This window comes from Phyllobates terribilis, unplaced genomic scaffold (assembly GCF_046119375.1).
Source record: "Phyllobates terribilis strain yellow unplaced genomic scaffold, ASM4611937v1 Scaffold_349__1_contigs__length_1988846, whole genome shotgun sequence".
Lineage (NCBI taxonomy): Eukaryota > Metazoa > Chordata > Amphibia > Anura > Dendrobatidae > Phyllobates > Phyllobates terribilis.
In genome coordinates, this window is record NW_027363109.1 from 821,735 (window position 1) to 893,823 (window position 72,089).

The window sequence follows — 72,089 nt, forward strand, 5'->3', positions numbered from 1 at the left end:
AAGAAATTTTAAAAGTTGACAATCAGGCGTCCATCATCCATATTTCCACATATTCAGTAATAGCTGATGGTCGGTCTGACACATGTGCAGCCCAGAGTCACCACCTCGCCCTCCAGTCTGTAGGAGAAGCTGCAGCCTTTCTGCTCCCGTCGTAGGACCATCACCTCCTGCTGGATGGGGAAGGAGATCAGGTCTGGACTTTCATGGAGATCAGTGTCTACACAAGCAAAAGTCAGACAATCGGCCTCGGCAATGACGACAGGGAACCTGTTGGTATCTGTGCTGAGACTGGGAATAAAAATACACAGTGAGAGAAGCTGTGTAACACCTGGTCCATGTCCGCGCTCCTTGTTCTTATCCTGCAGATTCTCGAGGCTTTTTCTTCAGTCTTCTGCTCTATAAATCTCCAGTTTCTCCCTCCATACAAGGTTATTCTGGGTGATGTCAGAGCCGCGCCGTGCGCTCTCAGCTTCTCTCCTTCATGTTTTATTTCTAATAACTGCAGCTGCATCTCCCTCCTCCCCTGAAGTCTATTTGGGGACAGGGGAGATTTCTGAACAGTTACTGGGAGCTTGTAGGCAGGAAAAGAAGAACGAGAGGCGGCTAGAAGATGGGAAGACGTTATTCTCCACTAAAGGGGTTATAAAAACATCCCGACAAGCTATTCCCTGCTATTGTAACTCTACTGAAAAGATTATTTTCTTTCTATACTTTACTAGACGTCCTTCTACAGGAGACTCCGGGAATCTCCACCGGACTGTATCACTATTCAGCGCTGCTTGTAATGTGACAGGTTGTGATATTACCTGTATTCCCAGGGGGACAGAGAGCGGGTGTGACCGTCCTCCATCTGCTCCAAGCCGTCCATAGAGCTGCTGTCAATCAGACTGCTGTCCACTGTCATACTGGTCGGCAGGTGCCGGTTCCTTCTTCCAGGACATTTCTGTCTGCCCTCTAGAGTGAGCTCTTCACCCCTAGATCCTTCCTGATTATGGGGCAAATCCTCCTCTGGTAGAAAGGCCGACGAGCTGAAGGAGACCAGGACGGCCACCTGAGAGATAGGGAAAGATGGGGAGAACATGGAGAATAATTCACATCATTCCAAAAATAGGGGAAACTTGTCTTGTGCAGATGACGTTTGCCTTGAAGGGGTTGTCCCCTTTCAGAATAGTGACTATCATGGGCTACAGTGGCTGTAACAAAACAAACTGAGTATTACTCCCCCTCCCTGGGTCTAACTCCAGCTCTCCGCTGCTGCCGGATCTCTGCTGATTGTCTGCAGCACTGACATCACATCAACAACTCTACAGCCAATCATGACTGTGTTCAGCTCATTGATTGGTTGCAATGCTGTCAACTTGATGTCAGCACTGCAGACAATCAGCACAGACCAGGCAGTGTCGGAAAGCTGGAGTTAGACCCGGGGAGGGTGAGCAATACTTGGTTTGTTTTCTTATTATATATATAAAACCCTTTCTTATAACCCCTTTAACAAGGCTGAGTCTATTATCTTCCTTTAGAGGGGGAATTACAAATATTATGTGTCCTGTCCTGAAATGTAACGTCACCACTAGTGATGGGAGCAGCGGTAAATCAGTGAATAAATGAAATCTTCTACATCTTTGTGTTATTACACTTTGTGTTTCATCTCTCACCATCTTCAGGATCTGTTTGATGTCAGTGAATGAGGACGGTTCTGTTTCCATTCGGAGGCCGTAATCCTGCACATTGCTGCTCCTGCTCTCAGCGGATACATTGTATCCAGTCTAGAAAATGCTCCTGAGCAAAATATATATCAGCCACAATCTAATAGCTTGTTACAATGTATCAGTCTGGAGTTTTGCTTACAGAGCATTGTCTGCACTGGATACAATTGTATCCGCTTCTCGACTAGATACAGACAGGTTTACTGAATGGAAACAGCAGTGTTCTCATTCACTGACAGCAAACTAATATCTTTAAAATTGGGAGCAATTGAAACATAAAGGGTCCAGTTTATCATTTGCATTTTTTTTTCTTTTTTTTGTCATTTGGTTTTCATTGCGCCAAAGTCATCAAAATGGCCCAAACGTTTCATCAACTTTGCTCAAAATCAAAAAATGCTTTTTACTTTAACCTGTCTTGCAACTTTTTAGCTTAAAAAGTTGAATGTTCTGCTAAAATGTTGCAAAATATGGGCAAGATTTTAGTGATGCATCAAATCACTCCGAGAGGTTGGAGAAAATTAGCAACAAAATGTTCGACTTTTTGAAAAGTCACAAATGATAAATCAGATGAAAACATCTGGAAACCCTAAACTCCGAAATGTAGCGAAAAAAAGAAGCGAACAAACAAAAAAAGGACGTAAACATAAAAAAGGGACTGAAACAAAAGGTGTAAATGTTAAGATGAATACGCCACAAACAAAAATAAAAGGTGCCGAACACCAAAAACTCGGCAAAAAAACAGTCAGCAAAGAATCGGCTCCAAAGTATAATAGAAAGATATAGAACTTTTCATTTATAAACTGTTTTATTAACCCCGAGCTGAAAAATCATTTTAAAATAACTATTTAGGATCAGAGTCCTGCCTTTCTCCTCTTCTGATTTCATAAAATCATTCAATATAATCTTACCTCTTCAAAGGAAAATTCCTTTAACTATTATTTTATCAAATACTTGCAAGTGCTATAAATCATGGAACTTTTTCCAGACTATTGGAATTAACATTTGAATTCTGGATATCATCTCCTTTACTGAACACAATAGCATAACATGGTCTCTATAATACTCACAAGGATGAGAGATGTCCTTGTAAGGACCATCCTGATTCTTCTGGTCGCTCTATATTCCGGTGGATCTCCAGTCTGATCCTTCCATCCCCGTCCCTCTCGCTTTTTATATCACTTTTTGCTTCAGGTGGAGTCTCCATCCCAGGAATCAGAGTTTTCCGAAAAGTTTCTGTAAGTTCCCGCAGTGTCTGTGACCGGTGAGGAATGGAGGCCGTCACTGTGGACTGTCCGACTCTGCCCTATAATGTCCGATTATAAGAAAAACCAGCATAAGATCCCAGCACTTCCCTAAATCACAGCCATCGTTTATCTGAACTCTCCGCTTATCTGGGGCCACAGAGATAATAACTCACAGCAGTGACGGACCTCGGTGTTTCCTAATATAACTATCCCCCCATCATTGCTTTGTGGTAATGTAACTATTAAAGACTAGATGGTGGCCCGATTCTAATGCATCGGGTATTCTAGAATAGGTATGCGGCCGACCGGGCGCAAGCAGCAGAGCGGTGTTTACATTTGGCGCCAAAATCGCTGATTGGTCGAGGCCGGCAACCGCGACCAATCAGCAAAGCGGTGTTAAAATATGGCGCCTATATCGCACATTGGTCACTGCCGGCGGTCGCGACTAATCAGCAGAGCAGGGTTTAAATTTGGCGCCAATAATGCTGATTGGTCGCGGCCAGCGAACGCGACCCATCAGCAGAGCGGGGTTTAAATTTGGCGGCAATAATGCTGATTATTTGCAGCCGGCGGTCGCGACCAATCAGCAGAGCGGTATTTAAATTTGGCGCCAATAATGGTGAATGGTCACGGCCGCGACCAATCAGCAGAGCGGTGTTTAAATTTGTCGCCAATAATGCTGGTTATTCGTGACCGGTAACCGCGACCAATAAGCAGAGCGGTGTTTAAATATGGCGCCAATATCGCTGATTGGTCACGGCCGGTGGTTGCGACTAATCAACAGAGCGAAGTTTAAATTTGGCGCCAATACTGCTGATTGGTCGCGGTCGGAGACCGCGACTAATCAGCAGAGCGGTGTTTAAATTTGGCGCCAATACTGCTGATTGGTCGCGGCCGGCGACCGCGACCAATCAGCAGAGCGTTGTTTAAATTTGGCACCAAAATTGCTGATTGGTCGTGGCCATCCACCGCGACCAATCAGTAGAGTGGGGTTTACATTTGACGCCAAAATGGCTGATTGGTCGCGACCGCCGGGCGTGACCAATCAGCAGAGCGGGGTTTAAATTTTGCGCCAATACTGCTGATTGTTCGTGGCCGGCGACTGCGACCAATTAGCAGAGCATTGTTTAAATGTGGCGCCAATCTCGCTGATTGGTCGCGTCTGCCGTCCGCGACCAATCAGCAGAGCGTTGTTTAAATTTTGCGCCAAAATCGCTGATTGGTCGCGGCTGGCGGTAGCGACCAATCAGCAGAGCGGTGTTTCAATTTGCCACCAAAATCGCTGATTGGTCGGGGCCGGCCACCGCGACCAATCAGCAGAGCGGGGTTTAAATTTGCCCCCCATATCGATGATTGGTCGTGGCCAGCGGCCGCAACCAATCAGCGTCGTATTAGTGAGGACCGGGGAGCGGCGCTGTCTGTGCGGGTACTTCCGCTGCGAGCAGCTGGGAGATGAGCGGCTGCTCGCAGCAGAAGCAGCCCGACCGGCGGCGCCGCTCCTCGGTCCTCCGTTCACAGTTGCCGTCGGGAGATCATAGCGCTGTTTAAATTAGGCGCCAATCTCGCTGATTGGTCGCGGTCGGCTGGCGGCCGCAACCAATCAGCAGAGCGTTGTTTAAATTTGGCGCCAATCTCGCGGATTGGTCGCGGCTGGCGGCCGCGACCAATCAATAGAGCGTTGTTTAAATTTTGCGCTAATCTTGCTGATTGGTCGCGGTCGGCTGTCATCCGCGACCAATCAGCAGAGCGTTGTTTAAATTTGGCACCAATCTCGCTTATTGGTCGCGTCTGGCGTCCGCGACCAATCAGCAGAGCGTTCTTTAAATTTGGCGCCAATCTCGCTGATTGATCGTGGCTGCCGTCCGCGACCAATCAGCAGAGCGTTGTTTAAATTTTGCGCCAATCTCGCTGATTGGTCGCGGCTGGCAACCGCGACCAATCAGCAGAGCGTTGTTTAAATTTGGCGCCAATCTCGCTGATTGGTCGCGGCTGCCATCCGCGACCAATCAGCAGAGCGTTGTTTAAATTTGGCGCCAATCTTGCTGATTGGTCGCGTCTGGCGTCCTCGACCAATCAGCACAGCAGTGTTTAAATGTGGCTGCAAGATCAGTGATTGGTCGCGGCCGCTATTTAAATGTGGCGCCCAAATCGGTGATTGGTCGCGGGCAGCGGCCGCGACCAATAAGCAGAGCGGTGTTTAACTTTAGCGCCAAGATCACTGATTGGTCGCGGGCGGAGAGCACGACCAATCAGCGAATCGTATTGGTGAGGACTGGGGAGCGGAATCGTATTGGTGAGGACCGCGGAGCGCCGCTACCTGTGCAGATAATTCCGCTGCGAGAACCCGGGATATGAGCGACTGCTCGCAGCAGAAGTATCCCGACCCGCAGCGCCGCTCCCCAGTCCTCCCTTGACACGCTAGCCGCTGATGTCCCCACAGTATCCGCATGGTGTTACAAAGGTCCGGACATTTGTGTTAAAAATCGCTGATTGGTCGCTGGCGCTGCCCGCGACCAATCACTGATTTGGGCGCCAAATTTAAATATCGGCCGCAACCAATCACCGATTTTGGCGCCACATTTAAATAGCGTACGCGACTAATCAGTACAGCAGTGTTTAAATGTGGAGCCAAGATCGGTGATTAGTCGCGGCCGATATTTAAATTTGGCGCCCAAATCGGTGATTGGTCGCGGGCAGCATCCGCGACCAATCAGCACAGTAGTGTTAAACTTTTGCGGCAAGATCAGTGATTGGTCGCGGGCCAAGACCGCGACCAATCACCGATTTGGGCGCAACATTTAAATAGCGTCCGCGACCAATCAGCACAGCGGTGTTTAAATGTGGCGCCAAGATCGGTGATTGGTCGCGGCCGATATTTAAATGTGGCGCCAAGATCGGTGATTGGTCGCGGGCAGCGCCTGCGACCAATCAGCGATTTTTAACACAAATGTCCGGACCTTTGTAACACCATGCGGATACAGTGGGGACATCAGCGGCTAGCGTGTCAAGGGAGGACCGGGGAGCGGCGCTGCGGGTCGAGATACTTCTGCTGCGCCCGCTCATGTCCCGGGTTCTCGCAGCGGAAGTATCCGCACAGGCAGCGCCACTGACATCCATGCACCTAGGGTGTGAAGGGAGGACCGGGGAGCGGCGCTGACATCCAATTGGTCGCGGCCGCTATTTAAATGTGCCGCACAAATCGGTGATTGGTCGCGGTCTTGGCCCGCGACCAATCACTGATCTTGCCGCAAAAGTTAAACACTACTGTGCTGATTGGTCGCGGACGCTGTCCGCGACCAATCACCGATTTGGGCGCCAAATTTAAATATCGGCCGCGACCAATCACCGATCTTGACTCCACATTTAAACACCGCTGTGCTGATTGGTTGTGGACGCTATTTAAATGTGGCGCCAAAATCGGTGATTGGTCGCGCCCGGCGTCGGAAACCAATCAGCACAGCGGTGTTTAAATGTGAAGCCAAGATCGGTGATTGGTCGCGGCCGATATTTAAATGTGGCGCCCAAATCGGTGATTGGTGCGGGCAGCGTCCGCGACCAATCAGCACAGCGGTGTTTAACTTTTGCAGTAAGATCAGTGATTGGTCGGGTCCGAAGACCGCGACCAATCATCGAATCGTCTTGGTGAGGACCGGGGAGCGGCGCTGCCTGTGCGGGTACTTCCGCTGCGAGAACCCGTGACATGAGCGGGCGCTCGCAGCAGAAGTATCCCGACCCTCAGCGCCGCTCCCCGGTCCTCCCTTCCGCATGGAGGTCAGCGACGCCGGCGGTCCTTCCGCTGCTACCGGCCAGGAGATGAGCGCCTCGCGCCGCTCATCTCCCGGCTGCATCTCCGTCCCGCAGATGGGTCCGGCGGTCGAGGTCCTTCTGCTGGTACCGGCCGGGAGATGAGCGCTCACGGAGGTGAGGCTGACCTCACTGAGGGGGGTTGGGGGCTGCAGGGACCAAGGGAGTCTGTGTCCACCTATGCCTCCCGGGTCATGATCCCCTTCCGTGAGTATGAAGATGCAAGTAAGCTCGTCAAGAGGCTTCGGGAGGAGGTGCGCTGCACAAGCGCCAAAGCTGCAGGTGCCTCCAAACCGAGGAAGACAAACCTCCAAGCAAAGATAAAGAGGCTCAAAACTGAGATTAATGTGCTGGAACTAAGGAAAGCTACCATCAGGGAGCAGATTGGTCCCTTTAAAGAAAAACTGATAAATGAAGATTGTTTCAGAGAAATGGCTGATAACAGAGAGCAAAGACAGATGGGGCTGCAGCCTGAGAGCCAGGTGGATGATGAGAGTGATGATGACCAGCAGAAAGCCCCACCTGGCAGCCTGCAAAGTCAACCGCAGGCCACGTGCAGCGAGCTCCCTGCAGGACAGGCAACAATGGCATCCGGTCGCAGTTCTGCCAGCTCTGTGGAGGACAGTGACAGTAGCAGCCAGGAAGGGGCGCTAATGGCAGAAATAAAGCTCCTGGAGTCCCCAGTGTGCCTCCAAAACTTCCATCTTGGTGACGATCTGCCAGAAGAGGCACCTGGGGGCCACAAAAAGCTGAAGGAAGCGGTAAGCTATGTATATGCCCCCCTCCCTGTACCCCCTGAGTCGGCGGCAGGCTCACCTCGCTGTATAAGCCCCGTTGCCCAGCCCAGCCCGGGTTCTGCTGTGGATCCGGTGCAAAGGCGTGGGGAGATTACACAGCTTGGTAGTGAGGCGCAGAACTCCGTCTCTGCTTGTAGTAGCAGGGACGCAGCAGGAGGTGCATCAGCCGAGAGGCTGGACAGTGAGGGCGGCCGGGCGGCGGGCGTTCGGTCAGACCATGATGCTGCGGTGCGCTCCTCAGTGGGATGGAGGAGCAGCACGGTGTCGGGGGCAGCTTCGGTAGCCTCGGTGCCTCTGAATGCTGTTGCCGCTGATCACTTAGTTGAGAAGCGGCGACAGGGTGAGGGGGCTGCTGGGGCTGAGCGTTCCAGTGCTCCCATGAAAGTGTTATTTTGTGTTGGCGCCGCTGGTCAGGAAGATCCTGATGCTAAAGATCAGCAGCACCTCACAACAGCTAAAGATCAGCATCGCATCTCTACAAATGCAAAACAGCAGAAATTACCGACTGATGATGTGGAGGGCACACATAAGACCAGAGGTGAGCTCTCCTCCAGTTCTATGGAGGGGACTGAGCCCCTTGTGCCTGATGATGCTGAGATCAAAATGTCATCCACCATTGTTACTGGTCTAGCAGGAATGAATGTGGTGGTGGGTGTGAATGAGGCCAATTCATTCTCCAGTGGTGTGGTTGCTGGTTTGGTGGAGGGTGAGATGGAGGTGGGTAATGGTGATGCTGTTGGGGCTGATGTAGTCACTGGTCCGGTTGCCCCCCCGGTGGTGGCAATACCTGTCCAGAGTTATGCCAGTGTCACCGCCGGGGCAAATAGGGCATCCTCCTCGTCTCCGGGCTTTGGGGACAGCATGTTGCAACGGCGCCTTCTGGAGGCTCTAAAGAAGGGGGAGAGATCACTAATGGTAGAGGGTCGAGAGGTTGATCTATACTTCTGGATAGAGAGGCATGGCCTCGGGGCCTTCCGATACCAAAAATGGGGGGATACAGTGTGGTCCCTCCCAACAGCTGGGCCAGGCAGTGTGCGTAAGAATGTGGTCCGTCTTCGGTGGAGGGGCACTGATGCATGTCCTCCAAGGTCTAAAGTTGTGGAGCTCCTCCTGAGGATGGGCTTCAAGGCTATTGACATCTACGCCTTGATACATCCCTATTCCACGCCTGAGTTTGATGTCAGCTTTGTTCAGCTGGAGGGGTTTGAGCTCTTCCGGACGAATTATGAGTAGGCAAAAAATGAGCCCGGCTGGCGAGACTTTGCCTTTCAGGCAGTGTCTCGCCAAAACCAAATCAAGAAAGTGACCGTGATGACTCGTAACGAGTCACTTTCTTGTTATTACATCATGACGTGGCTTGGTCAGTATGGAGAGGTAGTGGAGATGCCAAAGAAAAACCGCGACGAGTTTGGTATCTGGTCAGGGTCCTGGACGTTTATGGTAAAACTTAAGCATTCAGGTAGTACGGTTGCCCACATTCCATCATCTGCCTTCCTGGGTAGGGATCGTATCCTGGTCTTCTACCAGGGGCAACCGAAGCTCTATCACAGGTGCGGCGATCCCACACACTTCAGTGCAAACTGCACCGTGCAGAAATGTGCGTTGTGTGGGGGTGTCGGCCATCTTGCTGCCTCTTGTGTGTAGATTAGGTGCCACCTGTGTGGTGAGTTAGGTCACCCATTCAGCCGTTGTCCTCGCTCATTCGTTAATGCAGTTGAGACCCCGGTGGGAGAAAGCAGTGAGGCCGATTCTGCTGGGGAGGGGACTAGCAGGGGTGGGGGAGCTGAGGGGCCAGGGAAGAAAAGCAATAAAATACGCCTGCCCAGCTGAGGCGTCTAGACAAGCGCAGACAGGAGAGGGAGCGGGGCGAGCCCCAGACTACCGGGGCGGCCCCTGTCCTGGATGCCAGTCTTGCTGCTGAGGCCCCGAGGGATGATGAGTTGGATGAGGAGGTCAGGAGGATCCACAGGGAGGAAATCACCTCTGCCTGAGAATCCTCCCATTATGAAAGTATGGATGAGGATAATAAGCGGTGGCTAGAGGACAAGCGTAAGCTCGGCACCAAAAAGAAGAGAAAGAAGGGAGATAAAACATCTTCTACCGCTCTGACCAAGGTACCTAAGGAAGGTAAAACTGACTCCCCTCTGGTTGGTCTTTCTAACCGATTCCAAGCCCTTGATAACATCTCTTCCTCTGAGGAGGAGGCCGAGGGTGAGGCTCCAGCTTCGGCGCAGCTTACAGGGGTCTCCTTCTCCTGGGGATGCAATGTCCTTGGGGGGAGGGACTGGCCCAGAGTCCTGAGACGAGGACGAATAAAGAAGGAAAAATGTTGTGATGGACACGTCTGTATCATTAAAGAGGGGGAAGGATTTCTCATCTGAGGCAGAGGATAAGGGGAGTGGGAAGAAGAAAGCCATCGAACTCAATCACCAATGATGGCGGTACCCAATCCGTTGACACTGAAGTCCATTAATGTCGCCAGCATTAAGTCAAATATGGCTAGATTTGCGGCCTTTGATTTTCTCAGCAGGGTTGAAGCTGACATTTTCTTTTTGCAAGAGACCAGGCTGCCAAATATGGCAGAGGTGTTTATCGCTAAGAGGGATTGGAGACCCGGGCCCTCCTATTGGTCTCTTGCGGCTGAGCCATATAGCGGAGTAGCGGTCCTTTTTACCGCACCGGTAGAATGCCGGCGGGTTATTGAGTTAGAAATGGGGAGGTGCCTGATATTAGATGTCCTCATGAAGGGACAGGAGCTTCGGCTCATTAATATCTATGGTCCCCAATCTAAGTGGGACCGGAAGTGTCTCTTTATTAGGATCAAGCCCTACCTTTTTACGAGTCGGCAGGTCGTTTTTGGAGGGGACTTCAACACTGTCACGAGGCCCCGGGATAGAGGAGGTTCCAGAGACAAGCTGACTTATGATAGTGTCACCCTTAATAGTATAGCTAGTGAGGCTCGCCTGGTGAATGTCCACATTCGGCACACCCCAGGCCACGAGGGGTTCACCTATCATAGAGGTAACTGTAGGTCCAGGATAGACAGGTTTTATTTAAAGGAGGAAGCCGTCTCTTCGGTAGTGTCTGTTGTTGAGGTGGAGTACTCCGATCACTGTTTGATTTTGTTTTCTCTGAATGTTACAGAGACCCCCCGGATGGGAAGAGGCTTTTGGAGGCTCAATTCGTCTCTCTTGGAAGAAGCGGAGATAAGACAGTCCTTTGAGGATTTTCTTCAGAGCCAGGTACCCTTACTAGATCTTTGTAGTAGTAAGTCAGAGTGGTGGGAGATGTTCAAGAAAAGGGTAGCGAGATTCTTCCACCAGCTCTTGAGCCTCAGGAGTCTGGACAGGTACCGCGTGTATCAGGGCCTGAGGAGGAAACTCGAGAATCTTGTCTCAACTGGAGGTAGCCGCGAGGAGATCTCCAGAGTGAAATCTTTGCTAATGAGGTGTCAGTATGATAGACACGCATCTTTGGGTTTTGAGAGGGATTATGGGAAGTACCGCTCGCCAGACGCTTACAAAAACTGCAAGATATCAGTGAATAGTAAAGTTGTTACAGGACTGGTTGACACTGCGGTGTCCCTGAAAAGATCCAGATCAGGGATCCTGGAGGTCGTCAGATCCTTCTACTCGCACCTCTTGGGGAAGAGGGATCTGGATTGGGATGAGATGTCGGCTTTTTTGGCTGAAGCCATCCCCGAACCAGGGGTAGACCCCTCTCTTGGCGTTTTGACAGAGATGATCAGGGAAGAGGAAGTTAAGTTGGCGATTGAAGGGCTTGCCCTAAAGAAATCTCCCGGTCCAGATGGCTTAACATCTGAATTCTATAAGACCTTTAAGGACGCCTTGGTTCCCCTCTTGACTGCGGTATTCAATGAGTGTCTTTCCTCGGGCACTCTGCCAAAGTCAATGAGGAGGTCTGCCCTGATCATCTTGTCAAAGGGTAAGGACTCATCTTGCATTGAGAATTGGCGTCCCATAGCGCTTCTCAATGCAGACAGGAAGGTTTTGGCAAAGGTGATGTTTAATCGGCTGGTGAAATTTGTGCCCCGACTCCTTTCGGGAGCCCAGCATTGCTCTGTTCCGGGCCGCAGTACAATTAGTGCTCTACTCTGTGTCCGAGAGGCGGTGGAGCAGGTTAGGGCTGGCCACTTCAAGGGGTACATGCTGTCATTGGACGAGGCAAAAGCGTTTGATCGGTTCAATCATGAGTACCTCTGGTCTCTCCTTCTGAAGTATGGCCTGCCGGGGGTGGGTTTGTTGATTGGCTTAAGACCTTGTACGCTGGGGCAGAGAGTTTCCCGCTTGAGAACGGTTGGATTGGCAGCTCTTTCGAGGTTGGGTGTGGTGTTCGCCATGGTTGTCCCTTGAGCCCGCTGCTGTACGTGTTTGCGATTGACCCACTTCTTAGGAGGGTGGAGCGTGGACCGTTGGCTAGGATCGGGATGGACCGGGCAGCACCGGAAGCTACTCTGAGAGTGGTGGCGTATGCCGATGACGTCACCGTTTTTGTTTCCTCTGATGGGGAGGCAGAGTGGCTGATGTCAGAGGTAAATCGCTACTCGGAGGCATCCGGGTCTAAGATCAACCGGGATAAGTGTGAGAGTCTCTGGCTGGGAGGAGGAGATTCTGGTTTTGATCTCCCGGACACCCTTCCAGGACCCAAAGTCTCTGCAAAAGTTCTTGGCTTCGAATTTGGCCAGGGGGATTACCCCAAACAAAATTGGGACAGCAGGCTAGAGATCGCCACTCAGAAGGTGAACCAATGGAAGGGTTGGTCTTTGACCCTAAGGGAAAGGGTAAACCTGATTAAAACCAACCTGCTCCCTTTGCTGATCTATCTGCTCAGTGTGTGCATCTTGCCGAAGCCTCTCTGGACTCAGGTCTACAGTTTGTTCTTCCAACTGTTATGGGGGAATAGACTGAACCTGGTCAAGAGGGAGGTTACTTACCGTACGAGGAGACTAGCAGGGTTCGGTATGGTCAACCCTGTGGTATTCCTTGTGAATACCTTCATTAAGATCAATATTGCAAACCTCTGGAAAGAGAGGGCTCCTCTGTGGGTATTCTCCTGTAGGGGATGGTTTCAGCCAGGAGGGCAAGTGAAGGATCTATGAACACCGCATGGACATCTCCCGGCTTACGCTACCGTGGTTCTGAAGGTAATTCGCCGGTGGGGTCTGGGAATGTGGGAGGTCAGGACTCTGCCAAGGAAGCTCTCCTTGACAAAAGGGTTCTGTTCACCCATTTTCAGAGGCCTCTGGCGCTCAGGGATTGCCCAAGTCGGGATCTTGGGGTGGGTCTGCATCTTTTGAAATCTATCAGGATCCCGTCGAAGTTTTGGGACTTGGCTTGGCGCTGCTTCCATAGGAAACTGTGTGTGAGGAACAATCTGAAGTGTAGGAGCTCTGAGGACAGGAACTGTCCTCGGGAGCATTGTGGTACCATGCTTGAAAGCATGGACCACTTCCTGCTTCGTTGTCCCTTTAACACAGAGGTGTACAACAGGGTGGGCGCCTCCTTTGACTGGCCCTCTTATGCGGAATGGGCCTATGGAGCATTCGGAGACCTGGGTGGTCGGGGCCGCTGCACCTTATTTCTAGTTAGCACAGTGGTTAGGTATCACACGTGGAACGCACGGTGCTTAGTATAGACGCAACGAAAAATCCTCCCAATGGACGATGTGTTTAGGACCATACTCGGTGACCTGGTGAAGGTGAGTTCTCTGGAGTATGAGAGACTGGGCACACGTAGGGCCACTCTCCTCTTGAGGGGCTTTTCTTTTAATGTGCCCTAGTCTGGTCATCTCCTCTCCTGGTGGTGGGCTGCTGCTGACACCATAGATTTTTGTTTTGTTTTGATCAGTAGACAGTGATGTAGGGCTGCAGGCGCCGAACTTGGGCTTTGTCAGTTGTGGTTATTGTATTGTTTGTTATTGTATTGTTTGTTTCTGTATATATTGTATATAAGGATACGGATTTGGGTGTAGGTGTTAGGTTGGGTGGTGGGAAAAGGGGGGAGGTGGGTTCATCTTGTGGGACAATGATTATTTGGGTGAGAAACTGGCACTGCCTGATCTGGCCTATGGACGTTGGACATGGACTGAGGCATGAGACGCAGGACCAGCTCTCAGGTCAGTGCCGGGGTTGGGACTGGTCGGCTCGAGTGTGGGATGTTTTGTTTTGTCTTGTATAGTTAGTATTTATTTTATATATTTTTTAAAAAAAGTGTGTATATATATATATTAGTTTGTATATAATTTTGTCGGCTATTGTTTATTTTACTTACTATATTGTTATTTGTTTGGCAACCGGACCAGATGTCATAGTGTAAGTAGTTGTTTATTCTGTATATATGTATAATATGTGTGTGAGGAGAGAGGGGGCGGCTGGACCAGTTCATTACATTGTTTATTTTGTGGTTATTAATTTTGTTTTGTTTCTGTTATTATTATTGTTATGTTTTTCATTTTTATGATAAAAAGATCTACAGGATGTAACTCAGGATCAGTACAGGATCAGTAATATAATGTATGCACACAGTGACTGCACCAGGAGAATAAAGAGTGCAGCTCTGGAGTATAATACAGGATGTAACTCAGGATCAGTAATGTAATGTATGTACACAGTGACTACACAAGCAGAATAGTGAGTGCAGCTCCGGAGTATAATACAGGATGTAACTCAGGATCAGTAATGTAATGTATGTACACAGTGACTACACCAGCAGAATAGTGAGTGCAGCTCTGGAGTATAATGCAGGATGTAACTCAGGATCAGTAATGTAATGTATGTACACAGTGACTACACCAGCAGAATAGTGAGTGCAGCTCTGGAGTATAATACAGGATGTAACTCAGGATCAGTAATGTAATGTATGTACACAGTGACTGCACCAGCAGAATAGTGAGTGCAGCTCTGGAGTATAATACAGGATGTAACTCAGGATCAGTACAGGATCAGTAATGTAATGTATGTACACAGTGACTGCACCAGAAGAATAGTGAGTGCAGCTCTGGAGTATAATACAGGATGTAACTCAGGATCAGAAATGTAATGTATGTACACAGTGACTGCACCAGCAGAATAGTGAGTGCAGCTCTGGAGTATAATACAGGATGTAACTCAGGATCAGTACAGGATCAGTAATGTAATGTATGTACACAGTGACTGCACCAGCAGAATAGTGAGTGCAGCTCTGGAGTATAATACAGGATGTAACTCATGATCAGTAATGTAATGTATGTACACAGTGACTGCACCAGCAGAATAGTGAGTGCAGCTCTGGAGTATAATACAGGATGTAACTCATGATCAGTAATGTAATGTATGTACACAGTGACTGCACCAGCAGAATAGTGAGTGCAGCTCTGGAGTATAATACAGGATGTAACTCATGATCAGTAATGTAATGTATGTACACAGTGACTGCACCAGAAGAATAGTGAGTGCAGCTCTGGAGTATAATACAGGATGTAACTCATGATCAGTAATGTAATGTATGTACACAGTGACTGCACCAGCAGAATAGTGAGTGCAGCTCTGGAGTATAATACAGGATGTAACTCATGATCAGTAATGTAATGTATGTACACAGTGACTGCACCAGCAGAATAGTGAGTGCAGCTCTGGAGTATAATACAGGATGTAACTCATGATCAGTAATGTAATGTATGTACACAGTGACTGCACCAGAAGAATAGTGAGTGCAGCTCTGGAGTATAATACAGGATGTAACTCATGATCAGTAATGTAATGTATGTACACAGTGACTGCACCAGCAGAATAGTGAGTGCAGCTCTGGAGTATAATACAGGATGTAACTCAGGATCAGTACCGTATCAGTAATGTAATGTATGTACACAGTGACTGCACCAGCAGAATAGTGAGTGCAGCTCAACAGCCTGACTCGCGGAAAACGAAAATTTTGGCCGATCGCCTCGAAAATCGGTACGCCGGGCCCCGTGACAAGGCCCGCGAGGGCAGCATCTCCGCTTTTGCGGTGTCTTTTTTCCCCTCGCCGTGGCGTTTCTTTGGGCCGCCGCGGCCGTTCCGTCGCCCCGGCGGTCGCGAGGACTTTGCCTGCCCGACCGCCTAGGCAGGCCGAACGATATGCCGCCTCTCCCGCGTCTCTGGGACCACGCCCACTTTTCATGGAAAAGATGACCCCAAAATCACTTTAACCGTATTAGCATGACCCAAAATTCAAGAAATGCACACCTTAACCGGATTAGCATATGCGGTCTACCGACCACAGGCAGATGGCGCAGGAGACCACGGAACCCTCAAACACCATTATCTGGGTTAGGAGAAGCAATGCAGCGAACGAGCAGCAGATGGTGCTGCTGTCCATGGACAGTTTTGCCTTTAGTTAGGCCAATGGGGTGGAAAAAAAAGTGCGCTCAAAAATAGAGAAAGTTTACGTTTTTTTGCTGTAATTCGTCCGATGAGCGTGATAACGGACGCTGCGCTGAACGGAGGCGCGGAGGAACGGGCGACGAAATAAGCGCGCCAAAAAAACGATAAAGTTCACGGTTTTTGGCGTAATTCAGCGTGATAACGGACGCTGCGCTGAACGGAGGCGCGGAGGAACGGGCGACGAAATAAGCGCGCCAAAAAAACGATAAAGTTCACGGTTTTTGGCGTAATTCAGCGTGATAACGGACGCTGCGCTGAACGGAGGCGCGTCCGCACGTACGCTTATTTTTATTTTGCGAATTTCATGTGAAAAACGGGGTCAGTGACTTTTTTCCTGCAGATTGAGTTTTAAGTGCGTGTGGTATCATCAGCCCCTCCCCCGGATGATGGCCGCCGCAATAAAAGTACTTAAAAAGACCCTCAAATCGCGTAAAACGGGGATGTTGCACGGCGGGGGCGGGGTCCGGGTGTTCGATTCGGAGCCGGCTGGCTTGTCACTCATGGTGCCATGTACAATATGTGAACGGCCGGTAGGGGACGCGCACGGGCTGCGGGCTCGATGTGGTGGGCCGTGTACAGTGTGAACTGCTTGTGACCCCGTCCGGAGCACAATGTAGAATGGCCGTGGGGGAGGGGGGGCGCCAGCTCTATGTTCCAGCCTGCACTGTTATCTCCTTTCCCCGTCCCTGTGTGAATGGCTGAGGGCGGGAGGACGTGACGCTACTGGGAAGCCAGCTGCCTGGCTGAGGCCGCAGCCGCACAGCATGTTGGGAGATGTAGTCCACGCCCAGGCCAGAAGAGTCAGTGACAGTGCCTGGAGAACTACAGCTCCCAAGAGCCTCCGCGGGAGAACGGAACTCTCCCTTCCTGCCTTCCCGGATTGGCTGAGACTGAAGAAAATGGCAGCAGCGGATACCCGCCGGCTGCTGTCATCCTTAACTTAGGTACACTCAACGATCCTATGTCCCAACAGGACTGGGGCAAAGGACCACAACAGGGGGGACACAGGGCCACACAGGACAGGACAGGGCCAGAGGACGAGGCTAGAGGGACGCAGAGGCTCACAGGACAGGAGCAGAGGACGGGGGGTGGTGCCTGCAGCAGAGCCACAGGGGGACACGGGGGACAGCCAGAGACAGGGGGACACGGGGGACACCCAGAGCCACAGGGGGACACGGGGGACAGCCAGAGACAGGGGGACACGGGGGACAGCCAGAGACACAGGGGGACACGGGGGACAGCCAGAGACACAGGGGGACACGGGGGACAGCCAGAGACACAGGGGGACACGGGGGACAGCCAGAGACACAGGGGGACACGGGGGACAGCCAGAGACAGGGGGACACGGGGGACAGCCAGAGACAGGGGGACACGGGGGACAGCCAGAGACAGGGGGACAGCCAGAGACAGGGGGACAGCCAGAGACAGGGGGACACGGGGGACAGCCAGAGCCACAGGGGGACACGGGGGACAGCCAGAGACAGGGGGACAGCCAGAGACAGGGGGACAGCCAGAGACACAGGGGGACACGTGGGACAGCCAGAGACAGGGGGACAGCCAGAGACAGGGGGACACGGGGGACAGCCAGAGATACAGGGGGACACGGGGGACAGCCAGAGACAGGGGGACACGGGGGACAGCCAGAGACAGGGGGACAGCCAGAGACAGGGGGACAGCCAGAGACAGGGGGACAGCCAGAGACAGGGGGACACGGGGGACAGCCAGAGCCACAGGGGGACACGGGGGACAGCCAGAGACAGGGGGACAGCCAGAGACAGGGGGACAGCCAGAGACACAGGGGGACACGTGGGACAGCCAGAGACAGGGGGACACGGGGGACAGCCAGAGACAGGGGGACACGGGGGACAGCCAGAGACAGGGGGACACGGGGGACAGCCAGAGACAGGGGGACACGGGGGACAGCCAGAGACAGGGGGACACGGGGGACAGCCAGAGACAGGGGGACACGGGGGACAGCCAGAGACAGGGGGACACGGGGGACAGCCAGAGACACAGGGGGACACGGGGGACAGCCAGAGACAGGGGGACACGGGGGACAGCCAGAGACAGGGGGACACGGGGGACAGCGGGACACGGGGGACAGCCAGAGACAGGGGGACACTGGGGACAGCCAGGACACAGGGGGACATGGGGGACAGCCAGAGACACAGGGGGACATGAGGGACAGCCAGAGACACAGGGGGACATGGGGGACAGCCATAGCCACAGGGGGACATGGGGGACAGCCATAGCCACAGGGGGACATGGGGGACAGTCATAGCCACAGAGGGACACGGGGGACAGCCAGAGACAGGGGGACACGGGGGACTGCCAGAGACAGGGGGACAGCCAGAGACAGGGGGACACGGGGGACAGCCAGAGACAGGGGGACAGCCAGAGACAGGGGGACATGGGGGACAGCCATAGCCACAGGGGGACAGGCAGACACTGGGGGACAGCCAGAGACAGGGGGACACGGGGGACAACCAGAGACAGGGGGACACGGGGGACAGCCAGAGACAGGGGGACACGGGGGACAGCCAGAGACGGGGGCACAGGGCCACACAGGACAGGGCCAGAGGACGAGGCTAGAGGGACACAGAGGCACACAGGACAGGAGCAGAGGACGGGGGGTGGTGCCTGCAGCAGAGCCACAGGGGGACAGCCAGAGACAGGGGGACATGGGGACAGCCAGAGACAGGGGGACACGGGGGACAGCCAGAGACACAGGGGGACACGGGGGACAGCCAGAGACACAGGGGGACACGGGGGACAGCCAGAGACACAGGGGGACACGGGGGACAGTCAGAGACACAGGGGGACACGGGGGACAGCCATAGCCACAGGGGGACACGGGGGACAGCCAGAGACTGGGGGACAGCCAGAGACAGGGGGACACGGGGGACAGCCAGAGACAGGGGGACACGGGGGACAGCCAGAGACAGGGGGACACGGGGGACAGCCAGAGACAGGGGGATACGGGGGACAGCCAGAGACAGGGGGATATGGGCCACAGGCAGAGACAGGGGGACACGGGGGACAGCCAGAGACAGGGGGATATGGGCCACAGCCAGAGACAGGGGGACACGGGGGACAGCCAGAGACAGGGGGACATGGGGGACAGCCAGAGACAGGGGGATATAGGCCACAGGCAGAGACAGGGGGATATGGGCCACAGGCAGAGACAGGGGGACACGGGGGAGAGCCAGAGACAGGGGGACATGGGGAGCAGGTACAGACAGACACCGCACACGGGGGAGACAGCAGGCACAGGGGGACACAGCTACAGAGGGACACAGGTACAGGAGTACAAAGCCACAGGGTGACAGACACAACCACACCACCGCTCACACACACCACTGCACACCTACACCGCCGCAAGCAGACACCGCCGCACGCCCGCATGTATTGCATTATTCTTAAATCTTCATAAATAAACTACATACATATTCTAGAATACCCGATGCGTTTGAATCGGGCAACCATCTAAGATATATATATATATATATATATATGTGTGCTGTCTTCCTCCTGTGTGCGTTACTCCATATGTATGTGTGTTTCTTTGTGTATGTCCCAACTGGCCAGCTGGGACGCGGCTGCTGGTGGTGGTGTCGTCCCCGCTGGCCAGCTGGGACGCGGCTGCTGGTGGTGGTGTCGTCCCCCCTGGCCAGCTGGGACGCGGCTGCTGGTGGTGGTGTCGTCCCCCCTGGCCAGCTGGGACGCGGCTGCTGGTGGTGGTGTCGTCCCCCCTGGCCAGCTGGGACGCGGCTGCTGGTGGTGGTGTCGTCCCCCCTGGCCAGCTGGGACGCGGCTGCTGGTGGTCTTATATGTATTTATTGTATCATTATATATTTATATTATGGCAAATTAATTTCCCTTTTTTTTTTCTTCAGTTAGATAACGAAGCATTGTGGAGACGCGGCTCACCAGCCTCCATGATAACGTAACCCGGCTATCCTCTTCTTCCTTGGTTTGAGTATATATTTATATGTGTGTATGTGTATGGCGTGAGCCAGCAGAGGCCGTCCTCCTGGCCAGCTGGGACGCGGCTGCTGGTGGTGGTGTCGTCCCCCCTGGCCCGCTGAGATGCGGCTGCTGGTGGTGGTGTCGTCCCCCCTGGCCAGCTGGGACGCGGCTGCTGGTGGTGGTGTCTCCCCCCCTGGCCAGCTGGGACGCGGCTGCTGGTGGTGGTGTCATCCCCCCTGGCCAGCTGGGACGCGGCTGCTGGTGGTGGTGTCGTTCCCCCTGGCCCGCTGGGACGCGGCTGCTGGTGGTGGTGTCCCCCCTGGCCAGCTGGGACTTGACTGGTGGTGGTGGTGTCGTCCCCCCTGGCCAGCTGGGACTTGGCTGGTGGTGGTTGTGTCGTCCCCCCTGTCCAGCTGGGACTTGGCTGCTGGTGGTGGTGTCGTCCCCCCGGTCAGCTGGGACTTGGCTGCTGGTGGTGGTGTCGTCCCCCCTGGGCAGCTGGGACGCGGCTGCTGGTGGTGGTATCCCCCCCCCCCCCTCCCGGCCAGCTGGGACGCGGCTGCTGGTGGTGGTATCCCACCCCCCCTCCTGGCCAGCTGGGACGCGGCTGCTAGTGGTGGTGTCCTCCCTGGCCAGCTGGGACGCGGCTGCTGGTGGTGGTGTCGCCCCCCCTGGTCAGCTGGGACAGACATCTGAATGCCCGCACCTCTGACAGTGGGAGTGACCCAGGGTCTAAAAAATGACAAAGTCCCTTCATTTTGAGTAATTCTGGTTAAGTAGTATAACGCAACCCGGCTACCCTCTTCTTCCTTGGTTTGAGTATATATGTATATGTGTGTATGTGTATGGCGTGAGCCAGCAGAGACCGTCTCCCCCCTGGCCGGCTGGGACGCGGCTGCTGGTGGTGGTGTCGTCCCGCCTGGCCAGCTGGGACGCGGCTGCTGGTGGTGGTGTCGCACCCACTGGCCAGCTGGGACGTGGCTGCTAGTGGTGGTGTCGTCCCGCCTGGCCACCTAGGACGCGGCTGCTGGTGGTGGTGTCGTCCCGCCTGGCCAGCTGGGACGCGGCTGCTGGTGGTGGTGTCGTCCCCCCTGGCCAGCTGGGACTTGGCTGCTGGTGGTGGTGTCGCACCCACTGGCCAGCTGGGACGTGGCTGCTAGTGGTGGTGTCGTCCCGCCTGGCCACCTGGGACGCGGCTGCTGGTGGTGGTGTCGTCCCGCCTGGCCAGCTGGGACGCGGCTGCTGGTGGTGGTGTCGTCCCCCCTGGCCCGCTGGGACGCTGCTGCTGGTTGTGGTGTCCTCCCCCGTGGCCCGCTGGGACGCGGCTGCTGGTGGTGGTGTCGTCCCGCCTGGCCAGCTGGGACGCGGCTGCTGGTGGTGGTGTCGCACCCACTGGCCAGCTGGGACGTGGCTGCTAGTGGTGGTGTCGTCCCGCCTGGCCACCTAGGACGCGGCTGCTGGTGGTGGTGTCGTCCCGCCTGGCCAGCTGGGACGCGGCTGCTGGTGGTGGTGTCGTCCCCCCTGGCCAGCTGGGACTTGGCTGCTGGTGGTGGTGTCGCACCCACTGGCCAGCTGGGACGTGGCTGCTAGTGGTGGTGTCGTCCCGCCTGGCCACCTGGGACGCGGCTGCTGGTGGTGGTGTCGTCCCGCCTGGCCAGCTGGGACGCGGCTGCTGGTGGTGGTGTCGTCCCCCCTGGCCCGCTGGGACGCTGCTGCTGGTTGTGGTGTCCTCCCCCGTGGCCCGCTGGGACGCGGCTGCTGGTGGTGGTGTCGTCCCCCCTGGCCCGCTGGGACGCGGCTGCTGGTGGTGGTGTCGTCCCCTCTGGCCAGCTGGGACGCGGCTGCTGGTGGTGGTGTCGTCCCGTCTGGCCAGCTGGGACGCTTCTGCTGGTGGTGGTGTCGTCACCTCTGGCCTGCTGGGATGCGGCTGCTGGTGGTGGTGTCGTCCCCCCTGGCCAGCTGGGACGCGACTGCTGGTGGTGGTGTCGCCCCCCCCTGGCCCGCTGGGACGCGGCTGCTGGTGGTGGTGTTGTCCCCCCTGGCCCGCTGGGACGCGGCTGCTGGTGGTGGTGTTGTCCCCCCTGGCCCGCTGGGACGCGGCTGCTGGTGGTGGTGTCGTCCCCGCTGGGACGCGGCTGCTGGTGGTGGTGTCGTCCCCGCTGGGACGCGGCTGGTGGTGGTGGTGTCGCCCCCCCCTGGCCAGCTGGGACTTGGCTGCTGGTGGTGGTGTCGCACCCACTGGCCAGCTGGGACGTGGCTGCTAGTGGTGGTGTCGTCCCACCTGGCCACCTGGGACGCGGCTGCTGGTGGTGGTGTCGTCCCGCCTGGCCAGCTGGGACGCGGCTGCTGGTGGTGGTGTCGTCCCCCCTGGCCAGCTGGGACTTGGCTGCTGGTGGTGGTGTCGCACCCACTGGCCACCTGGGACTCGGCTGCTGGTGGTGGTGTCGTCCCGCCTGGCCACCTGAGACGCGGCTGCTGGTGGTGGTGTCGTCCCGCCTGGCCAGCTGGGACGCGGCTGCTGGTGGTGGTGTCGTCCCCCCTGGCCCGCTGGGACGCTGCTGCTGGTTGTGGTGTCCTCCCCCGTGGCCCGCTGGGACACGGCTGCTGGTGGTGGTGTCGTCCCCCCTGGCCCGCTGGGACGCAGCTGCTGGTGGTGGTGTCGTCCCCTCTGGCCAGCTGGGACGCGGCTGCTGGTGGTGGTGTCGTCCCGTCTGGCCAGCTGGGACGCTTCTGCTGGTGGTGGTGTCGTCACCTCTGGCCTGCTGGGATGCGGCTGCTGGTGGTGGTGTCGTCCCCCCTGGCCAGCTGGGACGCGACTGCTGGTGGTGGTGTCGCCCCCCCCTGGCCCGCTGGGACGCGGCTGCTGGTGGTGGTGTCGCCCCCCCCTGGCCCGCTGGGACGCGGCTGCTGGTGGTGGTGTCGTCCCCCCTGGCCCGCTGGGACGCGGCTGCTGGTGGTGGTGTTGTCCCCCCTGGCCCGCTGGGACGCGGCTGCTGGTGGTGGTGTCGTCCCCGCTGGGACGCGGCTGCTGGTGGTGGTGTCGTCCCCGCTGGGACGCGGCTGCTTGTGGTGGTGTCGTCCCCCCTGGCCCGCTGGGACGCGGCTGCTGGTGGTGGTGGTGTCGTCCCCCCTGGCCCGCTGGGACGCGGCTGCTGGTGGTGGTGTCGCCCCCCCCTGGCCCGCTGGGACGCGGCTGCTGGTGGTGGTGTCGTCCCCCCTGGCCCGCTGGGACGCGGCTGCTGGTGGTGGTGTTGTCCCCCCTGGCCCGCTGGGACGCGGCTGCTGGTGGTGGTGTCGTCCCCGCTGGGACGCGGCTGCTGGTGGTGGTGTCGTCCCCGCTGGGACGCGGCTGCTTGTGGTGGTGTCGTCCCCCCTGGCCCGCTGGGACGCGGCTGCTGGTGGTGGTGGTGTCGTCCCCCCTGGCCCGCTGGGACGCGGCTGCTGGTTGTGGTGTCGTCCCCCCTGGCCCGCTGGGACGCGGCTGCTGGTAGTGGTGTCGTCCCCCCTGGCCCGCTGGGACGCGGCTGCTGGTGGTGGTGTCGTCCCCTCTGGCCAGCTGGGACGCGGCTGCTGGTGGTGGTGTCGTCCCATCTGGCCAGCTGGGACGCTTCTGCTGGTGGTGGTGTCGTCACCTCTGGCCTGCTGGGACGCGGCTGCTGGTGGTGGTGTCGTCCCCCCTGGCCAGCTGGGACGCGACTGCTGGTGGTGGTGTTGTCCCCCCTGGCCCGCTGGGACGCGGCTGCTGCTGGTGGTGTTGTCCCCCCTGGCCCGCTGGGACGCGGCTGCTGCTGGTGGTGTTGTCCCCCCTGGCCCGCTGGGACGCGGCTGCTGGTGGTGGTGTCGTCCCCGCTGGGACGCGGCTACTGGTGGTAGTGTCGTCCCCGCTGGGACGCGGCTGCTGGTGGTGGTGTCGTCCCCCCTGGCCCGCTGGGACGCGGCTGCTGGTGGTGGTGTCGTCCCCCCTGGGACGCTGCTGCTGGTGGTGGTGTCGTCCCCCCTGGCCCGCTGGGACGCGGCTGCTGGTGGTGGTGTCGTGCCTCCTGGCCCGCTGGGACGCTGCTGCTGGTGGTGGTGTCGTGCCTCCTGGCCCGCTGGGACGCGGCTGCTGGTGGTGGTGTCGTCCCTTCTGGCCCGCTGGGACGCGGCTGCTGGTGGTGGTGTCGTCCCCCCTGGCCAGCTGGGACGCGGCTGCTGGTGGTGGTGTCGTCCCCCCTGGCCAGCTGGGACGCGGCTGCTGGTGGTGGTGTCGTCCCCCCTGGCCAGCTGGGACGCGGCTGCTGGTGGTGGTGTCCCCCCTGGCCAGCTGGGACGCGGCTGCTGGTGGTAGTGTCCCCCCTGGCCCGTTGAGACGCGGCTGCTGGTGGTGTCGTCCCGCCTGGCCAGCTGGGACGCGGCTGCTGGTGGTGGTGTGGCCCCCCCTGACCACCGGGGACAGACACCTGAATGCCCGCACCTCTGACAGTGGGAGTGACCCAGGGTCTAAAAAATGGCAAAGTCCCTTCATTTTGAGTAAATCCGGTTACTTAGCAGAACATGGTGCAGATGTTAACCGGATGTACCCAAAGTTTATTGACCCTAATCCCGTTACTTAGCAGAACATGGTACAGATGTTAACCGGATGTACCCAAAGTTTATTCACCCTAATCCCTTTACTTAGCAGAACATGGTGCAGATGTTAACCGGATGTACCCAAAGTTTATTGACCCCACTCCGGACACCTGGATGCCCGCACCTCTGACAGTGGGAGTGACCCAGGGTCTAAAAAACAACAAAGTCCCTTCATTTTGAGTAATTCTGGTTAAGTAGTATAACGCAACCCGGCTACCCTCTTCTTTCTTGGTTTGAGTATATATGTATATGTGTGTATGTGTATGGTGTGAGCCAGCAGAGACCGTCTTCCCCCTGGCCGGCTGGGACGCGGCTGTTGGTGGTGGTGTCGTCCCCCCTGGCCAGCTGGGACGCGGCTGTTGGTGGAGGTGTCCCCCCCCCCCCCCTCCCTGGCCAGCTGGGACGCGGCTGCTGATGGTGGTGTCGTCCCCCCTGGCCCGCTGGGACGCGGCTGCTGGTGGTGGTGTCGTCCCCCCTGGCCAGCTGGGACGCGGGTGGTGGTGTCGTCCCCCCTGGCCAGCTGGGACTTGGCTGCTGGTGGTGGTGAGAGCAAGCATGTGGGATGTAGGTCAAAAAGCGAACACTGTGGGGACAGATCCAGCACAGTGGGGCAGTGACCCAGTGTCTAAAAAATGACAAACTCCCTTAATTTTGAGTAAATGCGGTTAAGTAGTATCATATAGTGCAGATGTTCACCGGATTGGGGAAGAATGGACTTCGGTTACCGCCTGCGCTATATGCTACAAATTAACTGGATTTACCCAGTTTAGGGAAAATGGACTTTGGGTAAATCCGGTTAACTATGGCCTGTGATTGGCTGAGGCAGTCACATTTTCTGGTCAGTACACCCCAGCAGCAGCCTCTATATACACCCCAGCAGCAGCAGCCTCTATATACAGCCCAGCAGCAGCCTCTATATACAGCCCAGCAGCAGCAGCCTCTATATACAGCCCAGCAGCAGCCTCTATATACAGCCCAGCAGCAGCCTCTATATACAGCCCAGCAGCAGCCTCTATATACAGCCCAGCAGCAGCAGCCTCTATATACAGCCCAGCAGCAGCCTCTATAGACAGCCCAGCAGCAGCCTCTATAGACAGCCCAGCAGCAGCCTCTATAGACAGCCCAGCAGCAGGAGCCTCTATATATACCCCAGCAGCCTCTATATACAGCCCAGCAGCCTCTATATACACACCAGCAGCTTCTATATACAGCCCAGCAACCTCTATATACAGCCCAGCAGCAGGAGCCTCTATATATACCCCAGCAGCCTCTATATACAGCCCAGCAGCCTCTATATACACACCAGCAGCTTCTATATACAGCCCAGCAGCAGGAGCCTCTATATATACAGCCCAGCAGCCTCTATATACACCCCAGCAGCTTCTATATATAGCCCAGCAGCCTCTATATACAGCCCAGCAGCCTCTATATACAGCCCAGCAGCCTCTATATACAGCCCAGCAGCCTCTATATACAGCCGAGCAGCCTCTATATATAGCCCAGCAGCTTCTATATATAGCCCAGCAGCTTCTATATATAGCCCAGCAGCTTCTATATATAGCCCAGCAGCCTCTGTATACACCCCAGCAGCAGCCTCTGTATACACCCCAGCAGCAGCCTCTATATACAGCCCAGCAGCCTCTATATACTGCCCAGCAGCCTCTATATACACTCCAGCAGCAGCCTCTATATACAGCCCAGCAGCCTCTATATACAGCCCAGCAGCAGCCTCTATATACAGCCCAGCAGCTTCTATATACAGCCCAGCAGCTTCTATATACAGCCCAGCAGCTTCTATATATACAGCCCAGCAGCCTCTATATACAGCCCAGCAGCTTCTATATACAGCCCAGCAGCCTCTATATACAGCCCAGCAGCAGGAGCCTCTATATACACCCCAGAAGCTTCTATATACAGCCCAGCAGCCTCTATATACACCCCAGCAGCCTCTATATACACCCCAGCAGCCTCTATATACACCCCAGCAGCCTCTATATACACCCCAGCAGCCTCTATATACAGCCCAGCAGCTTCTATATACAGCCCAGCAGCCTCTATATACAGCCCAGCAGCAGCAGCCTCTATATATACTCCAGCAGCCTCTATATATACTCCAGCAGCCTCTATATATACTCCAGCAGCCTCTATATATACTCCAGCAGCCTCTATATACACCCCAGCAGCTTCTATATACAGCCCAGCAGCCTCTATATACACCCCAGCAGCAGACTCTATATATACTCCAGCAGCCTCTATATATACTCCAGCAGCCTCTATATACACCCCAGCAGCAGACTCTATATACAGCCCAGCAGCCTCTATATATACTCCAGCAGCAGCCTCTATATAGACCCCAGCAGCAGCCTCTATATACAGCCCAGCAGCCTCTATATATACTCCAGCAGCCTCTATATATACTCCAGCAGCAGCCTCTATATACAGCCCAGCAGCCTCTATATACAGCCCAGCAGCCTCTATATATAGCCCAGCAGCCTCTATATATAGCCCAGCAGCCTCTATATACAGCCCAGCAGCTTCTATATACACCCCAGCAGCTTCTATATACACCCCAGCAGCTTCTATATACACCCCAGCAGCCTCTATACACCCCAGCAGCCTCTATACACCCCAGCAGCCTCTATATACACCCCAGCAGCCTCTATATATACAGCCCAGCAGCCTCTATATATACTGCAGCAGCCTCTATATATACTGCAGCAGCCTCTATATGCACCCCAGCAGCCTCTATATGCACCCCAGCAGCCTCTATATGCACCCCAGCAGCCTCTATATACAGCCCAGCAGCCTCTATATACAGCCCAGCAGCAGCCTCTATATACAGCCCAGCAGCAGCCTCTATATACACCCCATCAGCCTCTATATACAAGCCCATCAGCCTCTATATACAGCCCAGCAGCTTCTATATACAGCCCAGCAGCAGCCTCTGTATACAGCCCAGCAGCAGCCTCTATATACACCCCAGCAGCCTCTATATACACCCCAGCAGCCTCTATATACACCCCAGCAGCCTCTATATACACCCCAGCAGCCTGTATATACAGCCCAGCAGCCTCTATATACAGCCCAGCAGCTTCTATATACAGCCCAGCAGCCTCTATATACAGCCCAGCAGCAGCAGCCTCTATATATACTCCAGCAGCCTCTATATATACTCCAGCAGCCTCTATATACAGCCCAGCAGCTTCTATATACAGCCCAGCAGCCTCTATATACACCCCAGCAGCAGCCTCTATATATACTCCAGCAGCCTCTATATATACTCCAGCAGCCTCTATATACACCCCAGCAGCAGACTCTATATACAGCCCAGCAGCCTCTATATATACTCCAGCAGCAGCCTCTATATAGACCCCAGCAGCAGCCTCTATATACAGCCCAGCAGCCTTTATATATACTCCAGCAGCCTCTATATAGACCCCAGCAGCAGCCTCTATATACTGCCCAGCAGCCTCTATATACAGCCCAGCAGCCTCTATATACAGCCCAGCAGCTTCTATATACACCCCAGCAGCCTCTATATACAGCCCAGCAGCCTCTATATACAGCCCAGCAGCCTCTATATACAGCCCAGCAGCTTCTATATACACCCCAGCAGCCTCTATATACAGCCCAGCAGCCTCTATATACAGCCCAGCAGCCTCTATATACAGCCCAGCAGCTTCTATATACACCCCAGCAGCTTCTATATACACCCCAGCAGCTTCTTTATACACCCCAGCAGCCTCTATATACACCCCAGCAGCCTCTATATACACCCCAGCAGCCTCTATATACACCCCAGCAGCCTCTATATACACCCCAGCAGCCTCTATATACACCCCAGCAGCCTCTATATACAGCCCAGCAGCCTCTATATACAGCCCAGCAGCCTCTATATATACTGCAGCAGCCTCTATATATACTGCAGCAGCCTCTATATACACCCCAGCAGCCTCTATATACACCCCAGCAGCCTCTATATACACCCCAGCAGCCTCTATATACACCCCAGCAGCAGCCTCTATATACACCCCAGCAGCAGCCTCTATATACAGCCCAGCAGCAGCCTCTATATACAGCCCAGCAGCAGCCTCTATATACAGCCCAGCAGCAGCCTCTATATACAGCCCAGCAGCTTCTATATACAAGCCCATCAGCCTCTATATACAGCCCAGCAGCTTCTATATACAGCCCAGCAGCCTCTGTATACAGCCCAGCAGCTTCTATATACAGCCCAGCAGCTTCTATATACAGCCCAGCAGCTTCTATATACAGCCCAGCAGCCTCTATATACAGCCCAGCAGCCTCTATATACAGCCCAGCAGCCTCTATATACAGCCCAGCAGCCTCTATATACAGCCCAGCAGCCTCTATATACAGCCCAGCAGCCTCTATATACAGCCCAGCAGCTTCTATATATAGCCCAGCAGCCTCTGTATACAGCCCAGCAGCAGCCTCTATATACACCCCAGCAGCTTCTGTATACAGCCCAGCAGCAGCCTCTATATACAGCCCAGCAGCCTCTATATACAGCCCAGCAGCCTCTATATACAGCCCAGCAGCCTCTATATACAGCCCAGCAGCCTCTATATACAGCCCAGCAGCCTCTATATATATATATACCCCAGCAACCTCTATATATACCCCAGCAACCTCTATATACAGCCCAGCAGCCTCTATATACAGCCCAACAGCCTCTATATATACTGCAGCAGCCTCTATATGTACAGCCCAGCAGCCTCTATATATACACCCCAGCAGCCTCTATATACACCCCAGCAGCCTCTATATACAGCCCAGCAGCAGCCTCTATATACACCCCAGCAGCTTCTATATACACCCCAGCAGCTTCTGTATACAGCCCAGCAGCAGCCTCTATATACAGCCCAGCAGCCTCTATATATACAGCCCAGCAGCCTCTATATACACCCCAGCAGCCTCTATATACAGCCCAGCAGCCTCTATATACACCCCAGCAACCTCTATATACACTCCAGCAGCCTCTATGTACAGCCCAGCAGCCTCTATATATACACCCCAGCAACCTCTATATACAGCTCAGCAGCCTCTATATACAGCTCAGCAGCCTCTATATACAGCTCAGCAGCCTCTATATACAGCTCAGCAGCCTCTATATATAGCCCAGCAGCCTCTATATACAGCCCAGCAGCTTCTATATACAGCCCAGCAGCCTCTATATATATATACCCCAGCAACCTCTATATATACCCCAGCAACCTCTATATACACCCCAGCAGCCTCTATATACAGCCCAGCAGCCTCTATATACAGCCCAGCAGCCTCTATATACAGCCCAGCAGCCTCTATATACAGCCCAGCAGCCTCTATATATACCCCAGCAGCCTCTATATACAGCTCAGCAGCCTCTATATACAGCCCAGCAGCTTCTATGTACAGCCCAGCAGCTTCTATGTACAGCCCAGCAGCCTCTATGTACAGCCCAGCAGCCTCTATATACAGCCCAGCAGCCTCTATATACACCCCAGCAGCCTCTATATACACCCCAGCAGCCTCTATATACAGCCCAGCAGCCTCTATATATACACCCCAGCAACCTCTATATACACCCCAGCAGCCTCTATATACAGCTCAGCAGCCTCTATATACACCCCAGCAGCCTCTATATACACCCCAGCAGCCTCTATATACACCCCAGCAGCCTCTATATACAGCCCAGCAGACTCTATATACAGCTCAGCAGCCTCTATATACAGCTCAGCAGCCTCTATATACAGCCCAGCAGCCTCTATATACACCCCAGCAGCCTCTATATACAGCCCAGCAGCCTCTATATATACTGCAGCAGCCTCTATATATACTGCAGCAGCCTCTATATATACTGCAGCAGCCTCTATATACACCCCAGCAGCCTCTATATACAGCCCAGCAGCAGCCTCTATATACAGCCCAGCAGCCTCTATATATACTCCAGCAGCCTCTATATAGACCCCAGCAGCAGCCTCTATATACAGCCCAGCAGCCTCTATATACAGCCCAGCAGCCTCTATATACAGCCCAGCAGCCTCTATATACAGCCCAGCAGCCTCTATATACAGCCCAGCAGCAGCCTCTATATACAGCCCAGCAGCAGCCTCTATATACACCCCAGCAGCTTCTATATACAAGCCCATCAGCCTCTATATACAGCCCAGCAGCTTCTATATACAGCCCAGCAGCCTGTGTATACAGCCCAGCAGCAGCCTCTATATACACCCCAGCAGCCTCTATATACACCCCAGCAGCCTCTATATACACCCCAGCAGCCTCTATATACACCCCAGCAGCCTCTATATACAGCCCAGCAGCCTCTATATACAGCCCAGCAGCAGCAGCCTCTATATATACTCCAGCAGCCTCTATATATACTCCAGCAGCCTCTATATACACCCCAGCAGCTTCTATATACAGCCCAGCAGCCTCTATATATACTCCAGCAGCCTCTATATATACTCCAGCAGCCTCTATATACACCCCAGCAGCAGCCTCTATATAGACTCCAGCAGCAGCCTCTATATAGACCCCAGCAGCAGCCTCTATATACAGCCCAGCAGCCTCTATATATACTCCAGCAGCCTCTATATAGACCCCAGCAGCAGCCTCTATATACAGCCCAGCAGCCTCTATATACAGCCCAGCAGCCTCTATATACAGCCCATCAGCCTCTATATACAGCCCAGCAGCCTCTATATACAGCCCAGCAGCCTCTATATACAGCCCAGCAGCCTCTATATACAGCCCAGCAGCTTCTATATACACCCCAGCAGCTTCTATATACACCCCAGCAGTTTCTATATACACCCCAGCAGCCTCTATATACACCCCAGCAGCCTCTATATACAGCTCAGCAGCCTCTATATACACCCCAGCAGCCTCTATATACACCCCAGCAGCCTCTATATACAGCTCAGCAGCCTCTATATACACCCCAGCAGCCTCTATATACAGCCCAGCAGCCTCTATATACAGCCCAGCAGCAGCCTCTATATACAGCTCAGCAGCCTCTATATACACCCCAGCAGCCTCTATATACACCCCAGCAGCCTCTATATACAGCTCAGCAGCCTCTATATACAGCCCAGCAGCCTCTATATACAGCCCAGCAGCCTCTATATACAGCCCAGCAGCAGCCTCTATATACAGCCCAGCAGCAGCCTCTATATACACCCCAGCAGCTTCTATATACAAGCCCATTAGCCTCTATATACAGCCCAGCAGCTTCTATATACAGCCCAGCAGCCTGTGTATACAGCCCAGCAGCAGCCTCTATATACACCCCAGCAGCCTCTATATACACCCCAGCAGCCTCTATATACACCCCAGCAGCCTCTATATACACCCCAGCAGCCTCTATATACACCCCAGCAGCCTCTATATACAGCCCAGCAGCCTCTATATACAGCCCAGCAGCAGCAGCCTCTATATATACTCCAGCAGCCTCTATATATACTCCAGCAGCCTCTATATACACCCCAGCAGCTTCTATATACAGCCCAGCAGCCTCTATATACACCCCAGCAGCAGCCTCTATATATACTCCAGCAGCCTCTATATATACTCCAGCAGCCTCTATATACACCCCAGCAGCAGACTCTATATACAGCCCAGCAGCCTCTATATAGACTCCAGCAGCAGCCTCTATATAGACCCCAGCAGCAGCCTCTATATACAGCCCAGCAGCCTCTATATATACTCCAGCAGCAGCCTCTATATACAGCCCAGCAGCAGCCTCTATATACAGCCCAGCAGCCTCTATATACACCCCAGCAGCAGCCTCTATATACAGCCCAGCAGCCTCTATATATACTCCAGCAGCCTCTATATAGACCCCAGCAGCAGCCTCTATATACAGCCCAGCAGCCTCTATATACAGCCCATCAGCCTCTATATACAGCCCAGCAGCCTCTATATACAGCCCAGCAGCCTCTATATACAGCCCAGCAGCTTCTATATACACCCCAGCAGCTTCTATATACACCCCAGCAGCTTCTATATACACCCCAGCAGTTTCTATATACACCCCAGCAGCCTCTATATACAGCCCAGCAGCCTCTATATACAGCCCAGCAGCAGCAGCCTCTATATATACTCCAGCAGCCTCTATATATACTCCAGCAGCCTCTATATACACCCCAGCAGCTTCTATATACAGCCCAGCAGCCTCTATATACACCCCAGCAGCAGCCTCTATATACACCCCAGCAGCCTCTATATACACCCCAGCAGCCTCTATATACACCCCAGCAGCCTCTATATACACCCCAGCAGCCTCTATATACAGCCCAGCAGCCTCTATATACAGCCCAGCAGCAGCAGCCTCTATATATACTCCAGCAGCCTCTATATATACTCCAGCAGCCTCTATATACACCCCAGCAGCTTCTATATACAGCCCAGCAGCCTCTATATATACTCCAGCAGCCTCTATATATACTCCAGCAGCCTCTATATACACCCCAGCAGCAGACTCTATATACAGCCCAGCAGCCTCTATATAGACTCCAGCAGCAGCCTCTATATAGACCCCAGCAGCAGCCTCTATATACAGCCCAGCAGCCTCTATATATACTCCAGCAGCCTCTATATAGACCCCAGCAGCAGCCTCTATATACAGCCCAGCAGCCTCTATATACAGCCCAGCAGCCTCTATATACAGCCCATCAGCCTCTATATACAGCCCAGCAGCCTCTATATACAGCCCAGCAGCCTCTATATACAGCCCAGCAGCCTCTATATACAGCCCAGCAGCTTCTATATACACCCCAGCAGCTTCTATATACACCCCAGCAGTTTCTATATACACCCCAGCAGCCTCTATATACACCCCAGCAGCCTCTATATACAGCTCAGCAGCCTCTATATACACCCCAGCAGCCTCTATATACACCCCAGCAGCCTCTATATACAGCTCAGCAGCCTCTATATACACCCCAGCAGCCTCTATATACAGCCCAGCAGCCTCTATATACAGCCCAGCAGCAGCCTCTATATACAGCTCAGCAGCCTCTATATACACCCCAGCAGCCTCTATATACACCCCAGCAGCCTCTATATACAGCTCAGCAGCCTCTATATACAGCCCAGCAGCCTCTATATACAGCCCAGCAGCCTCTATATACAGCCCAGCAGCAGCCTCTATATACAGCCCAGCAGCAGCCTCTATATACACCCCAGCAGCTTCTATATACAAGCCCATTAGCCTCTATATACAGCCCAGCAGCTTCTATATACAGCCCAGCAGCCTGTGTATACAGCCCAGCAGCAGCCTCTATATACACCCCAGCAGCCTCTATATACACCCCAGCAGCCTCTATATACACCCCAGCAGCCTCTATATACACCCCAGCAGCCTCTATATACACCCCAGCAGCCTCTATATACAGCCCAGCAGCCTCTATATACAGCCCAGCAGCAGCAGCCTCTATATATACTCCAGCAGCCTCTATATATACTCCAGCAGCCTCTATATACACCCCAGCAGCTTCTATATACAGCCCAGCAGCCTCTATATACACCCCAGCAGCAGCCTCTATATATACTCCAGCAGCCTCTATATATACTCCAGCAGCCTCTATATACACCCCAGCAGCAGACTCTATATACAGCCCAGCAGCCTCTATATAGACTCCAGCAGCAGCCTCTATATAGACCCCAGCAGCAGCCTCTATATACAGCCCAGCAGCCTCTATATATACTCCAGCAGCAGCCTCTATATACAGCCCAGCAGCAGCCTCTATATACAGCCCAGCAGCCTCTATATACACCCCAGCAGCAGCCTCTATATACAGCCCAGCAGCCTCTATATATACTCCAGCAGCCTCTATATAGACCCCAGCAGCAGCCTCTATATACAGCCCAGCAGCCTCTATATACAGCCCATCAGCCTCTATATACAGCCCAGCAGCCTCTATATACAGCCCAGCAGCCTCTATATACAGCCCAGCAGCTTCTATATACACCCCAGCAGCTTCTATATACACCCCAGCAGCTTCTATATACACCCCAGCAGTTTCTATATACACCCCAGCAGCCTCTATATACAGCCCAGCAGCCTCTATATACAGCCCAGCAGCAGCAGCCTCTATATATACTCCAGCAGCCTCTATATATACTCCAGCAGCCTCTATATACACCCCAGCAGCTTCTATATACAGCCCAGCAGCCTCTATATACACCCCAGCAGCAGCCTCTATATATACTCCAGCAGCCTCTATATATACTCCAGCAGCCTCTATATACACCCCAGCAGCAGACTCTATATACAGCCCAGCAGCCTCTATATAGACTCCAGCAGCAGCCTCTATATAGACCCCAGCAGCAGCCTCTATATACAGCCCAGCAGCCTCTATATATACTCCAGCAGCCTCTATATAGACCCCAGCAGCAGCCTCTATATACAGCCCAGCAGCCTCTATATACAGCCCAGCAGCCTCTATATACAGCCCATCAGCCTCTATATACAGCCCAGCAGTCTCTATATACAGCCCAGCAGCCTCTATATACAGCCCAGCAGCTTCTATATACACCCCAGCAGCTTCTATATACACCCCAGCAGTTTCTATATACACCCCAGCAGTTTCTATATACACCCCAGCAGCCTCTATATACAGCCCAGCAGCCTCTATATACAGCCCAGCAGCCTCTATATACAGCTCAGCAGCCTCTATATACACCCCAGCAGCCTCTATATACAGCTCAGCAGCCTCTATATACACCCCAGCAGCCTACATACATATTCTAGAATACCCGATGCGTTAGAATCGGGCCACCATCTAATATATATTTATTATATTATTTATTTTTTTCTATTTAGGTAACCAAGCGTTGGAGACTTCAATAACTCCTTTAGATGTTTCTTGGCAAATAAAGGGGATTGAGATTTCCAAATGTGGATGTCCTGTCTGGATGGCATTTGTGCTGGATTGACAGAGTTATGAATAAATGACAAGGCTCATTCATGCAGAATTTCTTTCCTTTGTTTTTACAAAAGTACATATATGAATTTATTTCTTTTTGGTACTAAATGTTTTTGCCCTCTGCCTCATTCCTTTTTCCAGTAAATAAAATGTTTTAAATAAAAGTTTGAGATGGTTTTGTTTGCTTCTCTGGTATAGTGGTGGGGTAGGGTTAATAGAAAATATTTCTCCATATTCAGCATCTGAATATATCTATTCCTACTGATAATGCATCTTGGAGGCTGCTGCAACATGCATTATTGTTAGGAAGATGCACGATCCTGGATACCGATGCTGCAATTTGGCATCTAGGATCCTGCGTGAAATTCTGGGAAAGGCGCCCACAACTGCAGCAGCGCCACTTGCCTGGCCGTCTCCAGGGCTGTGGAGTCGGTAAGCCAAAGCACTGACTCCGACTCCATGACTCTGACTCCTTCCTACATTGCTGATGTTTAGGTGATACATTTATTCTAGCATCATGTGAACATAAGCCTTTTAATCATTATTGTAACAATCAAGATATGTAGAACATAATAATTTGAAAATATTGCATTGAACTACCGTACCCAATTTATTATATATTTTTGGAGTCTGAGTCGGTCCTTTTTATACCGACTCCACCAAAATTGACTCCGACTTTGACTCCACAGCTCTGGTCTCCGATGCACCATCACTGACACAGATGCAAAGATGACGACATAACCCAGCGAGCATACGCACTTGCGCTGCTGCCATGTTTTTACACTACGGAGGAGAGTGTGGCCACAGAGACAATCAAGAACACTAAGCAATGGGAGGCTATCTACTTACATAATTGGCAGTTCGCGCGGTGCACGAATCCCATAAGGCACCGCGGCCGTGCCCGGCAGGAAGCACATGAGTGCCCCAAGATGGCACAGGACACCCTGGCTGCACCCGCCACTTCAAACGCTGCTGCAAGCACAGCCAGACACACCGCCAGAGACGCCACCGCTGCCAGAGCCGCCCCTGGGGTCGCCGCTGGATCCACCACCAAATAACCCCATGCCACTGGCAGACCCGCCAGAACACACACACTCATCGGTGCTCTGTGGCTCCGCGCTGGATTCCGCCCGACCGCCGGTCTCTCTCCGCTGCTGTACCCTACATGCAGCGTCCCGTACATTACGGTAAGCTCCGCCCAATCACAGGAAGCAGCCGCCAGCCAATCACAGACCAGCAGCTAACGTCGGCACGTGATGTTACAGCCGTCCCTCTGATTGGGTGCCGGATACTCCCTCTGATTGAGCGCCGGATGCTTCCTTTCATTGGTCTGAGCTTACCATAACGTACACGTATGATACGGTAGGTACATGTACGCTACGTCAGCCCAGACCGTCAGCCGCCCAGAATACAGCGACGACCGTGGAGGACCTGGGAGTGTGTGTGAGAGAGCAGACGGGGGGAGAGCACATGAGGCACACAGCTCAAAACACCGAGCACAGGACACCAAAACACAGCACACAGGGAGGCAGAGGGGGAGAAGGAGCAGAGACGGGGGAGACGTCACAGGGCAATTTCACCGCCCTCCCGACGCAATAGCATCTGGCCCATTTCAAGTTCACATACACTGTCCAGCTCATATAAAGGCAGGCCACACCCTACTTAGCAATGACAGCAAAATATATATATATATATATATATATGAACATGCAGTATAGGTGCATGTTTACCAAGGCCTCAAAAGAGCAAAACCAAAGGGAGAAAAAAGAAAAAAAAATGAGCAAGTAGCTTTAAAAAAGGAAACAATACATGGCACAGAGCATGGAAATAAAGATAGGGTACTTGGTGACATTATGTTGATCGAAATAAATGTGAAAGCCATCCCACTGCGTCAAGGTGACCCATTCGGCTTGGTCCTAAGCTAGTGTCAAATATTAAAACATTACCAGTTGCCGAGTGTCGTATGTATGATAAGGACTTAGCAGGTCCCGGGGACCAATGGTGAACACTAATCAATCTGAGGCTAATCACATATAATGTCCAGCACTGTCAGGGGGGGGTAATGGGTCATAACCCCTGGAGGTCATTTTGGGCATCAGACACCTGGATGCCCGCACCTCTGACAGTGGAAGTGACCCAGGGTCTAAAAAACGGCAAAGTCCCTTCATTTTGAGTAAATCCGGGTAATTAGCAGAACATGGTACAGATGTTAACCGGATGTACCCAAAGTTTATTCACCCTAATCCCGTTACTTAGCAGAACATGGTGCAGATGATAACCGGATTTACCCAAAGTTTATTGACCCCATTCCAGACAAATATCAGAAAATTGGCAAAAACAACTAAGTATGAAGGACTCATCGGGTGAAACGCTCTGGAACTGAAATCGGATGCGCTTACAGACATGCTCCCCTCTCTGGAAGTCTGAGATATGTGTGAAAATTTTCTAAGTCCCCCAAAATTTTTTTTTTCAACTTTTTTTCAATTTTCCCCTCGTGGGATATATATTTTACCCACACATTTGGGACCCTCCTGGGATGCCCTCTAACATACTATAACCTCATTTAGCGGAGATTTTCACAAAAAATGAAATTTTCAAAAAAGTCAGAAAATTACACTAATCAATCTGAGGCTAATCACATATAATGTCCAGCACTGTCAGGGGGGGGGTAATGGGCCATAACCCCTGGAGACACCTGGATGCCCGCACCTCTGATAGTGGAAGTGACCCAGGGTCTAAAATACAGCAAAGTCCCTTCATTTTGAGTAAATCCGGTTACTTAGCAGCATATGGTGCAGCGGTTAACCGGACTTAGGGTATGTGCACACGATGCAGAAATGAAGCAGAAAATTTCTGCATCATTTCTGCATCTCCCTGGCAGAAAAAACGCATGCAGATTGACAAGCGCTTTCCAGGCGATTTTAGCATCACCTGGAAAGTGCTTGACAACTAGGTCACACTGTATAAATCCATGCAAGCAGCATATATAGTGTGACCCGAGAGAGTGGATATACTTACCTCCGATGGCCCGCGCTGTCCTGCTTTACAAAGTTCCCGGCTGCTGGCAACTTTGAATTGAAAGACCTGCCGACGTCAGCGTCACGTGACCCGTCACATGACTCTGACGTCAGCGCAGGTCCTACAACTCACTGCAAGTGCCAGGAACCAAGCGGGAGCGCTGCGCGGCCGACAGAAGGTAAGAATACATTTATTTTTTATTTTATTCTTTTTTTTACAGCTTTTTTAATGGTACCTGGGTGTGGATGAGACTCTCCTGTCCTCCACACCCGGGTACCATCCGCATATTAGAACGCACCAATAGCGCAAGTACAGATGCTGTCTTGTGGAATTGGCGCGTTCTAATGCAAGTCAATGGCGGCGAAATCGCCGCGTTTCCGCAAAATTAATTGACATGCTGCGGAAAAATCCGCATCATGGGCACAGCACATGCGGATTTCCATTGGGGAACATTGCTGCCCTTCTACCATGCGTTTTTCATGCGTTTCCGCGGCGTTTACGCAACTGCAAAAACGCCGCGGAAACGCATGAAATACGCATCGTGTGAACTCAGCCTTACCCAAAGTTTATTCACCCTAATCCGGTTACTGAGCAGCACGTAGTGCAGATGTTAACCGGATTTACCCAAAGTTTATTCACCCTAATCCGGTTACTGAGCAGCACGTAGTGCAGATGTTAACCGGATTTACCCAAAGTTTATTCACCCTAATCCGGTTACTGAGCAGCATATGGTGCAGATGATAACCGGATTTACCCAAAGTTTATTCACCCCCCCATTCTGGACAAATAAAATAAAAATAAATGAAAAGCAAAAACTGAACTGAATGTCCAGCACTGTCAGGGGGGGTAATGGGCCATAACCCCTGGAGGTCATTTCGGGCATCAGACACCTGAATGCCCGCACCTCTGATAGTGGAAGTGACCCAGGGTCTAAAATACAGCAAAGTCCCTTCATTTTGAGTAAATCCGGTTATTTAGCAGCACATGGTGCAGATGTTAACTGGATATACCCTCATTACAAATTTCCATTGACCGTGCTCCACCTGGTGACGGAAATTTGTTAGTGCATGCATAACCCTAATCCGGTAAAGTAGTAGCATATAATGCAGTCTTAACCGGATTTAACCTCATTACAAATTTATAGTGACCGTGCTCCACCTGGTGACGGAAATTTGTTAGTGCATGCCATTGGTTAAAATATAGCATATAGTCCACTCTTTAACCGGATTTACCCCCTGTTACAAATTGACAGTGTTAGAGCTCCATCTAGTGACGGATGTCCAGTGGTGCAGTCCAAGTGCTAATCTGATTAAGATCATACATTTTCAATGGTCAATTAACAGTTTTTGGGCGAAAAATGTTACGCCATTTTTTTACGCAAACGCGCATTTTGTCCGCATAAATCTGTTCTAGAACGTTATTTCAGGTCCTAGAGCGAATGGGAGCCTTGTCGCAACGTACAGTCCCCAAGAAAGTAGCGCCAAATCGTCCGCACGACCGCGCAATTGTCCGTTTTATGTCGCAACGCGCCCAAAGGGTCGCCTAACGGGCCCCGCAGCGAACGGGAGCGCATCCCCACCCACAGGTATGGAGAAGAGACCTGAAAACCACGCTTAGCGCCGCGATGCGCGTCCGCCGCAACCCCATTATAAGTATAGGGAAAATAATTATCACTGCACTGTAACGGTGTATAATGGAAGCCTATGGAAATGAGATAATCCGGTTAACAGCCGGGACAGAATTTCGTCCTCGAGACCAGACTCTGTCCACAAAAACCTTAACCAAGCTACTTAGTAGCGCGAGGACCCAGAAATCTGGTCTGTGAGAGCAGCAGCGTCCCAGAGGACCCTGAATCTTGGCATTTGGCTTCGTACCGGAATCCTGTCCCCTATGGCAGCTAACATAGCAGGTCAACCTCCGGAGTATAATACTGGATGTAACTCAGGATCAGTAATGTAATGTATGTACACAGTGACTGCACCAGAAGAATAGTGAGTGCAGCTCTGGAGTATAATACTGGATGTAACTCAGGATCAGAAATGTAATGTATGTACACAGTGACTGCACCAGAAGAATAGTGAGTGCAGCTCTGGAGTATAATACAGGATGTAACTCAGGATCAGAAATGTAATGTATGTACACAGTGACTGCACCAGCAGAATAGTGAGTGCAGCTCTGGAGTATAATACAGGATGTAACTCAGGATCAGAAATGTAATGTATGTACACAGCGACTGCACCAGAAGAATAGTGAGTGCAGCTCTGGAGTATAATACAGGATGTAACTCAGGATCAGTACAAGATCAGTAATGTAATGTATGTACACAGTGACTGCACCAGAAGAATAGTGAGTGCAGCTCTGGAGTATAATACAGGATGTAACTCAGGATCAGAAATGTAATGTATGTACACAGTGACTACACCAGAAGAATAGTGAGTGCAGCTCTGGAGTATAATACAGGATGTAACTCAGGATCAGAAATGTAATGTATGTACACAGTGACTGCACCAGAAGAATAGTGAGTGCAGCTCTGGAGTATAATACAGGATGTAACTCAGGATCAGAAATGTAATGTATGTACACAGTGACTGCACCAGCAGAATAGTGAGTGCAGCTCTGGAGTATAATACAGGATGTAACTCAGGATCAGTAATGTAATGTATGTACACAGTGACTGCACCAGCAGAATAGTGAGTGCAGCTCTGGAGTATAATACAGGATGTAACTCAGGATCAGTAATGTAATGTATGTACACAGTGACTACACCAGAAGAATAGTGAGTGCAGCTCTGGAGTATAATACAGGATGTAACTCAGGATCAGAAATGTAATGTATGTACACAGTGACTACACCAGAAGAATAGTGAGTGCAGCTCTGGAGTATAATACAGGATGTAACTCAGGATCAGTAATGTAATGTATGTACACAGTGACTACACCAGAAGAATAGTGAGTGCAGCTCTGGAGTATAATACAGGATGTAACTCAGGATCAGAAATGTAATGTATGTACACAGTGACTGCACCAGAAGAATAGTGAGTGCAGCTCTGGAGTATAATACAGGATGTAACTCAGGATCAGAAATGTAATGTATGTACACAGTGACTGCACCAGCAGAATAGTGAGTGCAGCTCTGGAGTATAATACAGGATGTAACTCAGGATCAGTAATGTAATGTATGTACACAGTGACTGCACCAGCAGAATAGTGAGTGCAGCTCTGGAGTATAATACAGGATGTAACTCAGGATCAGTAATGTAATGTATGTACACAGCGACTGCACCAGCAGAATAGTGAGTGCAGCTCTGGAGTATAATACAGGATGTAACTCAGGATCAGAAATGTAATGTATGTACACAGTGACTGCACCAGCAGAATAGTGAGTGCAGCTCTGGAGTATAATACAGGATGTAACTCAGGATCAGTAATGTAATGTATGTACACAGTGACTGCACCAGAAGAATAGTGAGTGCAGCTCTGGAGTATAATACAGGATGTAACTCAGGATCAGTAATGTAATGTATGTACACAGTGACTGCACCAGAAGAATAGTGAGTGCAGCTCTGGGGTATAATACAGGATGTAACTCAGGATCAGTAATGTAATGTATGTACACAGTGACTGCACCAGCAGAATAGTGAGTGCAGCTCTGGAGTATAATACAGGATGTAACTCAGGATCAGTAATGTAATGTATGTACACAGTGACTGCACCAGCAGAATAGTGAGTGCAGCTCTGGAGTATAATACTGGATGTAACTCAGGATCAGAAATGTAATGTATGTACACAGTGACTGCACCAGAAGAATAGTGAGTGCAGCTCTGGAGTATAATACAGGATGTAACTCAGGATCAGAAATGTAATGTATGTACACAGTGACTGCACCAGCAGAATAGTGAGTGCAGCTCTGGAGTATAATACAGGATGTAACTCAGGATCAGTAATGTAATGTATGTACACAGTGACTGCACCAGAAGAATAGTGAGTGCAGCTCTGGGGTATAATACAGGATGTAACTCAGGATCAGTAATGTAATGTATGTACACAGTGACTGCACCAGCAGAATAGTGAGTGCAGCTCTGGAGTATAATACAGGATGTAACTCAGGATCAGTAATGTAATGTATGTACACAGCGACTGCACCAGCAGAATAGTGAGTGCAGCTCTGGGGTATAATACAGGATGTAACTCAGGATCAGTAATGTAATGTATGTACACAGTGACTGCACCAGAAGAATAGTGAGTGCAGCTCTGGAGTATAATACAGGATGTAACTCAGGATCAGAAATGTAATGTATGTACACAGTGACTGCACCAGCAGAATAGTGAGTGCAGCTCTGGAGTATAATACAGGATGTAACTCAGGATCAGTAATGTAATGTATGTACACAGTGACTGCACCAGAAGAATAGTGAGTGCAGCTCTGGAGTATAATACAGGATGTAACTCAGGATCAGAAATGTAATGTATGTACACAGTGACTGCACCAGCAGAATAGTGAGTGCAGCTCTGGAGTATAATACAGGATGTAACTCAGGATCAGTAATGTAATGTATGTACACAGTGACTGCACCAGAAGAATAGTGAGTGCAGCTCTGGAGTATAATACAGGATGTAACTCAGGATCAGAAATGTAATGTATGTACACAGTGACTGCACCAGCAGAATAGTGAGTGCAGCTCTGGAGTATAATACAGGATGTAACTCAGGATCAGTAATGTAATGTATGTACACAGTGACTGCACCAGAAGAATAGTGAGTGCAGCTCTGGAGTATAATACTGGATGTAACTCAGGATCAGAAATGTAATGTATGTACACAGTGACTGCACCAGAAGAATAGTGAGTGCAGCTCTGGAGTATAATACAGGATGTTACTCAGGATCAGTAATGTAATGTATGTGCACAGTGACTGCACCAGCAGAATAGTGAGTTCAGCTCTGGAGTATAATACAGGATGTAACTCAGGATCAGTAATGTAATGTATGTACACAGTGACTGCACCAGAAGAATAGTGAGTGCAGCTCTGGAGTATAATACAGGATGTAACTCAGGATCAGTAATGTAATGTATGTACACAGTGACTGCACCAGAAGAATAGTGAGTGCAGCTCTGGAGTATAATACAGGATGTAACTCAGCATCAGTAATGTAATGTATGTACACAGTGACTGCACCAGAAGAATAGTGAGTGCAGCTCTGGAGTATAATACAGGATGTAACTCAGGATCAGTACAGAATCAGTAATGTAATGTATGTACACACTGACTGACCAGCAGAATAGTGAGTGCAGCTCTGGAGTATTATACAGGATGTAACTCAGGATCAGTAATGTAATGTATGTACACAGTGACTGCACCAGAAGAATAGTGAGTGCAGCTCTGGAGTATAATACAGGATGTAACTCAGGATCAGTAATGTAATGTATGTACACAGTGACTGCACCAGAAGAATAGTGAGTGCAGCTCTGGAGTATAATACAGGATGTAACTCAGGATCAGTACAGAATCAGTAATGTAATGTATGTACACAGGGACTGACCAGCAGAATAGTGAGTGCAGCTCTGGAGTATAATACAGGATGTAACTCAGGATCAGAAATGTAATGTATGTACACAGTGACTGCACCAGAAGAATAGTGAGTGCAGCTCTGGAGTATAATACAGGATGTAACTCAGGATCAGAAATGTAATGTATGTACACAGTGACTGCACCAGAAGAATAGTGAGTGCAGCTCTGGAGTATAATACTGGATGTAACTCAGGATCAGAAATGTAATGTATGTACACAGTGACTACACCAGCAGAATAGTGAGTGCAGCTCTGGAGTATAATACAGGATGTAACTCAGGATCAGTAATGTAATGTATGTACACAGTGACTGCACCAGAAGAATAGTGAATGCAGCTCTGGAGTATAAAACAGGATGTAACTCAGGATCAGTACAGGATCAGTAATGTAATGTATGTACACAGTGACTGCACCAGCAGAATAGTGAGTGCAGCTCTGGAGTATAATACAGGATGTAACTCAGGATCAGTACAGGATCAGTAATGTAATGTATGTACACAGTGACTGCACCAGCAAAATAGTGAGTGCAGCTCTGGGGTATAATACAGGATGTAACTCAGGATCAGTACAGGATCAGTAATGTAATGTATGTACACAGCGACTGCACCAGCAGAATAGTGAGTGCAGCTCTGGAGTATAATACAGGATGTTACTCAGGATCAGTAATGTAATGTATGTACACAGTGACTGCACCAGCAGAATAGTGAGTGCAGCTCTGGGGTATAATACAGGATGTTACTCAGGATCAGTAATGTAATGTATTTACACAGTGACTGCACCAGCAGAATAGTGAGTGCAGCTCTGGAGTATAATACAGGATGTAACTCAGGATCAGTACAGGATCAGTAATGTATGTACACAGTGACTGCACCAGCAGAATAGTGAGTGCAGCTCTGGAGTATAATACAGGATGTAACTCAGGATCAGTACAGGATCAGTAATGTAATGTATGTACACAGTGACTGCACCAGAAGAATAGTGAGTGCAGCTCTGGAGTATAATACAGGATGTAACTCAGGATCAGTAATGTAATGTTTGTACACAGTGACTGCACCAGAAGAATAGTGAGTGCAGCTCTGGAGTATAATACAGGATGTAACTCAGGATCAGTACAGAATCAGTAATGTAATGTATGTACACAGTGACTGACCAGCAGAATAGTGAGTGCAGCTCTGGAGTATAATACAGGATGTAACTCAGGATCAGTAATGTAATGTATGTACACAGTGACTGCACCAGCAGAATAGTGAGTGCAGCTCTGGAGTATAATACAGGATGTAACTCAGGATCAGTAATGTAATGTATGTACACAGTGACTGCACCAGAAGAATAGTGAGTGCAGCTCTGGAGTATAATACAGGATGTAACTCAGGATCAGTACAGAATCAGTAACGTAATGTATGTACACAGTGACTGACCAGCAGAATAGTGAGTGCAGCTCTGGAGTATAATACAGGATGTAACTCAGGATCAGTAATGTAATGTATGTACACAGTGACTGCACCAGCAGAATAGTGAGTGCAGCTCTGGAGTATAATACAGGATGTAACTCAGGATCAGTACAGGATCATTAATGTAATGTATGTACACAGTGACTGCACCAGCAGAATAGTGAGTGCAGCTCTGGGGTATAATACAGGATGTAACTTAGGATCAGTACAGGATCAGTAATGTAATGTATGTACACAGTGACTGCACCAGCAGAATAGTGAGTGCAGCTCTGGAGTATAATACAGGATGTAACTCAGGATCAGTACAGGATCAGTAATGTATGTACACAGTGACTGCACCAGCAGAATAGTGAGTGCAGCTCTGGAGTATAATACAGGATGTAACTCAGGATCAGTACAGGATCAGTAATGTAATGTATGTACACAGTGACTGCACCAGAAGAATAGTGAGTGCAGCTCTGGAGTATAATACAGGATGTAACTCAGGATCAGTAATGTAATGTTTGTACACAGTGACTGCACCAGAAGAATAGTGAGTGCAGCTCTGGAGTATAATACAGGATGTAACTCAGGATCAGTACAGAATCAGTAATGTAATGTATGTACACAGTGACTGACCAGCAGAATAGTGAGTGCAGCTCTGGAGTATAATACAGGATGTAACTCAGGATCAGTAATGTAATGTATGTACACAGTGACTGCACCAGCAGAATAGTGAGTGCAGCTCTGGAGTATAATACAGGATGTAACTCAGGATCAGTAATGTAATGTATGTACACAGTGACTGCACCAGAAGAATAGTGAGTGCAGCTCTGGAGTATAATACAGGATGTAACTCAGGATCAGTACAGAATCAGTAACGTAATGTATGTACACAGTGACTGACCAGCAGAATAGTGAGTGCAGCTCTGGAGTATAATACAGGATGTAACTCAGGATCAGTAATGTAATGTATGTACACAGTGACTGCACCAGCAGAATAGTGAGTGCAGCTCTGGAGTATAATACAGGATGTAACTCAGGATCAGTACAGGATCATTAATGTAATGTATGTACACAGTGACTGCACCAGCAGAATAGTGAGTGCAGCTCTGGGGTATAATACAGGATGTAACTTAGGATCAGTACAGGATCAGTAATGTAATGTATGTACACAGTGACTGCACCAGCAGAATAGTGAGTGCAGCTCTGGAGTATAATACAGGATGTAACTCAGGATCAGTAATGTAATGTATGTACACAGTGACTGCACCAGAAGAATAGTGAGTGCAGCTCTGGAGTATAATACAGGATGTAACTCAGGATCAGTAATGTAATGTATGTACACAGTGACTGCACCAGAAGAATAGTGAGTGCAGCTCTGGAGTATAATACAGGATGTAACTCAGGATCAGAAATGTAATGTATGTACACAGTGATTGCACCAGCAGAATAGTGAGTGCAGCTCTGGAGTATAATACAGGATGTAACTCAGGATCAGTAATGTAATGTATGTACACAGTGACTGCACCAGCAGAATAGTGAGTGCAGCTCTGGAGTATAATACAGGATGTAACTCAGGATCAGAAATGTAATGTATGTACACAGTGACTGCACCAGCAGAATAGTGAGTGCAGCTCTGGAGTATAATACAGGATGTAACTCAGGATCAGTAATGTAATGTATGTACACAGTGACTGCACCAGAAGAATAGTGAGTGCAGCTCTGGAGTATAATACAGGATGTAACTCAGGATCAGTAATGTAATGTATGTACACAGTGACTGCACCAGAAGAATAGTGAGTGCAGCTCTGGGGTATAATACAGGATGTAACTCAGGATCAGTAATGTAATGTATGTACACAGTGACTGCACCAGCAGAATAGTGAGTGCAGCTCTGGAGTATAATACAGGATGTAACTCAGGATCAGTAATGTAATGTATGTACACAGTGACTGCACCAGCAGAATAGTGAGTGCAGCTCTGGAGTATAATACTGGATGTAACTCAGGATCAGAAATGTAATGTATGTACACAGTGACTGCACCAGAAGAATAGTGAGTGCAGCTCTGGAGTATAATACAGGATGTAACTCAGGATCAGAAATGTAATGTATGTACACAGTGACTGCACCAGCAGAATAGTGAGTGCAGTTCTGAAGTATAATACAGGATGTAACTCAGGATCAGTAATGTAATGTATGTACACAGTGACTGCACCAGAAGAATAGTGAGTGCAGCTCTGGAGTATAATACAGGATGTAACTCAGGATCAGTACAGGATCAGTAATGTAATGTATGTACACAGCGACTGCACCAGCAGAATAGTGAGTGCAGCTCTGGAGTATAATACAGGATGTTACTCAGGATCAGTAATGTAATGTATGTACACAGTGACTGCACCAGCAGAATAGTGAGTGCAGCTCTGGAGTATAATACAGGATGTAACTCAGGATCAGTAATGTAATGTATGTACACAGTGACTGCACCAGAAGAATAGTGAGTGCAGCTCTGGAGTATAATACAGGATGTAACTCAGGATCAGAAATGTAATGTATGTACACAGTGACTGCACCAGCAGAATAGTGAGTGCAGCTCTGGAGTATAATACAGGATGTAACTCAGGATCAGTAATGTAATGTATGTACACAGTGACTGCACCAGAAGAATAGTGAGTGCAGCTCTGGAGTATAATACAGGATGTAACTCAGGATCAGAAATGTAATGTATGTACACAGTGACTGCACGAGCAGAATAGTGAGTGCAGCTCTGGAGTATAATACAGGATGTAACTCAGGATCAGTAATGTAATGTATGTACACAGTGACTGCACCAGAAGAATAGTGAGTGCAGCTCTGGAGTATAATACAGGATGTAACTCAGGATCAGAAATGTAATGTATGTACACAGTGACTACACCAGCAGAATAGTGAGTGCAGCTCTGGAGTATAATACAGGATGTAACTCAGGATCAGTAATGTAATGTATGTACACAGTGACTGCACCAGAAGAATAGTGAGTGCAGCTCTGGAGTATAATACTGGATGTAACTCAGGATCAGAAATGTAATGTATGTACACAGTGACTGCACCAGAAGAATAGTGAGTGCAGCTCTGGAGTATAATACAGGATGTAACTCAGGATCAGAAATGTAATGTATGTACACAGTGACTGCACCAGAAGAATAGTGAGTGCAGCTCTGGAGTATAATACAGGATGTAACTCAGGATCAGTAATGTAATGTATGTACACAGTGACTGCACCAGAAGAATAGTGAGTGCAGCTCTGGAGTATAATACTGGATGTAACTCAGGATTAGAAATGTAATGTATGTACACAGTGACTGCACCAGAAGAATAGTGAGTGCAGCTCTGGAGTATAATACAGGATGTTACTCAGGATCAGTAATGTAATGTATGTGCACAGTGACTGCACCAGCAGAATAGTGAGTTCAGCTCTGGAGTATAATACAGGATGTAACTCAGGATCAGTAATGTAATGTATGTACACAGTGACTGCACCAGAAGAATAGTGAGTGCAGCTCTGGAGTATAATACAGGATGTAACTCAGGATCAGTAATGTAATGTATGTACACAGTGACTGCACCAGAAGAATAGTGAGTGCAGCTCTGGAGTATAATACAGGATGTAACTCAGCATCAGTAATGTAATGTATGTACACAGTGACTGCACCAGAAGAATAGTGAGTGCAGCTCTGGAGTATAATACAGGATGTAACTCAGGATCAGCACAGAATCAGTAATGTAATGTATGTACACAGTGACTGACCAGCAGAATAGTGAGTGCAGCTCTGGAGTATTATACAGGATGTAACTCAGGATCAGTAATGTAATGTATGTACACAGTGACTGCACCAGAAGAATAGTGAGTGCAGCTCTGGAGTATAATACAGGATGTAACTCAGGATCAGTAATGTAATGTATGTACACAGTGACTGCACCAGAAGAATAGTGAGTGCAGCTCTGGAGTATAATACAGGATGTAACTCAGGATCAGTACAGAATCAGTAATGTAATGTATGTACACAGGGACTGACCAGCAGAATAGTGAGTGCAGCTCTGGAGTATAATACAGGATGTAACTCAGGATCAGAAATGTAATGTATGTACACAGTGACTGCACCAGAAGAATAGTGAGTGCAGCTCTGGAGTATAATACAGGATGTAACTCAGGATCAGAAATGTAATGTATGTACACAGTGACTGCACCAGAAGAATAGTGAGTGCAGCTCTGGAGTATAATACTGGATGTAACTCAGGATCAGAAATGTAATGTATGTACACAGTGACTGCACCAGCAGAATAGTGAGTGCAGCTCTGGAGTATAATACAGGATGTAACTCAGGATCAGTAATGTAATGTATGTACACAGTGACTGCACCAGAAGAATAGTGAGTGCAGCTCTGGAGTATAATACAGGATGTAACTCAGGATCAGTACAGGATCAGTAATGTAATGTATGTACACAGTGACTGCACCAGCAGAATAGTGAGTGCAGCTCTGGAGTATAATACAGGATGTAACTCAGGATCAGTACAGGATCAGTAATGTAATGTATGTACACAGTGACTGCACCAGCAAAATAGTGAGTGCAGCTCTGGGGTATAATACAGGATGTAACTCAGGATCAGTACAGGATCAGTAATGTAATGTATGTACACAGTGACTGCACCAGCAGAATAGTGAGTGCAGTTCTGGAGTATAATACAGGATGTTACTCAGGATCAGTAATGTAATGTATTTACACAGTGACTGCACCAGCAGAATAGTGAGTGCAGCTCTGGAGTATAATACAGGATGTTACTCAGGATCAGTAATGTAATGTATGTACACAGTGACTGCACCAGCAGAATAGTGAGTGCAGCTCTGGGGTATAATACAGGATGTTACTCAGGATCAGTAATGTAATGTATTTACACAGTGACAGCACCAGCAGAATAGTGAGTGCAGCTCTGGAGTATAATACAGGATGTAACTCAGGATCAGTACAGGATCAGTAATGTATGTACACAGTGACTGCACCAGCAGAATAGTGAGTGCAGCTCTGGAGTATAATACAGGATGTAACTCAGGATCAGTACAGGATCAGTAATGTAATGTATGTACACAGTGACTGCACCAGAAGAATAGTGAGTGCAGCTCTGGAGTATAATACAGGATGTAACTCAGGATCAGAAATGTAATGTATGTACACAGTGACTGACCAGCAGAATAGTGAGTGCAGCTCTGGAGTATAATACAGGATGTAACTCAGGATCAGTAATGTAATGTATGTACACAGTGACTGCACCAGCAGAATAGTGAGTGCAGCTCTGGAGTATAATACAGGATGTAACTCAGGATCAGTAATGTAATGTATGTACACAGTGACTGCACCAGAAGAATAGTGAGTGCAGCTCTGGAGTATAATACAGGATGTAACTCAGGATCAGTACAGAATCAGTAACGTAATGTATGTACACAGTGACTGACCAGCAGAATAGTGAGTGCAGCTCTGGAGTATAATACAGGATGTAACTCAGGATCAGTAATGTAATGTATGTACACAGTGACTGCACCAGCAGAATAGTGAGTGCAGCTCTGGAGTATAATACAGGATGTAACTCAGGATCAGTACAGGATCAGTAATGTAATGTATGTACACAGTGACTGCACCAGCAGAATAGTGAGTGCAGCTCTGGGGTATAATACAGGATGTAACTCAGGATCAGTACAGGATCAGTAATGTAATGTATGTACACAGTGACTGCACCAGCAGAATAGTGAGTGCAGCTCTGGAGTATAATACAGGATGTAACTCAGGATCAGTACAGGATCAGTAATGTAATGTATGTACACAGCGACTGCACCAGCAGAATAGTGAGTGCAGCTCTGGAGTATAATACAGGATGTTACTCAGGTTCAGTAATGTAATGTATGTACACAGTGACTGCACCAGCAGAATAGTGAGTGCAGCTCTGGGGTATAATACAGGATGTTACTCAGGATCAGTAATGTAATGTATGTACACAGTGACTGCACCAGCAGAATAGTGAGTGCAGCTCTGGAGTATAATACAGGATGTAACTCAGGATCAGTACAGGATCAGTAATGTATGTACACAGTGACTGCACCAGCAGAATAGTGAGTGCAGCTCTGGAGTATAATACAGGATGTAACTCAGGATCAGTACAGGATCAGTAATGTATGTACACAGTGATTGCACCAGCAGAATAGTGAGTGCAGCTCTGGAGTATAATACAGGATGTAACTCAGGATCAGTACAGGATCAGTAATGTAATGTATGTACACAGCGACTGCACCAGCAGAATAGTGAGTGCAGCTCTGGGGTATAATACAGGATGTTACTCAGGATCAGTAATGTAATGTATGTACACAGTGACTGCACCAGCAGAATAGTGAGTGCAGCTCTGGAGTATAATACAGGATGTAACTCAGGATCAGTACAGGATCAGTAATGTAATGTATGTACACAGTGACTGCACCAGCAGAATAGTGAGTGCAGCTCTGGGGTATAATACAGGATGTAACTCAGGATCAGTACAGGATCAGTAATGTAATGTATGTACACAGTGACTGCACCAGCAGAATAGTGAGTGCAGCTCTGGAGTATAATACAGGATGTAACTCAGGATCAGTACAGGATCAGTAATGTAATGTATGTACACAGTGACTGCACCAGCAGTATAGTGAGTGCAGCTCTGGAGTATAATACAGGATGTAACTCATGATCAGTAATGTAATGTATGTACACAGTGACTGCACCACCAGAATAGTGAGTGCAGCTCTGGAGTATAATATAGGATGTAACTCAGGATCAGTACAGGATCAGTAATGTAATGCATGTACACAGTGACTGCACCAGCAGAATAGTGAGTGCAGCTCTGGAGTATAATACAGGATGTAACTCAGGATCAGTACAGGATCAGTAATGTAATGTATGTACACAGTGACTGCACCAGCAGAATAGTGAGTGCAGCTCTGGAGCATAATACAGGATGTAACTCAGGATCAGTACAGGATCAGTAATGTAATGTATGTACACAGTGACTGCACCAGCAGAATAGTGAGTGCAGCTCTGGGGTATAATACAGGATGTAACTCAGGATCAGTACAGGATCAGTAATGTAATGTATGTACACAGTGACTGCACCAGCAGAATAGTGAGTGCAGCTCTGGAGCATAATACAGGATGTAACTCAGGATCAGTAATGTAATGTATGTACACAGTGACTACACCAGCAGAATAGTGAGTGCAGCTCTGGAGTATAATACAGGATGTAACTCAGGATCAGTACAGGATCAGTAATGTAATGCATGTACACAGTGACTGCTCCAGCAGAATAGTGAGTGCAGCTCTGGAGTATAATACAGGATGTAACTCAGGATCAGTACAGGATCAGTAATGTAATGCATGTACACAGTGACTGCACCAGCAGAATAGTGAGTGCAGCTCTGGAGTATAATAAAGAATGTAACTCAGGATCAGTACAGGATCAGTAATGTAATGCATGTACACAGTGACTGCACCAGCAGAATAGTGAGTGCAGCTCTGGAGTATAATACAGGATGTAACTCAGGATCAGTACAGGATCAGTAATGTAATGCATGTACACAGTGACTGCACCAGCAGAATAGTGAGTGCAGCTCTGGAGTATAACACAGGATGTAACTCAGGATCAGTACAGGATCAGTAATGTAATGCATGTACACAGTGACTGCACCAGCAGAATAGTGAGTGCAGCTCTGGAGTATAATACAGGATGTAACTCAGGATCAGTACAGGATCAGTAATGTAATGCATGTACACAGTGACTGCTCCAGCAGAATAGTGAGTGCAGCACTTGCATGGGGCCACCACCATTTTGTTTGTTATCCTGTGTTATGATACAATGACATGACAATATAATATATTGGTGAATGAATTCCACTTAGAATGTTGGACTTTCTTATATGTGTTATATAGTCATATCTGGTTGCTCTTGGCTTGAGCGCTGTTGCATATCTTTGGGATAGGTCCATACGAGTATGAATATTATTAGTGTATATTATTGATCCATTATTTAACCCTTACTTATATCACTACATAATGTTGACACTTCTACAATGTCCCCTATCACATGTGTGACATCTTCTGTCCTCAGGTTTTCTCCACTTTGCTTCTTCTGATCTTCATCTCTTGTGTCCATGGAAGAGAAGAGCAGGTCCCTGGCGCTGATGGCTGGGAGGCCCCTCTAGGGTCCGGCGGGGGATGTCTCTTCACACCGGACACCACATTTCCTCCACGTGTGAAGGTGGATATGAAGGTCGGCAGTCGGAGTTCTGCACAAGTAATGGCGGACAGTGTGAGGAGCCGCTCCATCTCTCCATGGGAATACAGGTGAATGTACATGGAGTAATGGCAGAAATAATAATAATGATATATGGGGGTCAGCAGGCCGGAGTATGGGGGACTAAACATGGTTACTGCTGTGTCCTGATCTCTCTCATCTCCTTCCACCAGCTCTAATGTGGACAGTAACAGATTCCCTGCGGTCATCAGCGAGGCCCGATGTCTCCACCGCGGATGTTTGGCCCCGGAGGGTCATGTGGACCTCAGCATGAACTCAGTCCCCATCAGACAGGAGATCCTGGTCCTGCGTGGTGAGATGAGAGGATGTGTCCCCACCTATAGGCTGGAGAAGCAGCTGGTGACGGTGGGCTGCACCTGTGTCCGGCCCATCATCCAGTACCTGGAGTAACAGACGCCATTGTCACGGAGCCTCAGCTGTCATGTAGCGTCTTTGTTACCCCTAACGACCAATCAGAAATCACGTTTATTTTTCTTGTGTAATTTACAAATGTAAAAGATGAATTCTAATCGGTTGCTATCGGCAACGAGAGTTCAAGGATTATTTATACAATGTAGAGAATAATGAAAGTGTTGCCCGTAGCAACCAGTCAGATTCCAGCCATCGATTCCGCACTGCAAGAGGCAAAACGGCAGAAATCTGATTGGTCGTCAGGAGCAGCAGCGACAAGAACTTTGTTATTTTTATAAATCGCTGAGTAATATTATTATAAGACGTATTTCTTGCTTTATAATTGAATTATATATTATTAGTTGTTGTATTTTTATATAAATGTTTCTCATATTTATACAAATATTTATTACAGAAAATCATTAAAACTATTAGTTAACCTTTGTGTTGTGAGTATATACTGTATATATAGTGGAAAGACAATCCTGGAATCATTTCTAGATGTTAGAAGATCTTTTACAGTATTTTTTTTTAGTTGGTCCATTAAAATAAAACAATGAAACAAATTTGTAAATCTTGTGTAGTGTATACAGCTCTTATGCAGACCTATGTGTCTCCATGGTTACAGATTAGAATACACCTGTTTCTTCAGTTATTTTCTCTTTCCGATGCTTTGTGGCTCTTGGAATACAAATATGGTGGTGATCGGAGAACGTAGGAGGAGATTTATTAGGACAAGTGTTTCATTCCGCAAGATTACAGAGGACCTGTCACCTGCTCAAAAAAATTGAGCTAAATATCTAAAAAAGACTCACTTATACTAATAGATCATAGACTGAACATGAGTCATCAGGAACAAGGAGTCTTGAAGTTAGAGTATTGTCCTACTGATGAAATGACAGCAGACATCTTCACGAAGGCGTTGAATGCTGATAAACACCAGACTAATAAAAAAGTTGGGTTTCATTGAATAAGTCCTTACTTTTGAGAAAGGGTGTTGGCATTTGCAACAGATTAGGACTTATTATAAGTGAAAGGAGGACTTTATACAAACCAGACAGCAGATGGCGATAGTGTGTAAAGTTATATGCTTGCTGTAATGGTGGGAGGAAAGCTCTCAATTGTTGGTTGTTTTTACTTCCTGTGTTTTTTCCTTTTTTCCTGAATGTGTTATATCAGAAACACACGGACTGTGTGACACTGAATTGTATCTCATGTTTAACCAGTATGAAGTAAATACTGTCTACTCAAGATATCTTGCTGATTGAAGCTCTCGTATGTACAGTGATGACTGTAAGAAGATGCACTCTGCGACACAGGCCGCACTTCCGGTGGGGCCCTCGCTTTGGTCCCGGACTGCAAGCCACTGACGGCAGCACCAGCAGGCCGGCTGGGCGGATTCCTGCAGTGGCGAGCGCGGCGGGGGATTCTGCCGCCATGCTCACCTGACTCAGGGTCCCCTGAGGGGCTCCGCAGCCTGCACCTGCTGAACGTGGACATCTCGGGTGAGAGCTTCTTGGGGGGTCGCGTTCTCCTTGTTCTCCTTCCTGACCCCGCTGGCGATTCTTCGGATGAGACATTCAGCAACTCTGCAAGTTGTGACTCCAGCCACCCTCCACGCCTGGATCGAGCTGCATCCCGCAGCCTGCTAATCAGGGATTCCACCATCTCCATTACTCCCGGTCAGTGTCCAGAATTAATGGGTGAGTGGTTATTTGCTTCTTTTTTTATGTCTGTTTCTGTGAACTTTCTCCTATGACTCCCCTGCTGGACTGACTATTTCCCGCACTTTTCCCTCATATACTCCCCCCCCCCCCACCAAATGCCCGCCCCACCACTCTTGTACCCAATCCGGATCTCTTTATTTCAAAAAATTGCACCCTCCTGGCCCATCCCGGTCATGTGGGGCTTCCGTCTAGTTTCTCTTGCTTCCAGCCCCTTTCTTTATTGTGCATAGGATAATTGATTATATATTAGTGTCCCCTGATTACTGCTGGTGTTTGTTATACCCATTTATATAATTATATATCGATATCTTGTGGTAAATATACATATATTACCTCTATACACTGTGTTCCAAATTATTATTCCAAAAGTGTTTAAACTCATTGATGGTGATGTGTGTCAGGGCTCTTTATATCACTGTAAGCAATTGCAGACACCTGCGCTAATTAGTTTGGCAGATGTGTCCAATGAAAGGCAAGACTACTTAAGAAGGCGGTCCCACATTATTAAGCAGCCTACATTTTCTACCAAAATGGGAAGGAAAAAGGATGTGTCGGCTGCTGAGAAGCAACAAATTGTGGAGTGTTTAGGTCAAGGCATGACTAAAATCAACATTGCTAAGACACTTCATCGTGATCATTGCACAATCAAGAAGTATGTAGCTGATTCACAGTACACACGTGTGCGTGCTGATAAGGGAAAATTGAGGACTCTTTCCTACAGGCAATTACGTCAGGTTAAAAGAGCAGCGGCAAAAAAGCCTTGTCATAGCAGCAGACAAGTTTTTGAAGCTGCTGGTGCCTCCAACGTCCCCCGAACAACAAGATGCAGGGTCCTTCAGAGGTTTGCAGCTGTGCGTAAGCCATCCTGTCGACCTCCTCTATCCACTGCACACAAGCAGAAACGGCTCCAGTGGGCCAAACAATACATGAAGACTAACTTCAAAACTGTTCTGTTCACCGATGAGTGCCATGCAATGCTCGATGGTCCAGATGGATGGAGTGGAGGATGGCTGGTTGATGGACACCCCATGCAAGCACGGCTACGGCGCCAACAAGGAGGAGGTGGAGTAATGTTTTGGGCTGGAATCATGGGGAGAGAGGTTGTTGGCCCCTTTAGGATCCCTGAAGGGGTAAAGAAGAACTCCATAATGTATGTTGAGTTTCTCAAACAGCACTTCCTGCCATGGTTCAAGAAGAAGAACCGTGCATTCCGCAGCAAGATCATTTCATGCATGATAATGCACCATCTCATGCTGCACATAACACATCTGCATCTCTGGCTGATATGGGCATAAAAGGGGACAAACTTATGGTGTGGCCCCCATGCTCCCCTGACCTCAACCCCATTGAGAACCTCTGGAGCATCATCAAAAGGAGTGTCTATGATGGCGGGAGGCAGTTCACATCTAAGCAACAGCTCTGGGAGGGTATTCTGTTCTCATGCAAAACAATTGAAGCAGAAACCATCCAAAACCTGACAAATTCAATGAACGAGAGAGTTCAGAAGTTCCTTTCGAACAAGGGGTCCTATGTGCAAATGTAACATCACCTAGAATAAAGCTTTGAGTTGAAAACTGTTTGATTTCAGTTTGTAATAACCTGCTAATGCTTATAATTTCAAAAATGACCATTTTTTTGTTCTTTATTAAAATGAAAAGGTTGAAAACTCTTCTGTGTTTTATTTTTAAAAAAATATACTGTTATCATAGGCAGTTTGTACAAAAAACTTTCAACTGTACTCTAATAGTTATTTGACTGGAAAATTACAATGACTGCAATTCATATAGGTAATTTGGGAAAATCTGAGAAAATATTATTTGCATAATAATTTGGAACACAGTGTATTTTATGGTTCAGGTTCACTCACCCATTTTTTCGTCTGTGGTGTTTCTTTTCTTCCCCCTTTATTATGTATACGTTGTTTTTACATGTAGTGAAATAAAGTATTTGCAATTTTATTCTTGGGCATCAATTTATTGCTCTCTTTTTGGTGTTGACTGATATTGAACGCTATTAAAACAATTGTGGAATTGCGCTTTTATCACAATTTCGCCGCAACTGGAATTTTTTTCCTGCTTTCCAGTACATCATATAATTAAATGTATGGTGTCATTCCAAAGTACAACTGGTCCTGGAGAAAGCAAGCCCTCATATGCCTATGTAGAAGAAAAAAATCATGGCTCTTAGAAATTGAGGGGGGAGGGAGAGCACAAAAGCGCAAATATGAAACTAATTATAAATTATTATGCATAGACATCTATATGGATTGTGACTTAACCTCCAAATTTCTGAAATTGTAGAGAAGTGAAATCTCCTGCATAAGGTTTAAAATCCACGGAAGATTTCAGATGGAAAAACTTAAATCCTTTAAGAATGGCTCCCTTAGCGTTCAGGTCTAAAATCATCAACGAAAATCAAATACAGATTGGTTAGTAGATGAAGTTAAAAGTTTTATGAATGGATGGATAGAAAGATATATGATAGATATGAGATAGAGAGATAGATAATAGATGATAGATAGAAAGACAGATGATTGATAGATGATAGATAATAGATGATAGATAGATAGATAGATGATAGATAGATAGATGATAGATAGATGATAGATAGAAAGATAGATGATAGATAGATAATAGATGATAGATAGATAATAGATATAGATAGATGATAGATAGATAGGTGATAGATAGATAGATATATAGATATATACAGTAGATAGATAGATAGATAGATAGATAATAGATAGATACATAGATAGACAGTGTAACGGGTCAGGGAGGCGGAACCTCTGAGCTACTATACAAGGGGGCGGTCCTTGTAAGGGAGCGGGTGGCAACCAGGGATGACGGGCAGGCAGTCACAGCAGATGACCGGGACAGTCTCTGAATGAACGGGCTGGGGGTCACGGCAAGTGATCGGGGCAGTCTCTGGAAGAATGGGCAGGAGGTTACGGCAAGGGATCGGGGCAGTCTCTGGAAGAACGGGCAGGAGGTTACGGCAAGGGATCGGGGCAGTCTCTGGAAGAACGGGCAGGAGGTTATGGCAAGAGATCGGGGCAGTCTCTGGATGAACGGGCAGGGAGTTACGGCAAGTGACCGGGGCAGTCTCTAGGTAAAGGGTAGGTACGACCTGTGATGGCAGAGCCTCCGGGTAGGCTAGCAGGCAGATAGTAGATGTGTGCTCCCAGGTGAGCAAGCAAGAGTCTCTGGAATGGCAGGTGGTCACAGCACGTGACGGCGAAGCCTCCGGGTAGGCTAGCGGGCAGGTAACAGGTGGGCGCTCCCAGGTGAGCGGGCAGGAGTCTCTGGAAAGGCAGATGGTCACAGCACGTGACGGTGAAGCCTCCGGGTAGGCTAGCAGGCAGGTAACAGGTGGGCGCTCCCAGGTGAGCGGGCTGGAGTCTCTGGAAAGGCAGATGGTCACAGCACGTGACGGCGGAGCCTCCAGGTAGGCTAGCAGGCAGGTAACTGATGTGCGCTCCCAGGTGAGCGGGCAAGCAGGTCCATAGACAGACTGACAGGAGTAGGAAGGCAGACCGTCGGACCTCAGGCTAGCAGGCAGGTGACTGGATATCAAGCAGGACAAAGACAGCAAGCTGGCAGGAATCTGGCAGGTAACTGGCAGGTAACTGGCAACGGGACCTGAGGGCTGAAGCACAGGTGAGACACAGGTGCAAACAACATTGCTCGGGCACCTCCATTTTGGAGGAGGTGCCTTTTATATGGGAGGTCCTCCGGCAATTGGCCGGGGACTCCTTAGGACGGCGCGCGCGGTCCCTTTAAGAGAGGGGGAGCGCGCGCGCGCGCGCCCTAAGCACACTGCCGGGGAAGAAGCGCGCGCCGGAAGCAGCGGGGAGAGCAGCGCTGGAGGACGCCGCGCCAGGAGCGGGGAGGTGAGAGGGACGGCTTCTCTGCCTAGAACGGGGCAGAGACGCCGATTCTACAGACAGATTGTGCATTGATATTACCTAAGTTATCAGCCAATATATACGGAATAGGAAACTTCCACCGGGCGTTTTCATTACGCAGAGCATTTCGGTCACCTTTCTGCAGACAGAAAACACAAATATTCTGCACTGTGCCCGGCTATGAAAGCACCACATGTCAGCTCATGAATGTAGCCCCCCGTGTTCCTCAAGAACCTTAGTTTTTTTCCTAAGCCCCATAAGGGCACACACTGTGCAATTATCTGAGATTCTAGCGTGACCTCCGCAGGGAGGATGAGAGTGATACGTGGTGCAGAATACGTTGGTCTATAAGCAGGCATGCAATACATGGGGTGCAGAGAAAAAGGTTGCACTTGGGTCACGACCTGACTAAGGAGGCACGGTACCGTGTGAGGCTTATTCTCTTAGTACCCCCTCCAATTTATATACAAATAAGATATTATACAGTGCTACATTATACAAGGTATAAAGGATGGTGCCCACATAAGAGTGCCATTCTTTAGCAACAAAATAACAGTGCCACTCAGAGCCAAAATAAATACGGCTATATAGTGTTCTCAAGATAGAACAATAGATTGCTCAAATAAATACTGTCATACAGTGCTCACATATTAACACTATGAAATGCCCAAATAAACACCACTTTACAGTTCTCACATGTTATGACCATACAGTGCCCAAATAAATACTACATTACAGTGCTCACATATTAACACTATGAAATGCCCAAATAAACACCACTTTACAGTTCTCACATGTTATGACCATACAGTGCCCAAATAAATACTGTCATACAGTGCTCACATATTAACACTATGAAATGCCCAAATAAACACCACTTTACAGTTCTCACATGTTATGACCATACAGTGCCCAAATAAATACTGTCATACAGCGCTCACATATTAACACTATGAAATGCCCAAATAAACACCACTTTACAGTTCTCACATGTTATGACCATACAGTGCCCAAATAAATACTACATTACAGTGCTCACATATTAACACTATGAAATGCCCAAATAAACACCACTTTACAGTTCTCACATGTTATGACCATACAGTGCCCAAATAAATACTGTCATACAGCGCTCACATATTAACACTATGAAATGCCCAAATAAACACCACTTTACAGTTCTCACATGTTATGACCATACAGTGCCCAAATAAATACTACAATACAGTGCTCACATATTATCAAAATACAAGGCACAAATAAATAGTACCGGACATTGTTCACATATTATCACTATACAGTTCCCAATACATAATCTAACAGTGCTATACAATGGCTAACTAAAAATACAATATTTAGACTGAGTCATGGTCATAACCTTGTCAATCATTCCTGGCACCAATATAGAAGCGGGAGGCTGATGGGACCCATGTGTAAATGCCCTGGGAAATGTCTGTGCTTCATATGAGGGCATCAGCACTATTATTTTGGGAGGCCTTGTTTCAGGGTTTAGATTGGGCCCAGTTACTTGCTGGCCACCTTCTTCGGAACGGCTCTCCATCACCCCTCACCACAATTCAGTAGACCCATACCAGCTATTACTGAAATTATTGATTGCCAAGTGTAACAGCGGAAAATAAATTATTGAAAAAAAATAAATAAATAAGCACGATGCTCCCCGATCCTCTGGGCGGCATGTAGACTTCTTTTTATAATTTTATAAACTTGTGTATTTATAGATTTGATGTCATTAATCATTAATGGTCCATTACTTATTATTCCTCTATGTAGTCCTTTCTCCAGCTCCGGTGTTATATACTTATTTTATATAAAAAAAGTTCCAGTTATTAGCTAAGACTGAAAATAAATAAAGTTTTAGAGTCAGTAAAATATAAAAGCGGTATTTTATATTGGGATTTCTTATAGCAAACTCATCTTCTGCTTGTGAGTGCACGTTGCTATATAATGACGCAGCCACCCAACCAACCCAAACCAAAGACACCCCAGTGACAGCCACATAGTCACTATATAGCTCTCACTGGCGGTAAACTGACCGTTTTAGGCAGCGGATGCAACCAAAACTCACTCATGTACTTGAAATCCCACCTACCCAGTTTTTTCATTGACTAACGTGGGCTAGGTTTCAACCACATCAGAAAAAGGTGATGAGTGAGCACATATATAATAGGTATCCGTTTGATCCCATGATCTAATATTGGCGATGCCAGGGGTTCTAGGGGAAGGAGAGGCTGCTCACACTGCTGTCCACCCTGTCTATCTGATCTAATAATGAAGATACCAGGGGTGCAGCGGTAAGAAGAGGCTGCTCACACTGCTGTCCACCTGTCTAATTGATCTAATACTGGAGATACCAGAGATCCTGAGGTAAGAAGAGGCTGCTCACACTGCTGTCCACCATGTGTATTTGATCTAATACTAGAGATACTAGGGGTGCTGAGGTAAGAAGAAGCTGCTCACACTGCTGTACACCATGTGTTTCTGAGCTAATACTGGATATACCATGGGTGCTGAGGTAAGAAGAGGCTGCTCACACTGCTGTCCGCCATGTGTTTCTGAGCTAATACTGGTGATACCATGGTTGCTGAGGTATGAAGAGGCTGCTCACACTGCTGTACACCTGTCTAATTGATCTAATACTAGAGATACCAGGGGTGCAGAGGTAAGAAGAGGCTGCTCACACTGCTGTTCACCATGTCTTTCTGAGCTAATACTGGAGATACCAGGGGTGTTGAGGTAAGAAGAGGCTGCTCACACTGCAGTCCACTATGTGTATCTGATCTAATACTGGAGATACCAGGGGTGCAGAGGTAAGAAGAGGCTGCTCACACTGCTGTACACCTGTCTAACTGATCTAATACTAGAGATACCAGGGGTGCAGAGGTAAGAAGAGGCTGCTCACACTGCTGTCCACCATGTGTATCTGATCTAATACTGGAGATACTAGGAATGCTGAGGTAAGAAGAGACTGCTCACAGTGCTGTCTACTCTATCTATCTGATCTAATACTGGAGATACCAGGGGTGCAGAGGTAAGAAGAGGCTGCTCACACTGCTGTCTACCATGTCTTTCTGAGCTTATACTAGAGATACCAGGGGTGCAGAGGTAAGAAGAGGCTGCTCACACTGCTGTCCACCATGTGTATCTGATCTAATACTGGAGATACTAGGAATGCTGAGGTAAGAAGAGACTGCTCACAGTGCTGTCTACTCTATCTATCTGATCTAATACTGGAGATACCAGGAGTGCTGAAGTAAGAAGAGGCTCTTCACACTGCTGTCCACCATGTCTATCTGATATTATGCTGGAGATACAAGCAGTGCTTAAATAAGAAGAGGCGGCTCACACTGATGTCTACCCTGTCTATATGATCTAATACTGGAGATACCAGGGCTATTAAGGTACGAAAAGTCTGCTCACACTGTTATAGGTTATCTCTAAGACATATCAGGAATATTCCTATGGCACATGCTCACAAGTTTCTGTGCTAATATTCTAGGACAGGTTTCTTTCTGTGTAACAAGACACTGATCATATTAATTGTGTAGTGTTTACCTCCCTAAACAAAAAAGCTAAAATTGCTAATTAAAGGTATTTATAAATGTATTTATTAAGATTCCCTTTAGTTATTTATTTTTTTCTATTCCCAGAGAGCCCCGTTAAGGAAAAATTGCAAAACATTGAGATACATTTCTCAGAGTCCTATTTTATATATCCATATACTGTATGTGATACTGAGTTTGTATGTTTTCCCCTTATTCTTGTGGGTTTCCGCTGGGTTCTCCGGTTTCTTCCTACACTCCAAAGACACACTGATAGGGAATTTAGATTGTGAGCCCCGATGGGGAAAGTGTCGATAATGTCTGTAAAGCGCTGCGGAATTAATGGTGCTACATAAGTGAATAAAATAAATCAAAATAAATACTAGAGTAAAATAAGAGAAGCCAAAGAAGGCGGGGATAATAAAAGTGACGGTGCACTTGTGTAGAGCTTGAGTAAAGTACCTATATGCAGGCCTGGCGTCAGAACCCAGCGCACCCGGGCAAGTGCTGGGGCCCTAAGCAGATGGATGGGCCCACTTACCCGTGAGCGGTGCGGTGCCGGTGCCAGCGCCCGCCACCCACCCCCACTTGTTCAGGGCCCCTCTCCCCGTGCCTCCGCACCATCTCTGGTCTCTTCCGCGGCTGCTGCACTGTGATGTCTCAGGCCAGAGGATGCGGTGATGTCTTTACACCATGCTCGCTCCAGATCCATCACAGCGCAGAGCAGGAAGACGCCGGCGACGCTGAAGAGTCTGGAGCAACGGCAGCAAGTGAGGAGAGGTGAGTACTTGATTATTTTTTTTATATGTATGGAGTCATGGGGAATTATATGGGGGGGACAAGTGACATTCTGCATGGGGCATTATATGGGGGGAACAAGTGACATCCTGCATGAGGCATTATATGGGGGGGGATAGGTGACCTCCTGCATAGGACATTATATGGGGGGACAGGTGACATCCTGCATGGGGCATTATATGGGGGGGAGGTGACCTCCTGCATAGGACATTATATGGGGGGGAGAGGTGACATCCTGCATGGGGCATTATATGGGGGGAGAGGTGACATCCTACATGTGGCATTATATGGGGGGAGAGGTGACATCTTGTATGGGGCATTATATGGGGGTGAGACGTTAAATCCTGCATGGGGCATTATATGGGGGGGAGAGGAAGAGATGGAGGAGAAAGAGCAAGTGAGAGAGAGGAGAGAGTGAGAGAGATGGAGGAAAGGGTAAGGGAGAGAGATGGATGAGAGAGAGAGATATGGAGGAGAGACAGATGGAGGAGACAGAGCAAAGGAGGAGAGAGAGAGAGGGAGGAGAGAGAGAGAGGGAGGAGCGAGATAGAGGGAGGAGAGAGAAAGAGATGGAGGACAAAGAGCAAGGGAGACAGAGATTGAGAAGAGAGAGGAGAGAGTGACAGAAATGGAGAAGAGTGCGAGGGAGAGAGATGGAGGAGAGAGAGAGATAGAGGAGAGAGAGATGGAGGAGAGGGAGATGAAGGAGAGAGAGATGGAGGAGAGAGAGATGGAGGAGAGAGAGAGAGGGAGGAGAGAGAGGGAGGAAAGAGAGAGAGGGAGGAGGGAAGCGGGAGGAGAGAGATAGAGAAAAGAGAAGGAGGGAGGAGGGAGAGTGAGATTTTTCCATCTCAAAATTTGGAGTTCACAATGATTTCAATGGGGTCCATGTACTGGATCAAGTTCGGGTACAGTTTTGGTACCCGAACCAAACTTTGGACTAAAGTTCAGTTGGGTACCAAAACCTGAACTTCCACGGGTCTGCTCATCCCTTGTAATGCTAGGTATGGGAAGAACCCAGCGTACGACAACGGGAAAAGGGGGAAAGCCCAGAAACTAGGGAAAGGGGGAGTGGAGACCCCTAAGAAGATCTAACAACACCATGACTCCCTTATCGTCCCTAAATAGGTTCCACACCTATCGCCAAGCAGGATACCTTAGCCCTGGCTGACCCTAGAGCTAGGCCCTAGGTAGGGAGGGGGAGGAGTTAGCACTAGTCGGCCCCACTGCAAATAAAGACAAACAAGGGAAACAGACAAGGAGATACACTTAGCTTTGAGGAGACACCAGAGAGAACACAACTTCAATCCATAAAGGAACTCCAAGAAGAATCTAGCTGACTTCTAGAACTCCAGACCTGAACAGAGGAATTTACTCTATCACCAGCAACTCTCTTGAGAAACTGAGTATATTTAAAGATCCAGAAAGGGTGTGTTAATTAGCAGGCGATCGTGGAGATCACCGCTGGGTCCTAGAGTGGGAGGGATGATGAAAGGATCAAGAAGGTGTCTGCAAGGCCAAGCGCAGCGACCTTCTACAGCCGGATTCAGAATGACTGTATGTCAAGCCTGACACACCCGTGACATCCCTAGTTCCTAATCCTTTAACTGGTTCGGATGCAATACTACATTTCACCTCTAGTAGCCACTAGTGAAAAATTTGATTACCTGTCACAATCACAATAATAGTCGATCATTAGTGATCCAGTTCTCAATCTACGTCCCATTGGTTTACACAGTCTGTAAAATTGCCCTCCAGGAGGAGACTGGTATCTTCGTCCTGCCTACCACTGTTCTCCTACACATGTGCAGACTTCCATTTCTTAAGGGGACTTATTTTCAGTCAATGTCTATGGCACCTAGGTTTTGTAAATGCCTCCCCCACCCCCCATATCAATCTGTGGTTTTGCAACCACTGAGTTCCAATACTGTGCTATGGTCCACAGTTACAAATGTCTTTATAATAATTCCGATTGTTGGATGTCAGTTGATGTTGAACCCCACCGGTGAAGAGGTCAATATAGTAAACCTGGAAAACCCCTACAATGCATTAAGCTTATGGCTGCTAATTGTCATCATGTAGTTGATGGCGAAATATAACAGGTACAGTCTAGGGGTACAGGAGACATTTGAGCTGATAAAAGCTGAGTGTGCATGGTGATAGATAGCGGCTCTGTAAGACTAAACTTACCTTGTGGCCGGAGTCTGTAGAGCAGAGTTACTGTACATGTCCAGACTCTCTGACCAGGTCTATGCAAAAGTATGAAAAGTGATATAGCAATGTGAAATTCAGGCCAACACTCCCTTTTTCCATAAAATTCAGCACTTTATTTAATCCATATAAACACAACCAAATTTAAGTGGCTTCGTACAAAAATAGCACATGAAAAATGTACAAATGCCATCAGCAAAACGTACTTCAACCAGACGGCAACACGTTTCTGAGCTCTACGTTTCTTAGTTTGAGCCTGAAAAATTCCACAATACTTAACACAGGATATCTGAGTTCGCAGATTCGTAACACTCAGGTTAAAATGTGCATAGACAAAATATATAGATAAAACCTGTAAAAACCACAATGTGGATAATGCGGATAAACGAACCATACAATAAAGTAAAAACAGGAGCCGAGGCTGTAAGTGCGGGGATTTCTGTGCTTGGGGATCATACTCGATACTGGATAAATTGAGATGTTTTGAAAATGTTGTATCCATTATTTTATCATTTGCAGATCACCAACACGTCTCTCCGACCTGTGATTTCCATAGTTCCACGACTTTTCCGTCTTATGCTCAGAGGTCTAGTATTAACCCCTTTACCCCCAGGGTGGTTTGCACGTTAATGACCAGGCCAATTTTTACAATTCTGACCACTGTCACTTTATGAGGTAATTACTCTGGAACGCTTCAAATGGATCCCGCTGATTCTGAGACTGTTTTTTCGTGACATATTGTACTTCATGATTGTGGTAAAATTTCTTTGACATCACTTGCGTTTATTTGTGAAAAAATCAGAAATTTGGTAAAAATGTAGAAAGTTTTGCAATTTTCAAAATTTTAAATTTTATACCCTTAAATAGAGATATGTTACACTAAATAGTTAATAAATAACATTTCTCACATGTCTACTTTACATCAGCACAATTTTGGAACAACATTTTTTTTTTTTAGGGAGCTATAAGGGTTAAAAGTTGACCAGCGATTTCTCATTTTTACAACAAAATTTACAAAAACACTTTTTTAGAGACCCCATCACATCTGGCGTGACTTTGAGGGGCCTTTATGATAGAAAATACCCAAAAGTGACACCATTGTAAAAACTGTAGCCCTCAAGGTGCTCAAAACCACATTCAAGAAGTTTATTAACCCTTCAGATGCTTCACAGTAATTTTTGGAATGTGGACGAAAAAAATGAACATTTAACTTTTTTCACAAAAATGTTACTTTAGACCGCAATTTTTTTTATTTTAGACTTTTTGAATGTAAAATTTGCTTGAAAAATTAGTGGACACCATGTTGCGTTTGGGGAGCACCCGATGTGCCTAAACAGTGGAAACCCCCCACAAGTGACACCATTTTGGAAACTAGACCCCTCAGGGAACTTATCTAGGTGTGTGGTGAGCACCTTGAACCCCCAGGTGCTTCACAGAAGTTTATATCATGGAGCTGTAAAAATAACATTTTCACATTTTTCCAACAAAAATGTTTTGCAGACCCCAATTTTGCATTTTCATAAGGGTAACAGGAGAAATTGCACCACGCGATTTGTTGTGCAATTTTTCCTGAGTAAGCCGATACCCTATATGTGGGGAAAAAACACTGTTTGGGCACAAGGCAGGGTTCGGAAGAGAAGGAATGCCATTTGACTTTTTGAATGTAAAATTTGCTTGAATTAGTGGACGCCATGTTGCGTTTGGGGAGCCCCTGATGTGCCTAAATAGTGGAAACCCCCCCCCCACCAAGTGACTCCATTTTGGAAACTACACCCCTGAAGGATTTTATCAAGGGGTATAGTGAATATTTTGAACCCAGAGGTACGACACAGAATTTGATAACATTAGGTCATCATATTGAATAAGTTGTCATTAGTCTTGAGTGCAAGTGCTCGCTACTTGAGTTTGCATCGGGTACTCAGGTATGGACCATGTATGGCGGGCGCTCAAGTGACATGCTCGAGTCCCCGCCCGCATGTTTCATGGTTGTTAGTCACCCAAATAAAAACATGTGGGGATCGCTTGTGCATGACAGGCAGTCCCAGCAAGGTTTTTTGGCTGTATAACAGCTGCAAAACATTTGAGGCGGAGACTTGAGCATGTCACTCGAGCACCCGCTATACTCGGTGCATACCCGAGCACCCGATGCAAACTCAAGTAGCGAGCTCTTGTGCTCAACATTAGTCGCCATATAGATGGTATTTTTTTCTTTACTTCTGAAAAAATCCCAACCCCAACCCTAATACAACCACAACCCTAGCCCAAACGCAACCTTAGCTCAACCCTAACCCTAGCCCAACCCTAACTCAACCCTAACCCTTGCCCAACCCTAACCCAATCCTAGCCTAACCATAGCACAACCCTAACCCTAGTACAACCCTAACCCTAGCACAACCCTACCCATAGCTCAATGCTACCCCTAGCCCAACCCTAACCCTAGCTCAACCCTACCCCTAGCCCCACCCTAGCTCAACCCTCACCCTAGCCCAACCCTAACCCTAGCCCAACCCAAACCCTAGCACAACCCTAACCCTAGCCCAACCCTAACCCTAGCATAACACTAACCCTAACCCTAGCACAACCCTATCCCTAACCCTAAAGTTTATTTTTTACGCCATTCCTCGTGCGGTATAAGTGATTAGACAACTTTATTTTTCGGGTCGGTGCAATTACAGGGATACTAGATTCATATCAAGTTTTTATGATTGAGAGCTGTCACACACTAAAAAACCCTTTTTTTTGCAAAGACTAGTTTTTGCATTGCAATTTTTTGAGAGCTATAATTTTTCCATATTTCGTTCGACAGAGTCATGTGATTTTTTTTTTTTTTTTGTGGGACAAGTTGATGTTTTTATTGGTACCATTTTTGGGCACATTACATTTTTTGATTGCTTTCTATTCCGATTTTTGGAAGGCAGAATAAATAAAAACCAACAATTCACGAATTGTTTTTTGGTGTTTTTTTTATGCCGTTCTATGTGTCGTCAAATTGATAAGGAAGCTTTATTCTTCGGGTCAGTACGTTTACAGCGGTACCACGGTTATATTTTTTTTCACGTTATGGCACTTTTACTCAATGAAAACTATTTTATAGAAAAAAGAATTGTTTATGCATCGCTAGAGAGCTATAAATGTTTTATTTTTCTGCCGTTGGAGCTGTATGGTGGCTTGTTTTTTGCGGGATAAGATGACGTTTTCAGCGGTACCATTTTTATTTACATTCGTCTTTTTGATCGCGTTTTATTCCATTTTTTGTTTGCTGGTATGATGATAAAGCATCGTTTTATGTTTTGTTTTTTATTTTTTTACCCTGTTCACTAACGGGGTTAACTTCATCACCATCCCTGTGCTATGCAGCCTGTCAGCGCTGCACAGGGAAAAGTTACTTTGGTCACGTTTGGCGCATGACCAAAGCAACTTCCTGCCTTCTGATGACCCGGATGTTGTCATGATGACATCTGGTCACCATGACAACATCTGGGACCGGACTCAGACGCTGCGGGATGCCGGCAGAGAAGGTAAGTATCGCGCTAACCTCCTCTTGCCACCAGAATGCTGCGATCGATTTCAATCACAGCATTTCGGGGGTTAATGTGCAGGGAGCGATGCGGGACCGTTCCTTGCACATAGCACCGGGTGTCAGCTGTGACAATCAGGTGGATGACTTGATATCACGACCTCCCCAGGAAAAAGACAATAGGCTCTAGCTACAGAGACCTTCAAACTCTCTGTGTCACTCCCCCTACTGCACCCCTGGTGGAGCCCAAGTCTCCATCCATGTTATTTCCCAGCTAAGAGCTCCCAAAACTAAAATGGGCCATACGTTCTTACTGGACAGTCCTAGGGAGCCCGTTCTGGTGTCATTGGACCCAGCCCGGCCCCTGCTACGCATGGATGCTAAACATCAGAGTCCTAGGGGCCCCTGCAAGGCTGTGCTGGGTATCTCCTTTCCTTACGCTGGACTATGTTTAAAACTAGGGTTACAATCCGCATCCCCTCAGGTCTATTTTGTGTATCACTGAGATTAATCTTTTCCCCATAACTCGCTGTTGAATTATGTTTCTTGAATAGGCACATGGCGTCAGGGGAAGGGACATCCTGTGTAGCTTGCAGCTGCTGTGAGAATTATCACTCTTCGCTTCTTCAGCTCCTTCCTTTGCAAGCTGCAGTGTCAAATTTTCATATGTAGAGCTTCGTAAAACCCGCCTGCCAGTGCACAGTGATCGACAGGGGATTACCTTGAATATCTTCACACCATTGTTCCCTGTAAAAAACAGAAAATAAATAAGCTAATTTATACTCACCTAACACCTAATCCCAGAAGCCACTGTCAACTGTAAAACAGCAAAAATAAAAAACAATCATATCCCTCACCTATCCAAAGTGATGAAATAATCCATAGTGTCCTACGATGATCTAGATGACTTATCCTAGTATAATTTTCAAACGGTGCCACTCCATAATGTACACATACTACAATGTGAAGAGTGGCAACTATTGACCGTATAATGGCAAAATCGCAAGATAAACATAAACAACCGAAGCAACCACGATCAAAGGCCGATCTACATCATAAAAAATTGTTTTATTGAATATTCAATTTTGTTAAAAATTATCACATGCAGATAATTGGTGCAAAAAATGGTGCAAAACAACATACAGTGTGTAAAAAAATTCCACCGCTATATGGGACACGCAGGACCCAAATTGTACAGCCTAGTAGATATTAAGTGATCATCCAAGTAGCATAGTATTTATACACAGGCCAATGTGACCCGATTAGTAAAAAGGCTCATATAGTCAAAGGTTGTTAGGTCAGAGAAACAGACAATGTTAATACATTCCTCAAAATAATATTACGGGTATAATGAGCCACCATATATATATTTACATGTGTATAACAACAGTATATATATGTGTCAACAGTATATAGACATACAATATATTGTACATGACAACAGGCTCACACTGACACAAGTAATGTGTAGCAATCAGCTGCCGTGAGAGAGTTCACAGGAGTTCATCAGCTGATGAAACCCGGTAACCTCACTTACGGCACCGCCGCTGCGTGAGAACTGTCTCACGCCGTAGCAGTGCCGTAAGTGAGATCTCTGGAGCTCATCAGCTGATGAACTCCTGTGAACTCTTTCACGGCAGCTCAGCGCTATACACTGCAGGAGTGATTACACAGCGGCGTCTGCTCTGTAACAGCAGGCATAGGCTGATGGGAGTAGTACTCTCATCAGCAGATGCCTGTGACCCGTGGTAAGCTTTTTACGACTGGTCACAGTCACAGCTGCGGGCTCACACTGTCATCTGACAGAGTGAGCCCGTAGTTCTAACCAATCAGAGCCCCTTTTTCCCACGCTGTCATCTGCGTGGGAAACCATGGATGTTCGGGGGCCCCATTCATATGAATGGGGTCCGTGTTCCGGGTCAGGTACTGTTCTGGTAACCGAACCAATCTTTTAATAGATATTCGGATATTCACGGGTCCGCCCATCACTAGTAAATAATCCTACCAAGTTATGACCACATAATGCCACCACATAATGCTAAAATAATGCCACCATACTGATCATTACCATCATGACTGTACTAAGACCAATATTACAATCAATACCACAATAT

General features: G+C 48.7%; 1 long non-coding RNA gene across 1 annotated transcript; it reads left to right on the top strand.

Moving 5' to 3' along the window:
- The first annotated feature begins 16,796 nt into the window (after nt 1-16,796).
- On the top strand, nt 16,797-54,313 carry LOC141222241 (uncharacterized). The gene is made up of 3 exons (XR_012290079.1): nt 16,797-16,914; nt 53,659-53,894; nt 54,018-54,313. It is a non-coding gene; the product is annotated as an uncharacterized lncRNA (long non-coding RNA).
- Nucleotides 54,314-72,089: the final 17,776 nt, after the last annotated feature.